Here is a 72,089-nt window from a genome sequence, read left to right as displayed (position 1 = left end):
AACACGAACATAAGGTTGGTAATAAGACGAAGAAGACGACAAAGAAATAATAATAGTAATAATAATAATAATAATAATAATAATAATAATAATAATAATAATAATAATAATAATAATAATAATAATAATGTTATACCGGTGGTTATCAACTTAATTCCGATCACGAATCCCATATTATCACATCCTTTTGCCAGCGATCCCCTTATAATTTGTGGCTTGTAATAAGCTTCTGTCTGATTTTTAATATATTTATTGCTGAGATCTCACTATTATCTCTATAATATTAGAATTTATTTCTTGTATATAGTGGATACAGTAATTTCCCTAAAAGCGAATGGAATAAGACAAAATTTGGTCCGTTCACTCATATTACAAATATCGAATCCGATCCGTCATACTGCTTCAAAAGGAAGGCCGTTTGAAAATTTTAAAACTTCTTTAATTCATAAATGTTTGGTCATGTGCTAAAAAAGTGCATTTGCATTCCTCTGGTATTTCAATTTGCAGTTCTCATTAGTTTCATATCATACCTCTTTAATTTAAATTGATTTTTAACCAACTGTGGACATGTTGAAAATGTTTAGTAGACCATTTGTTTTTTTGGCAGTATGTAAAAATTGTCTATCAGAACAAAATTCAAAACAATAATTATTTAAAAGTATTTCCGGTATTAGATTATAATTATATTACTATCTTTCGCTTATATTCGCGACCTCCAGGTTGATAAACCCTGTCCTATACTATTTCTTCTTCTTGCAGACCTCGTGTTGCTGTGGGTTGAAGCGTCAAGCCAGCGACTCAAGGGTTCCGAATTTGAATCCCGACTGGGTTATGGTTGTTTGTGGAATCTAAAACCTTCATAGCAGTGCTATAGGATACTCAAGACGGGCCGAACACCTTGGTTACTTAACGGGCCCAACAATGCATTTATTGTCTTCTTCTTCTCATTGTTATTATTTTTACTAATCATACTGCTACTACTTCTACTACTAATTCTAATAATAATAATAATAATAATAATAATAATAATAATAATAATAATAATGATAATAATAATAATAATAATAATAATAATAATAATAATAATAATAATAATAATAATAATGACAATAATAATAGAAAGCCATTTTGAGTTGTGGTTTCAGCGTGTCCCTTTTCTCCACCCGGTAAACGTCTTCGTTTGGAACTTACTATCGTGTATCGTGTTCCATTTGACATGGATTCGCATCAATGACGTACCAGAGATCCCAATCACCACCGTTATCACCTTGAGTTTTCAATAATTGTCTTCGTGAGAAAATAGGTTCCAGTGTATCACGTTCTGGCGTGTATGGTGAGAGCACATAACTTTCAGGGGCTATGGTGGAACGATCCTTCTACTTCCGGTTCGACGACGTTGCGAATTGTAAGAGTAAGCATATGTCCATCTTTCAATATGTCCTGCCACTTGTGCAAGTTTCAATGCGATACTCGTCAAGGAGTTGGATAGCTTTCCTTATAAGTGAGTCTATTTTTCTTTCTTTCTTTCTTTCTTTTTGTAAATAAAATAAAACGTTAGTTTGAAAGGGATACATTGGAGTAAATGTACTGCTTATTGGTCCAGGAAGGCGACTAACTCACATCTTTGGGAATAGTCGCTTAGTTGTGTCCTCAGTAGGGGTGTGTTATGGTCCAAAATTTAGTCTCGGTTCAGACGTGCAGAAAAGTCTGTTGCGGACCCGCGCGAGCCGGAAATACATTGGTTCTTATCATTCATGCCACACGTGCATACTTTCCCGCACGACTCCGCTGCGGACCGGCAGCGGGCAAAAATTGAGTTGCGAGGACTGCTGGCTCGCAGCGAGTCCGCACAGGTGTTGCGGGTAGGAAAACCATTGCTAGCAATGAGGCAAGCCACACGTGCAGACTTTCCCACGCCCGCAGAAATGGAAAGCGAAGAACTGAATGAAGAACTAACTATTCATTAATAAAATACAAAAATATCACGAGATATGGAATTTAAAGTGCGAAATGTATAGATATAGAAATAATAAACGGGATGCATGGAATAAGGTGTGTGAAACATTATGTGAGAAATTTAATGAAAAAACAGAAGAAGAAAAAAAAAACAGCATTGGTATGTATTATTATTACTTTTCAATGTAAAAATCTAATATTCATGTAGTGTTTACATTTGATTTTCGTTTAGCGTCCCTTTCCAGCAGAGAGGCTATGAATATTTTTTTGTGATAACAATAGACAACAAATACGCTTGGAGAAAAAGCCTTTATTGTTAATGCAGTTTCTTTGATGCAATTTCTTGTCACTCACTCCGGAATGAACCGACTGTTTATAGCGTACGTTGCATTATACTTTAGGTTTAGGCAAGGGCGCCCATCAGGGGGGCAAGGTGGAGCGTTCCCCTCCTAAGAGGAAATTGTACTAGGGAATATCGAAAACCCAATAGAATTTTTACATTAGTTGTAGCAAAAAATGAAACTATATTTCAAAAGTCGCTTATATTTGCCCCCCTTGAAAACCACAGCATGGGCGCTCTTGGGTCGAGGTCACGTATTATATAGCTTCTGTGCTCAAAAGGGACGCTGAAGTCCAAAACAACCATCAACATAATAGCAGAACAGAAAAGAAAGAAAAAAAACATTGTTTTTCGGCTGATAATTGTTGTCTTTATTTGTTAATGTACTAAATTAAAAAAAAAATAGAGTTAACACGAAAGTTGTTGTACATCAGGGTACTCATGTGGTTAAAAAATAAAAAAGCGTGCTCGAGATGTAACAGAAATATTTTATTTTCTCGTGCAATTGATAATATTGTGCACGTCGTTGCTATTCTAGAGATAACAACTGAATGTTTTCTTACATAAAGAACAACTTAAACAAAGTTATCTTGCCATGGAACTCTACCTATGTCGCTTACAAAATAATAAGCCCATCTGTTTCTGCTTCCGTTTCTGCGTTGCCTCCTTTTGGTGTGCTACATGTATTGAAGATTTCCTCAAAACCTTCTATCGTTAAATGTCACAATTATAAAAATGTTTCTCTTTCTCACCTTAGAAATTGATTATTCGGAAACACTAATTCCATTATTTTTAAGAGTTTACATTAAGAATTTCACATCTCCAAACTAAGCGAGTCCTATACTTTCTCAATATATAACGGGAAGTGTCACTACTATAGGAATGAAATGAAATCCTTGAGTTTTACGTCGCACGATTATACCGGGTAGGCGAAAGGAAATAATGATGATGATGATAAATGAATGAAACGGTGGAATGAATGTAGTTGGAGGAAACGGGAGAACTCCCAAAAAACTCACGCACACTGTGCTTCTCGCACCACAAAGCCCACTTGACGCAAGCTGGGATCGAACCAGAGGTGAACACACTATCACTGAGCCACCGGATCCCACTACTATAGAAATCCCTCGCTTGCCCTTCAAGAGAAAATTTTCAAAGACGCTGAAACATGTGCTCCATTATTTTTAATATGAGTTTACATGCTGAATTTTACATCTCTAACTGAAGCGAATCCTCACATTCGGTAATTTGTGAGTAAATAAAGCTAAATTTTACTATTATTGAAACGCCCCCTCTTGAGCGGAATATTTGGGAAGTCTCAAATAAATGTCTAATTTTTAATTTGAAGCCACCAACTACGTAAAAAAAATCGAAATTAGTCCCGCATTTGTTAAACTAAGCCAGTGGCCGCTAATAACGTCTAAAAATGTCTATGAATAGGTCTCCGAATGTTTAACTTTCTGTGCTCTTACAAACGATAATTAGTTAACATAATTAACTTACCTTAAAGTAACAGCCAGAGCTCCTCCGTAGCTGAGCGGTTAGCGTACGCGTCTTTGGCGTGGGAGGCGCGGGTTCGATTCCCGTCGGGAGCTCATTTGGTTCGGATTCCACGTTAATCAGTAGGTCCACGTCTTATATAGCCTCGCTGCTGAACGGGACGTTAAACTCAAAATCAACTCATTAATGTAACAGCCAACATTTCAATTGATGGTATCGCAAGTCTCATGAAAGTATCTTCTGCTTTAATTTTATCACTTATTTTCGATAAGAGTTCATCAAATGAAGTGGTGCTCATGCGAAAATAATTAAAGGTCTTTTCTTCGTCATTGCGCAAATCAATAAACATGGAAGAAAATTCACCTTTAACAGTCGTGAGCTTACGTACGGATAAACCCAGTATCGTCCCTGTTTCTTCCTTAGGATTTTACTGGCTAAGTATACAAAAACAGCACGTTTTCTTCTTTCAATTTCCATCTTCATTCAACTGCAGCTGAAAATAAAATGAGCTGTTTTCTATGTCTATGTGAAGTGGTTGGGCTGAGACGCCCGCACGAGTCTGCTGCGAGTCTGTTGCGGGCTCGCAACAGACTTTTCTGCACGTCTGAACCGAGCCTTAGAGTGAATTTGAACTCTCGTCGACGAGTTAGTGAGTCACATACAAAATATTTAGTCATCAGTGTTTCAAATAATGTATATTAATTGTAACTGCTACCGGACGAAAAATGGCAAATTGAACTAACAAGGAAAGTATGAATGAGCTCATATCGAAACCTACCGTAAAATTTCACTCAGAGGAAGGAAGTCCCTCAGAAAGACCACATACAAAAAAACAGCTGCGTTTTCGAAGTGGAATTAACCAAGATGGCAGATTGAAATGTCGAATATCCATGTCGGCAATTGCACAATACCTTCAGTACCACCCCTTGTAAATAATAAAAATGCAGTAACAACAATGTGGATGCATACTATACCTAAGGAGAAGTCGTACGGTAAGGTGAAACTTGACGGCAGCCATCTTGAAATCCGCAATTTTTATTTCAGGTCAAGTTTTGTAAATAGGAATAGCGCAATATGATACATGATTTTGGACTAGAATTTAAGCAGATAAACAATAGTAGCAATAGTTTTAAGGTACGTGCATTTGTAAAAAGTTTCAGGCATATTTATTGTGTATGTTTTCATGTGCACAACTCCCGAATGAAGCAGCTGTCCAACAATTTGTAAAATACAAAAAATATAGGAAACACCCTTTATATTTTCCCAATTTGCCCCAAATGTTGATGAGCAAAGCTACACACTTGTAGGAGATTAGTCGGCAAATTTGGTCCTAAGTGGTTGAATAGGGGCTGAGATAGACCAGATAATACGAAAATTTAGCCAAAATCGCTCATAAAAAATCCTTATATTAAATGCTGTATGTGCAATTTTCCTCTGATCTGTCTCAAATTTTAACAAGCAAGTTAATACCTCTAGAAGGTTACTCGGTGAGTTTGGTATAAATTGCTCTCGTTAACCAGTACTTCGTACCTTTTAATTATCAACTGATTGAGGCTTGTGTCTAACAAAGTTCAAATCAACTAGTTCCTAGATACGTCAATAAATGACAGCCTGCTTCGTATCGAATTCCTACAGTACACATAAATATGCCTGTAACGTTTTACCAAATGCGCGTATCTTAAAACTATTGCTACCATTGTTTTTCTGCTTAAATTCTAGCCCAAAACCATGTATCATATTGCGCTATTCTTATCTACAATACTTGACCTGAATTAAAAATGGCGGATTTCAAGGTTCAAGGTTAACCTTACTGTACGACTTCCCCTTAGGTATAGTATGTATCCACATTGTTGTTATTGATTCTTTTTTATTAGCAGGCCGTTTACAAGGGGTAGTACTGAACGTATTGTGCATTATAGACATGGATACTCGACTTTTCAATCTGTCATTTTGGTTAATTCCACTTTAAAAACGTAGCAGATTTTTGTGTGAGGTCTTTCTGTGGGACTTCCTTCCACTGGGTGAAATTTTACCGTAGGTTTCGATATGAGCTCATTCATACTTCCCTTGTAAGTTCGACACTCTTTAGACTATTAAGAAATGAAAACCTGATGGATGATATATTCCTTCATGTATGTATATGTTGTTTATTTATTTATTTTAATAACAGTCTTGACATATTTCAATGATGATATCACCAATGTCTTTATTGAAGTATCACTGGGGCCGCGGTGGCTTAGTGGAAGAGCGTGCATCTCTGGTGCTTGGGGCCTCGGGTTCAAACCCTGCTTCCGCCAAGTGAACCTTGTGGTGGACAAACACCGTGTGCGTGGGTTCTCTCGGTGTTCTCCAGTTTCCTCCCACTTTCTTTATTCCACCACTTCATTCATCTTTCATCATCACCGTCTCCTTTAGCCTAACCGGCATAACCGTTGAACGTAAAACTCAAAGATTTCATTTTGAAGTATCACTGTGGTTTTGGGCTGCCTTTCGTCATTCTGGATTCCAGAAATCCTTTGGTTTAGTTGTTATTTTAGTCGATATGTCACAATATGTTCATACAATTTACTGTTGTATTGTTCACATTTTTAACTCGTGGTAAATTCAACATTGTGCTAGGTTATATCTAAAAACAATCTTGATACTACTTATGTAATTTACCAACATATGGCAGCACAGGAATGAATCATAAAACAGAGTGAGCAAGGCTCTTGATGGGATACATTCTTCTACGTGCATAAGAATCCCAGAAACTTGTACTACTGTGACAACATATGCGATTTCATCATTGACATCAAACTGAAATAAGCAACAGACGTGAAATTTTGCCTTTAATTATGCGAATCTCCCATAGAGACGTCTGGCATGATTCGGGAAGCTTGCAGTGATGTGAAATTTGACCAAGTGCATGCTAATGGTCTTTTGCAATATTCGAGGGATAGTCCATAAATGATTTGTCTACAGTGGTCAAACTGTCAACAGTGAGTTCTAATAGTAGGTCTTAGGACTTCTGAGGGAGAATTTAGCCTAAGGTAATTTATAGTGGGTTAAAAAAAAAACAATGTGTTCCCCACCGATATGAACCCTGCCACTGGATTTTCGTTACTTGTGAGTTTCTCGCCATAAATAACGTTATCAGTACGCACTCACTCTACTAGTTCCAGTGAAGTTCCCTGTATTTCCAACGATGAAGATCCACTTCAAGAGTTGCATTTTTGACATCATTACCCAGACTCAGCGCGAATCGCAAAAGTTCCTTAAAACACTTCTAAGTTAAGACTTCTAGAATGTATTCCATAGGTGGTTGAATCACTAGGTAGGTTTTATGTATGCGAAAGGGGACTATTTTGAATATTATAATGATTAATTGTAGATAAATGAAGTTTAATCACGTAAACTAGTCTCGGAACTGTTTGATACTTGCTTGTGGATTAACTAAGTTTGGAATTTCCGTCCCGAATATACGACAAAGACAGATTTTTTTTGTTATTATTTGTACGAATATAGTGTGTGGCATAAAATTTAATAAGCAGTCCCACATCGCTGTCGATTACATGCAAGGTCTAACCTTGCTGCATTGGTTCCACAAGAGCGTTGTTGCCAACAACCTTTGAAAAAATAGGCTAAATGACCTTCAAAACTAAGCTTTTTACGGAAAAAATAAATGGCAAGATTCTGGACTGCTAATCTATAACCCAATTGCAAATTTTAAACCCCTTTCGTGTGTGTGTGTGTGTGTGTGTGTGTGTGTGTGTGTAAGATTATAAGTGAGTTATAGTACAATGTGAAATGTTGAGTTTTATTCGCTGAAGAACAAACAAACAACATACTGCACACAACTTTAAATTACAATAAAATCCATAAATAACTCATCTAAATTGTGAAAGTCAACAGCCATATTATCAGTTGAATTGAAATAAGTCATCATTGATGACGTCGCAGCTAGCCGAGGCGCTGGAACCGGATGCACGATCGTTGGATTGTGGATTGGTTGTGTAGATTGCCATTGTCCCAATTTTCAGTAACATTTCTTTCGGCAGGTCAGAGTACTCACAACGTTTCTAATTTATCCGTACGCTCACATGAATCGTCATGATTGCATTGAGTGTTTTCAAGCTAATTAGCTATTCTATTTGTTTCCTTTAATGAACTAAAACAATCTCCGTGGATTAAAGAACCGGAGATTTACTAAATTTGTATTAGAAAACACTCATGCTTGCTACGGGATGTGAAAATTAATAAAATTAAAAAGTAACAAACGGGGCTGTTATGGGAGCGATATTAACATTCTTTCTCAGTCCACAAGTATTTTTAAGTGTGTGTAAATCTATGGGTGGAGAGAGAAGAAGATAAAGAAGAATAAGAAACATTTTTCTTGTCTAATAAAACACACTCAGTCAAGAGAAATTAATTAATACGAGTATATATAATGACAAATAGGTTTGTTTAATATATATATATATATATATATATATATATATATATATATATATATATATATATATACACTTGATTTCCGTAGAAAAAAAATGTAATTTTAGAATTAATTTAACGGCTAATAAAAAAGGCCAAAGCGGCAAGAGTTTTATAAAATAAGCTATATCTAAGGCTATAAGCATTTCGTCGTTTTGTATGGCTAAATGCCTCTCCAAATAGGCTAGATTTAGCCAAAAGTAGGCTAGATTTAGCCAAAATTAGGCTAAATTGGCATCACTCACAAGAGGTAGCACATTTCCACCATCTGCACATCAATGTAGTAATTACTCCCAAAACAGCAGAAATATCGTTCATAGCAGAGTTCTACAGCATGATGACGCTATTGTCGATTGACAGCAAGCAAAATGCTTGTTATTTACCAAATTATTCAATTTCTATCATTGTTGTAATTTCATATTCGTATCTCAGTAACTGAGTGAGATTAAAGTTAAAAAGAAACTAACAACATTAAATTCGCTTTAACCCTTTCACTGTGGAAGGCGACGGAAAAAAAATCCCTAACCTGCGAATGTCGATTATAGTCGACGTGTTAAAATTTGTCTGTATCTTGGGTTTGTCGATTGAAGTCGCCAAAGGTTTTCTGTGTGATTTCTATTTTTTATCGAAAACAATAGAACACAAACAAAAATGAACGGTACAACTTTGGCGACTACTCTCGACAAAGCCAAGATACGGACAAACAAAGTTTAACCCGTCGACTATCGTCGACATTCGCATGTTAAGGGAATTTGGTTCTGTCGACAAAAGTCGACTTCCTCTGTGAAAGGGTTAAACACAGTTCATCCATAAGTGCGTTATTATCGATAATTAAGTTCGAATTTAAACTACACGATTTGTTCATTGAATGATATAAATCTTTAGTAAATCAATAATTTCTAAAACAAGCCGCCGTCAGGAGCCAGTGCTGTTTATTATTATTGTTATTGTTTTATATAGTTGCTGAGTGAAACCCTTCACATGCGGCGATAACTCATGGATTGGGGGTCACAAAGAGGCAGTAGCTCATTCTTTTTATATAATTCCTCGGTCACATGTAGCGATAACTCAGTGGTTGGGAGTTATTAAATGCCAGTAGTCTGTCACTTTTGAAAGCTACTGAACCAAACCGTCAAATGTGTCGATAACTCAGAGTTGGGAGCTGTAAGATGCTGGGACATTCCCCTTGGCTTTTCCTAACCACTGAATATAAAGTAACTGAATAAGGTAAGTGACTGGCTTTCAGCCTAGGAAACACAACTATTCCAGCCTAGGCAGCTATTTTGCACATACTTTTGAAATTCCACTCGATAATATCGGAAATATATATTGCTTTACTACAAAGTATATTATTATAGTGTGTTACTTTTGAACTGTTAAACATGAAATAACGAGAGTCAGTCTAAGGCAGATAGATCAAAAACATAATATGAACGTATTCATTCCAATAAGTTGTGTAAATTACATTCTGTAGATTGGGAGATGATAAATTTAACAATAATTGAACGTTCCGTTTGCAAGTTTGATATAAATTCAAGAAACTTGATATATAATGGGAGCTATTTTTATTTTTTTTTAATTTTTAAATGCATACTTGCATTAATGTTGTCACTCTGGAAAATGACGGAAAGAAGGCTCTTGGCGATGCATATTACATTTTATCTTTAAATATACAAGTCCAAATTTGTTAGACACAAAATGAAGATAATGTGCTTTCTGATTCGCACAATACGAATATGCATAACTGACATGATTTGAATGTGGTATAGCATGGAAAGAAAACACATTATTGAATCACTGGATCAAATTGCCCTGGACTACGATCTACCGTAGCTCAAGAGATTTGCACCGCGAGTTTTGGTTAATGTTAAGACCTCAAATATTTTGTATAGCAATAGCTATGTTAATTACTATACATGTTTTTCATTCTTTTTTAAATTGAACACATCAAGTGTACACTTATTCATAATATTTTGCAGTATACATTATATAAATAATTATAATTCATAAGTCTTTTATATAGTAAATTTATTTTCAAAGTATTGATTTATATACACATAAAACATATATATCATATGACTTCTTTTTTGGACAGTATTATGCAAAGTATATATATATATATATATATATATATATATATATATATATATATATATATATATATATATATAATATATAATATATATATATATATTGTAATAGATGATATACGCAATGCAGCCGTGCGCTGTGATACTTCATGAAACGCTTATAACAGCGAGCACATTTTCTTGTTTGAGACGTGATGGAATATTTACGATAATAATGCTAGTGAAGATATTCTCTTATGTAAAGATTGTTTAAGAAACACCAAAGGAAATTGGCTTCTCTTGTTTCAAGATAATGCAATAAATAGTTTGACAAGAGTGCAACATATTTTAAATAACGAGGATATATTCATGTACCGTGTGTACTAAATAACATTCAAATTTAGATTCAAGTGATTCTAGATCATGTATATATTTCTGTGCGCTAGGGTTCAAAATTGTCGATGTGTATTCCAGTTTGAGACGTGCATATGATTTATGCAGAATTTTAAACGCATTGATGTTCTTAAAGTCACTTTTCAGTCTTACTGTAAGCCCGAGATTCATGTAAGCCTAATTGACAATTTGATTTAGATTGATATCGAATGAGTGATTTTGTTTTATTAACGCACCAAGATTAATTATACAGTCTACTCTTTGTAGATGCAATCTATTTATATAGCATTCAAATTCAATGTACTTTTTCTTACTTTTATATGGAATTATACTACACCAGTATTTAACAATAGTTCGTTTCTTATACATCCACTAGAAAGTGCCTAAATGCATTTTTTTTCAAACTGATAAATCAATATCTCAACGCATGATACGGCAACAATTTAAATCACTTACATATGGCAGATTTAATGACTTTATTACATCAAGTAAATCATTAATATATAACAAAACAGCAAAGGTTTTAAGTTGGAACCCTGCGGAACATCTGTATAAACTATAAATTTAGAAGTTAGTATATTTATGTAGTGTATACAACGAATTCATTTACGGAAATATGGCGATATCAATTGACGCAGGGAATGTTACAAAATACAAGTTACAAGCTCCTTAGGAGGGATATAATGATTTTTTGACATTAAACGCTTTACTTAAGTCTGTTATTGTGTTTACTTGATTTTGTTATCCATTTCTGATCCATGTAAACTGATTAAGTAGATTAGAATTATTATGACTTGATATATAAATATCAGACTTGATAATATTCAGACTCTTTATATGAGACATGAAAGTGTTTCATAAATGCATTAGCAATATATATGTCTGTATTTAATTAACGTCGTTCATAAGTTAGGATCCTGCTATCAGAATTGCGATTTTGTTTCTTTATTTGAAGTAAATACAAAATAAATTTGGACTTACAAAAATAGCGATTACACAATCATTTATGTATTTAACAGTTGCAGCAGTGAAACGGGCGATTTTGAAACCTCCACCAGCGATACAAATTTATTCACAGCGATATAAAAGAATTAAAACATGAATTTATAATGCTTCCGACTTGTGAGGAATATTTCTGAACAACTTGCACAACTTGCATAAACATGTCACGACACAAAATATCCATCACTTGGAAATGACATCAGGTAGGTGGCCCCCATTTTCCTTCACACACATTCTAGGTCTTTTACGGAAGTTGGACATCATATCTCGCAGGACTGGCACTGAAATTGGATTAATTTCCTCGCAAATTCGATCTTTCAGTTCCTGGATGGTGTGTGATGGGTCACACTGGAAGATCTCGGATTTCAAATGACCCCAAAGGAGGAAATCACACGCTGAAAGGTCAGGGGATTTGAAGGCTAGGGAATGACCCCATTCTAGGAGATGAAAGGAACAGGAAAATTTTCTATAGCGCGTTAATGGAAATGCGCGAGGTATGGCACGTGACCCCGTCTTGTTGAAAAAAATGTGTTTGCAGTTACAGGAAGATCATAAGCTGTGGCAGTAGGAAATGGTTCAACATGTGAACGTAACGTTCTGTATTCAAAGAAACAAAATTACCGCGATCGTCTTAAAAAAAAGAAAAAAAAAAGCTCCGATGATTCCAAATGATGATACGCCACACCACACTATCACTTTCTGACTGCAAAGTGGTTTTTCATGAAGCATTTCAGGATTTTCACGTGACCAGTATCTAACGTTTTGCTTGTTAACACAGCCTGACACACAAAAATTGGCCCCATCGCTCATGATCGGATTGTCGCATAGGCCTGGGTTGTCATTCATGAGTTCTAACAATTCCCGGCAAGAGCGTAGTCCCTTTGGGAGGTCGTCCGCATTCAGTTGTTGCACTATCCGCATTTTGTATAGGTGATATTGCAGTTCCTTGTACATTGCGATCCACTATGCCAAGTAGCAGGGCATGCTTGCGTGCAGAACGCCTGGGACTTCGGCTGAAGGCTTCTTCCACTCTAGCAACATTCTCTGGTGTGCACACGCGTTTCGCATTTCCGCCCACCTTTCTCATCACATTACCCGTTTCCTCAAAGTTTTGTACCCACAATTTGATAGCATGCGCCGACGGAACTGGGGCATGACGTGGGAGATTGTAATGGTCACGAAGTACACGCTGCGCGGCCATGTAGTTGTCGTTTTTGTAAAACGCCTTCAGAGCAAAAGCGCGTTGTTCACCGGTCCACGACGCCATCTCAACTGAGCACCGACATCAGGGTCAATGCCAAAGGTTTGTTGTCCAAATGGCACCACTCTCGTTTTCTGATTCATAACGTAACTTATTATTTCCAGGGTTTCAAAATCGCCCGTTTCACTGCCGCACCTGTTATAACAAGCACTTAAAATTTCTCGTTTGGGTACAGCTCTATATTTTCTTTTAATGTATTTAAATGATAAGTAATATCCCCGATCACTTATCTCCAGTTTCTTCGATTATGGTCTTTGCTCTTTATAATTTGATTATTTGAGGCGTGAGCGAAGCACAATATTTCTCATTTTTCTTAATTAGTACAAACTTGTGAAAAACATAATGCATTAACATATGAAATATGTCAATAGCTTTGCCAACCGTGGAACTACTATCCGCTAATTCCCAAGTTCCGGACGTCCTTTTCCTATATAACTATAATTGAGTTTATCGAAGTTATAATATGTTTTAATAAGTGCAGTTTTAGTAAGTGTTATCTTACTGTAGTGAAAATCAATATGTACGTCAGAGTGATGAATATATATTGTCTTTAGAATAGCTTCTTAGCCACACATACCACAAGAGCAACTATGTTATATTTCTATGTACTGTATTTAATTAGAAGTTCAATATATTATATAATCACAAAGTTGTTATATAATAATGCTTGTTAATGCTTGTTTCTTGCATTAGCATTTAAGAACATATATGAATAAAGTATAACTACTTCCTATGATTTTCGAATAGCAGCTCGCTAGCTACGAAATTATTACTTTGTTGCGAAGGGAAGTTGAACTCTATACAACAAACACAATTGAGCATCCTAGCTAAGTATTAGGCATATTAATTTTGTGCTCTTGGCAGTGATTTGGATATCATGTGTGGGCTCAGTCTTCAAAAAATTACTTTTATCTATTTAAGCACTTGAACGTGAAATCAAAAGTAAAACTAGAAATCATTCATAAAAATAATTAGTTATTCTGTTTACATAGTATGCAGAGATAATGCGTGAGCTAAAAGAGTATGTGCATACATGTTACATATAATCACTGAACTGCGAATCAAATAATACGCACAGTGCTTGGGGTACCTGGCTCGATCCCAGCTCAAGCCATGTGGACTTTGTGGTGGACAAACACCAGGTTCGTGGGTTTTCTCGGGGTTCTCCCGTTTCATCACACTTTCATCATTCCGCCATTTTATTCATCTCTCGTCATCATCGTCTCCTTTAGCCTAACTGGCATAATGTGGGACGTAAAAATTAAAAATTTCATTTCATTTTCAAATAATACGCAAAGTATATATACACTACTGAATTTAGACGTATTTATAACTCAAACACTGTAAATACAAATACAAATCAGTGTTCTATAATGTGCTTTTGCAAATGCAACGTAGGTATTAAAAATGTTTGCATTAAAACATATAATGTTCACAAAATGCTATGTAGTAAACTAAGTAGTCCTTTACTACAGCTGTGAATCGAAGGGAGGAAGTTTGTGATGACATAATCGGACACAAACATTTCTAAATAATCTTCAAAATAACTATTAGTTAATTTAATTATATTTTTGTAGGCAGCAAATATTCTACTTTCCATTTTTTATTTTTTAACAATATGTTATATCTATTGCTTGAAACAACATTTCAACAAGTGAATATCGTTTCACAGTGTGAAACTAAGATTTCCAAACTATGCGAATTCAATACTCAGGCTTGTAGTAGTGCGTCTATAAATACTGGTTCAAATAGAGTAAGATCAAACATAAAAGCTGTTCCTCGGACTCTGAATCCTCATGAAGAAACCATTACTCACTATCCGTTACTTTTTTTTGTTATATGGCGATAAAGGTTGAACCAAAAAGAAAATCGTTTATTTCGGCCACTTTTGGTTTGAATAGAGGGGTAAGGGAGGAAATATACCATATTCTTAGGACACTGAATCGATTGCAAAAAGTCGCGGAAGAATGTTACAATTCAGAAAATGGCAATTTGCAGTTATCATCGCTGAAAAGGGAGAAAGAAGCGAGCTCTACCTGTTGGTATTTTCTCGGAAGAAATATCAGTATTTCCGAAAGCGATTTTGATAGAATAACTAACTTTAAAAGTCATGTTCCCACAAATGTGTATTTTTTGACTTGTAACAGTCTTCTATCGATACTTCTTCAACGGTGCGATACTTCACCGTTTTTGCTCTATGGAAAACAGTATCAAAATCGGTAATACTAGTAAATTTGAAGCACTCCTGGTTTTGGTAATATTTTGGATAGTCATGATAGGTGTTCCTGAGACGCTAAATCGTTTACAAAACCAGCTTCTCGCTACATGTTACAAGTTTTTTCTACTATGATAAACATTTGTACCGTAAATGGCTAATTGTAACCCCTTCTAGTTTGAATAGAAGGTTAACGGAACAGACGTAATTTAATTTTGAGACGCTAAATTGATAGAAAAAAAAACGCATCGTGATAGCACTTGGCATTTTGGCTCTACGAAATTCAATATTGAAAACATAATTAATATCAAATGAGAACTACTTCCAGTTTTGCTAGAGTGTTGTGGATAGTCACGGCGTGTTACCTTCAGACATTCAATCGTTTGTTAAAAAAAAAAAAAAAAAAAAAAAAAACTCGCAATTTGTTACCGTTTTTGTTCTATGACAATAGACGTTTAAACTGGAATTGACTAATTTGAACCTCTTCCATTTTGAATATATAGTCAACGGAATAGATAAACTTATCCTTTCAACACTGAATCGATTGCAACAAACCACATTAATATATCTTACCGTTTTGGTACTGATATTTGTTTGCAGATGGACAAGCTGACGGATAAACCTGTTTTGTAAGACTTCCGACACTTATGCATAGCATAATTTGGAAATCTTACAAATTAAACGTAACGAGAATTAAGAAACGTCATATAATTTTTGGATGATAGGCAACCAACATCACGCCCGTGTGCTGAACAGTGGTATCAAAGAATGTGTTGGAGTAATTTAGTTTGGCAAGTCGGAAACTGTAATGCGTTAATATTTACAAATATCTGTATTGAGTTTAACGAACGTTCTCATCACGGATGGTATATAAAATATGCCTCTCTTCATAATTAATTATTATTATAAACTAGTGCTCAAAAACTAAACCGATTCTGGAGAGCCTTTGGATATTCCATTGTTTAACCGTATGAAACGGGTTGACCCGATGGGACCGTATAAATTGTTTGACCTGTTTCGATCTTTTGACTTATTTGGACCGTTTGATTTGTTTGGACTATTTGATTCAATAGGCCCAATAGACAAAATATAACATACAAATCTCGTGAATATTTCAGATAAAGTTGATAATTGTATTTCTATTTTTTTTTTTTTTTACTTCATTCAGTACAATTGTCTGGATCTGAACTAGACAATTGTTACACAAAAATATGTGTGCTTTCTTCGTAACTTTTCGTTTGTTTACCATCTGATTGTAACAATATGTGCAGTGTTGACTCAAAATGCTTGCAACTTCCTGCACTTTATAGGTACTTCTACCTAGGTATTCAAGGACGCACGCAGGGGTGAGCTCTAGGGTGTTCTTCCCCTAGTTTAACCCTCGAGAAGTCGCGCTGCTGAAGTAACGCGAGTAGTCGGGCGCGGTCAAAAGGACCGCATGAGGATAATGTGTTACAAATATCGCTTTAAACAAGCTTCTTGTACTAGAAAGATAATTTTGTATGTTTTTGATTAGAAGGGAATACAATGTTTTATTATTATAATAAGTTTTACAGTAATAACTATTAGGTAAATCTACAATTAGAGATCTACTGCTTTTTAAATTCTTATTTGGAATAGAATAAGTTTTTTTCTTCTTTGTTACACATCTCTTTAGATAGCTACGCACTAGTTTTATTGAAAATTCGAATTCAGGTGATGTTCTTTGTTTTTGTAACGAAATATAATATTTTCTTCTTTATAATAATACATTTGGAAGTCAACTCTTCGGTTCGTCTAAAATTCGAAATGCAATAGTAAATTAGTATACTAAATACTATAAAAACATAACAATAAAACCAAACTTCACAGCGTATTTTACATGCAATTACAGCTCGCTCTTAGCTAAGCGGTTAGCATACGCTTCCTTTGGAGTGGGACTTCCGGGTTCGATTCCCGGTGGGAGCTCACGTGGTTCGGATTCCACGTTAAGCAGTAGGTCCACGTCTCGTAAAGCCTCGACGGTGAAAGGGGCGCTAAATTGAAATCAAATCAAATTTACATTGAATTATTTTACGGTCCTGTTATTTTGAAACTTCACCTATACAGCACTTCATTGAATTATTTTAGGTTATCTGCAATTTTACACTGTTTTACACTTCGTCAACGCCTATTTCGGGCTCTGCTCCTCCGACAACATTCGGGAAGCATTGACCATTTCTGGGTTTAAGGTCTTCAAACTCGCTTGCACACTCCTTACTTACACTTTTCTGTTCACTCATTTCTACATTATCTTCTTTGCTATCTTTCTCAGACAAAGCTTTCGCTATATAATGTCGGCTGATTTATCCGAATAGTCCTTTCCTAACATTTCTGTCAGTTCTTTTAAGCTGTTCATTTCAAGTTTTCTCTTTTTTCACACTTTGTATCAGTTTGTTGACTCTGTCGACCTTTCGAGTGTCTATTCATATATATTCGAGAAAGTGAGGGGAAAAATTAGGTGGACGGTGGAGTCTGTCTGAGAAACAGGATGGACACACGATCAAAAATAATTTCCCTGTGGTGCTTTTGACCTACTGCTCAAGGGCTGTTTTACAAATTTGAATATAATTTATACTCATAATGAATTTGAACCTCCGCGAAAAGTTTCGAACTCCTCCTATGAAATAAATTTATGTTTGCGTGCCTGCTTCTAGCCTTACTCTAGTGAATAAATAGCTAAACAATTAGATAAGATCATATTTTCTTGTTTCCTTGTGCAGAAAAATGCGACATATGACGAAAGATATTACGTTGGCGCTAGATTGGTAGTTGAACTTCCATTTTTGTTGCATAATCGAAAGGAACAACATTTTTTGTATACAAAAATTAAAATTAAGAAAAAAGAACAAGAAAGTAAGCGTGAACTTTACAAGTTGTATTTTATTTTATTGTATTTTATTTTGTTCACTTTTTTGTTCACTCATCTTGAAACTAGTCATTAATCGTGGAGATTGAGGGCAAAATTAGGCTAAATTTGCTGTACAATCAACTGCAAAAGTATATACCACTGCAATAAACTTATTTTCCAATAACTTTAGAACTAATTGTTGAAATAGAGTAAAGTTTTCTTTACTAGAGTTTAAGTAATTATCTTTATATGACAAAGCCGTACTTAAATTGGTCATGTGTGTCCAAATTTAGACTTCCAAACTATACTATGCATAAACACCATCATTATCATCATCGTCATCATGATAAGTATTCTGCAATTATTGGCAGGTCACTGTCCGTAACTGAGAAACTTCCATGCACCACCATCTTCAGCTAATCTATTTGGCTTCACATACGACTTTTTTTTTTGTTTTGTTTTAATACTGTTTATAAACTGTAACTCATAACGAAATATCCTATACACTCTGGCACGTCCATCGTGAAATTTTCCCTTTTAAGCCACTGTCCCAAGCACCTTCTCTCCTTTTCTTCAATTACATCTAAAATTGTCATTTTCTCCTCTACTATTCCTAACACTTCCTCATTCGTTTTCTGCTTTAATTAACTAATTCTCTCCATTCTTCTTTGTACCCACATTTCGAAAAATTTCTGCCGGTTTACAATGCTTTTGCATAATGGCCATGCAACTGCCGAGTAGAACACAATATACTCCACACGAAACACTTTATGAATATTTTACTTTACTCTTTATTGAATGAAGCTTTTCTTTCTCCTCTATGTTTCTTCCGACATTTTTATCCTTACCTTTATTTCACCTTTGCACTAACCACTTCTAATAGTGCTCAGGTATCGAAAAGTATTTTATTTTATCCTCTTCTACATATACTGGGTAAGCATAGACAGTCTTTAGGACAAGTCTCATGTATGTGTTTGTCAAACTGTATCAGGGTCAAAGTGGTAAAATATAACAATCAGCGAATTCTTAAGTTAAAATCTACTCAGCATTCTGGGAATAGATTCTTTCTCATCCAATAATCATAGAAGTGTATAAACAAAATATTTTTACATTTTTAACGTGTACCGTTATACAGCGAAAATGATCATATGTAACGAAAAGCGACTTGCTGCAATTAATTAACCGTTCCAAAAATTGGATAATATCCTCCCTTATCTTCCTGTATCTACTAAAACCGAAATTGGTAGAAATCTTGATGCCCAATATTAATCTCAGTAGAAAAAAAAACGGTAAAATATAGCGGTAAATAACTTTCTGCTATGGATTCAGCAAGAAAGGATAAGTTTCATCTCTGTTCAAACGAGAATTTCCTTTTTCACCACTATTCGCCATAGTGTAAAAATAGTAATAGTTAGCCAAATGAAGGTTTCGGGTATGAAAGTGGTACAGGATTAATAAATTCAACCTCCGATTTTATTCTTCTATTTCAAATGGAAGTAGTAGAATCACGTGTGTCCGTAAAGTTGCACAACCCAAAGTTTGATTGCGTATATCTTTTGAGCCAAGAACGACAAAGCCATGAGACGTGAAACAAATGTAAGCGTGCTATATGTAGATATTGTTGAGATCATGGCCAATGTTGGAATTTTGTAAAGTTTTTGTATAGTAACGAAAAAATTGCCGAAAGTGTTAAAAAAATTTACAAAATGAAGAAAATCAATATTTTGTTGCAGAAAACTGATTCCCTGTGGATAAATCTCTGTGTATGCATGTAGTATACATCAACATTATCCATTGGTGCGGAAATGTGACAAAGCGGATGCAGTGTTGCCATGCAAAATGCTATTTAATGGAATTCCGTAAAATATTTTTTTTTGACAGAAGTGTGGCTCCTGCCTCCAAGAGGTGTCCTTTACATTAATTAATGATAAGCAATAATAATTTGCAAATAAAATATAACCTGAAATTTTATACAAAAATACTATAACATACCTATAGATGGCAACCTTGGAATACTCGAAGGAATATAAGGACGCTTTACAGCATATGCTCGAAGTGGCTGCCGCGTTTTTGTAAACACAAATTCGTATGTTTCCCATGTTTATTAACATCTTTTAGAGAGTGTTCCTGGTAATTGATTGAATTTCTGTTTCAATGCTTGTCTTCAGTTCCTTAATGATCCTGGGATTATTCTTGTACACCACATGTTTCTTTTTTTAAAGGAAAGTCCATAAGAACTCGTCTTGTGGTTTAAATCTGAAGAACGTGAAGGCCACATTTTTTCCGAGATGATGTTTTTAACAAAAAATAAATCTTCTAGCATTTATAATGTTTCATTGGAAGTGTAACACGTTGCCCCGTCCTATTGGAAACAACGGTCACGTTCATCATCTTGTGATAGGGGTATGAACTGCACGATCAATTCTCTATACATTGCATCATCTACCGTTGTAATAAAAAAATGTCCGACAATACGGCGGAGCGTTATTCCACACCACACACCTGTATTTTGCGGATGAAGTGGAACTTCCGCCAGAATATGCGGATTTCCACGAAGATTCCAGGTTTACAATCGGTAGGAGAGAATTTTATCTCATTTCTTGCATAAAACTTCAGATTATCAATTATGTGTAAATTCTCATTGATTACCGTTAATTAATGTGGAACATACTTGTTACAGTCATTTTACGACAAGTGTTGACAGGGGCAGCATTTCTGCCAAAAAAAAAAAAAAAACATTTCACGGACTTGCATTTAATAATATGTTTACATATCAACACTCCATCAACTTTGTCACATTTTCGCACTAATTAATAAATGTTGATGCATACTGTACATATACAAATAGATTCGCCCGCAGGAAATCATTTTTCTATAACTGAATATTGATTTGTTTTATTTTTTAAACATTTTTTTTTAATTTTACACTTTTGGTATTTTCTTTCATTAATACACAAAAACGTTACAAATTGTAATATTGGTCATGATCTCGAAAACAATTAAACATAACATGTTTACATTTGTTTCAAGTTTCAGGTTCTATCTTTGTTGGTTCAAAAGATATGCGCAATCCAACTTTGGGTTATGCAACATTGCGGGCACACTGTATATTACTGTTTCTGGTTTCGTTATTGATCTCTATAGTGAAAAATCAGTCACAGATAGAGAGGAATGGATTCAGTGTACCAAGCATAAGTTGCATCTCGATCTTTATCCCCCTACTCAAACAGTTAAAATTTAACAATTTCCGATTTCAACATCAATCACTATAGTTTTTTTTTTTAAAGAAAGGAAAAAAGCAGTGATACTTACTGAGCTTTATAGTTGGTTGGTTGGAGCTCAGTGTTCCTTTTTAGCACCGAGGCTTTATGAAAGGTAAATCTGCACTTTAAGCAGGAGTCCGAATGACAGTAATACGTTCAAATTCCAATGCTCTCTCACGAGATCGAACTTGGGACTCCGTGCAACAAACGTGCGCACGCTGTCCTCTAGACCAGCGGAAATGACTTGTAATGGATATTAAAAAGCAATTCTTGTTTCTACATACTTATATTCGATATACTACATGGATAAGTTCCTTCTTCGTCTTTAATTCTATATTATAATCTGGAGTGGTATAAATCTACTGTCATTTTAATGTCCCAAGCATAGACTTTCCTTTGAACTTTGTCCTTCTATTCAAAACGGAGATGTCGGAAGTTTCTGATTTCTGGTTTCAGCATTGATTACCATAGTGAAAAAAAAAGTATTAGTAGTAATCTGAGTCTGAGTAAAGGGGATTAATGGGGACGTCACCAATGAGGCTATATGTCCCTATTAGTAGTAATATAGAGTGATAGTAATAATGCACTTTTATATGTATCATAATCTAATGAAATTATTTCATCACTGTCAGCTTTTCTCTTCTAAAGTAACTAGAAATAGTTCAAAACTATTACGATATATGGCTTCAGTAGTGTGGTAGATAGCGCCCAGGCACGTATTTAGGTAAGTGCTATTCTGTGCTCGAGCACAGGGCGGCAGAATTTAGTGGGCTGTAAACTTTTGGATTTATTTTTAAGATTCACTATAAATATTGAAAACTACCAACCTGCAGAGTCCCGCACTAGCGCGAGAAAATACGTTAATGTGTTTAATTTGTTTTAATTACAGTAGTTGCTAGTTAGCTACCTTCTCTGGTGTTTTTTTAAACAATATCCCTTCCCACACTCACCCCAAAGGGAGAGGATGAACGTGAACATCATGAAAACTGATACCGTTAAATTCAGCGACCTCGAAAACTATGAATTCAAGAGTAATATGTGTCGTTTTCGGCTACTTTTAAAATATTGCCCCTCCCACACACACACATTGAAGTTGAATTGTTTTAAAAGTGCCAATATTCATCCCAGCGATCCCAGAAAATGAATTCAGCTCTAATATTGCTTGTTTTCGGGAAGGAGGGGGGGGACAAATTTTGTTATGGGAGGAGGCAAATTATTTAGAGCACAGGAGCGCACAGTATATAAATGCGGACCTGGTAGCGTCACAACATCGCCTCATGTTTCTGCAATATATTTGGATAGTTCCTCAGCTTCCCCGACAGGTGGCAGCACACGGACCGGCCAAGCATATATAGCTTCAAGAGAATGGAAGAGTTTCCTTCTTCATCACATTGAGATCAGAAGGACCGCAGCAACAGCGGCAGCAGCCGCAGAGGCAGAGCCCGCACTAAAGGCCAGGCTGTAAGAAGCAGAAGCAAGGCATGAAAGAGAGTGAACAACGAGTGCACCAAGGATACTAGATTCAGTATTTGATGAGGACTCTATGTGTGAAGTGCGATTCGCAGCTGGACCTCACGATAAGTATTCAACTTTCCTTTTTGTACCTATATGGTCTGTATCCGTCATCTGTATATAATTTTGTAAAATATATATGAAACATTTAAAATCCTTGATTATCATTAAAAAAAGAAACGACCTAATCACTCCACGCGCCATCTGGGCAACCAATATAAAACATGCACCCTTACATTTTCTCCAGCGCAAATGCGATGGTGGCAGCAGTGGTTCCATACATTAATACTTGTAAAAGACAAAGTTTCCGACGACTCAGTAGTAGAGTTTTCACAACTAATGCGTGGATTCCCTGGTTCGATCTCAGCTCGTGCAAAGTTAACTTTGTGGTGGACAAACATCATGTGCGTTTGTTTCCTCGGGATTTCCCAGTTTCCTCTCACTTTATTCCATTCGTAATTTCATTTATTATCATCATCGTTACCGTCTCATTTAGCCTCGAAGCATAATTGTGGGAAGTAAAGCTGGAAATTTCCTCTCATTTCATTCTTGTAAGAGATACTAAGAAACCGGTTACGGTTTTGTAAGCATCTGAAGAAAATATTTTTCTGATATTTTCCCCTTTATTGCAACCAGAAAATATTGTTCCATGTTTTAGTAGATAAGGGTCCCTGGATCCCGGGTTTTATCCCAACTTACATCAAGTTGGTTTTGATGTAGACAAACACCGCATGAGTTTGATTTTATTTAAATTCTATCGCTTTCTCTCACTTTCACCATTCTTCTTTTTCGTTTGTTATCATCATCACCATCAATCCCCTTAGCGTCTCAGCATAATTGCGGAACATTAACTATATCACTTGTCATTTAAAAAAAAATGTTGCATCGAGAAGGATACATCGTAGGAAGTCTAAATATGCAGATTGGAAGGATAAACAATTAATAACACGACAGTGATTTGAAGGAGTAAAGGCGCTGGTTATACAATCCACTAACACTAAGCGGAGACCAGCAGAGGCGTAGAATTCATGGGTAGAAAAAGGTTGGTGTGAATTATGTGTATAGAGGCGAAATATGTCTAGTCATTGAATATGATGGTCTTTGCAGCAAGCTTCGGCCTTTGATCGCGGATGAGTAGTAGTGTATTGTGAATGTTGTTTATTTTGCGAGAATGGTGCAAGTATTAAATGGAACGCGTCCATAGGGCAGTACCTTGGATTCGGTGGCTCCAGCAAGGCACTAGGCAGCGATATGCCAATTCCAAAGACCTCGCCATACCATAAACTGAGAAAATGCGTTTTTTTATGGGTTTGGCGAATCAGATAGCGACATGCAGCACACTGGCGCAAGCACAGCAAAGTGTTCCACAGCGCCCATTGTCCCCGCGAACAGTTTTAAGTCGTCTGGTAGAGCGAGATTGCTGCTGTTTCCACTGACTGCATATCAAAGGTATCGGAGATTACAAGAGTGTCGCCAACGTGACGCTGGGGAGACGAGTGGCAGGTCATCCTGTTTTTAGATAAATCCCGCATATCTGCAGCGTCGTAATGGGCGCACCCGTATCTGGTGTTGTCGTGGTATTAAACTGGGCGAAGCCTGCATTTGGGACGCCACATTGACTGACACCTAGTGTTTTGACGTGAAGTGCCGCTGAATTTCATGTCCTTTCCTGCCTCCTTCGCTATGAAGTACATTTGACCAGGCAACTGTACGTTGACAAGATGGTGTAGCACGTTATGGACCCTTCACTGTAGGTCTGCGTAGGGCTACACTTCAGAAGAATAACTCAAACGCTCATGTTTTACATACTGTCTTACACTTCGACGTTGGACACCGTTTTCCTCTGCTTCCCTGGCCAGCAAGTTTGCCCGTTTTCTCTCCGCATAAACACATTTTGTCGATGTTGCATGCTGCCTCTCATGTCTACGAATTCCGCCGCTCTTTATCACGCGTTGCCTGGAGCGGTATCTTTCATCATTTGATACCTGCTGCATTAGGTCTTTACCTGTCAATTTGGGCTCTGCTATCATGTCTTCTTGGTGTTGCATTCTTAATGACGATCAATGTAAAATAAAATTTCATAGTTTGGAAGTGTACCGTAGTTTCACAATCTAAAACGAAACTCACTTTTTTGGGATAAGGCATGAGTCTGGGCGGAAAATGTATTGGAAGTTAGCACATGTGCTGAAAATGAAAAGCTATCAGAAGTTTAGCCAGCGTAAAATGATTGGACATATATTAGAATGACGTACTATATTATTAGTAAATGTGTACGTGTATTGCTTACTTACGCTTCTAAGTTTTCAATATCTGTTTTACTTGTCATTTTGAAGCCAATAAAACACTTGGTTGAGAAAATAATTTTATAGAGTGTGAATATTATTTTAAAGCTTACTGTACACTAAATATAGAAAAATAAGGAAGTGGATTAAATGTGGACTAACTATAATAAAAAAACACAGCGGCATATATGTTTGTGGTGCGCTATACTAATTGGTCAGACACGAAGTGTATCGAAAACAACCTATCTTCTTGAGATTGTTCCATCCATGGAACCATCTAACTACAACACACAATAACTCCAACAGACAAAAGCACAACTTAAGACCCGCAGCACTAACTTAGGAAGATATCAAGTTGTTGTTTCAGTTCAATGCTTGGTGAAAACAGAAGGCTGCTGTCGCTACCCGGCAACATACCTAACATAGTTGTAATTTCAAGTAAGCAAATCTTACACCTGCCTTTAAAAGTTGTTACCAACAAAGGTTCACAATATACACAAATTACTTTGTCTATATTCAAGAAAAAATATAAATATTTGAAGGAATATATATTCATGTTATTTTAGTTCTACTATTCTTACATCAATATTCATTAACATTCATATGGTGAGCATGTAGTAAAATGAAATAGAGTTTTGGGGTGAATGGTTTCAATTCGCGTAATTTATGTATACTCGTATGTGATGAAATTTCCGAAGTACCGAATCATGACTAGGCATTGACAAATATGCAACAAGCACATACCTTAGACTTATGATGTAAAATATAGATGTCTGGAGAACACAAGTCCTATAGATCAATCAGGTCTGTTCCGAACTCAGGTACGATATTCTCTCACTGAGGTTTCCGTCGTAACTGCCAAGACTGAGGAAAGCCAAGTCGTTTTGTTTCTCGTCTAGTGTTGTCACGTGCTTGTGGAGAAATATTAAATACTTGTACCTATGAATATACTTCTCTCATTATATTCTATCAATGCGCGAGCTTACACGATGATTTTTGTAACGTAGATGTCTTCAGTACTTCGAAACACATTTAAAGAAAATCAGTTTTTGCAGATAAAGAATTCATAAGTTAATCCAAATTTAGTTTTAAAATACCCAAAATTTCATTTCCCTGTTCTTTGTAAGCCATTTTGAAGAATAATGAATTAAAAGTACAATCGTGGACAAAATTTCCATAAATTAGTTTAACACAGTCCAAGACAATAATGTATATTTTTGTGGAGGTCATCATAAAGGGAAAGTCATACCATCTGGTTGCCGGCGGGTCAGTTCACCCCTGCTCCCGATACTTGAAAAATTGATTATGTTGGATTTAACGTTTCTCTCCAGCACCAAGACTATATGAGAGAGAGAACTTTCTGTTTAAGTGATGCAAAATAATACTTAGGAATCGAGTTGCCCGCGAGGCAAGGTAAAACAGAATTTTGTGAGGAGATAGAGGTCTTCGAATAGAAACAGATACATTTTCCGGGAAAATGTATCAATTTCACGACACTGTATCGATAAAAGACAACCTAAGCCCTCGTTTCGTAGCCAGGGCTATTCAGGAGCCTTATTCGAGACTTTATGCTCCACATAAAGTTAAATCCAGGATCGTACGTGCATGATGCATGCAGATGTGCTACTTAGTCTTGAAGGTATACTTCTGCTCTGGAACTATTTTCATTGAGAAGATACTTATATTTGCCGGAAGTAAGGTGTGCAATTTGAATTATGAATGTTTTTCCTTTATTTTCTTACATTTTTAAAGAAGAAATAATTCTACAGTATGTGGGAAGTTTGTACGGTAACTACATATTTTGTCATTAATCTAAAAAAAATCAAGTGATTATTTTAACAAAATCATTTATGTCGCATGTACGAATTCACACTGAAAGTATTGGGTATTAATGTTTTAACAGGTCTCGGTTCTAACAAGTCCAAAAGGTATTAACGGGCTAAATGGATCATACAGGTCAATCAATCCAAACAAGTCATACGGATCACGGACCAAACGGGTCATTTGGGGCAATGGCCCAAATGTTTTACATGTCAAACGGGTCAAACGAGCCTGAAATTTCGTTGGACCGGGTAAAACCGAAAGCATCGGTAACTAGCGGTGTGTACCTCTTTACCTAAAGATTCCGAGCGCTGTTACAAACCCACTGATAATTAAATGCGGATATCTGCAGGAAGGCAGACACATTCATCATTTTGCTACGAGGATTATTCGTGACAGTAGCTAATGTGTATTCTTCCTGTGTGCGCAGTTCAGCATTCTAAATCAAGTTAAGGTTCTATACATCGAGTAAAATTCCAAAAAAAAATATTCGAATTCAACTTTAGGTATTTAAACAGTATGTTCTTTTCTCATATATCCTGCGCGCTGAGAAAGGACTATTAGCATAGCTTAGAAATGAAGCGTATACAAATTAAAACTCGACTTCACGTTATTAAATGTATAAAAAAGTGATATACCTCACGAATTACTGTAACAAGTTCTGTTGCCGTACTTGGGAAATGGGACAATGATTAATTTATTCCATTCTTGTGCGAATTCATCTTTGTTCGACATGATGAAAATGAGCTTTTGAGTTCCATTGTACAAATTTTCTCATCTAGTTGAAATTCACTCAAATGGAATTTCGTCTACATCCGGGGATTTGTGTTTCTTTGATTTGTACATTTACATCAATTTTATTTTTTTTGTTAGGTTTGCCTATGGAACAATCGGCTTTGTAATTTGCATTTCATTTTCCTTGCGAACATTATATATGTATATATATTAAATATGCTGCGCGTGTGTGTTACTTGCCTATTTTGGATGAGTGTTAAGCAAATTATAATTGTCAAACAGACATTTCCATCTATACAAAATCATATCTGTATTATTGAAAATTGTTCATCCACTCATTTTAATATATAAGTGTGAGGTTGATAGCCTTTCATAATTTTTTTGGTGCTCTTATACGTGTCCTGATCTTCCCTTACATACAACCCGCATTGCTTGAAGTTAGCCAAAATTGCTAATTCGATTTAACGATTCCCGTATTGATTAGGGTGTTTATTTGATGCCTTCCATCATCACATTTTGTTTGCATAAATTTTCACATACAGGCCTGTATTATCTGCAGGTGGCTAATACATGGATATCTGTACTTGAAGATACGCACCCACAATTGGTATTATTAGAAAATATGATTATAAAAAATATGAAAATATGAAGAAAAAACTATAGATACAAATCATTGTTAATCGACAGCGAAACGCCTGTTATTGAAGGTTGCTAGATTTAACAAAGAAAATGGGAAGACAGTATATGAAGGGATGCTTTTCTTCTTTTTTCTTTCTTTCTTTCAGTTTTTTTAAGATATGGTATTAACTATGTATTACTTCGATTTGAAACGTGAGTCATCTAGATAATTTTGTTGTTTGCGTACAAAAAAATCAATATAATATGGGTAACTTTATAGAATTCTTTCGGAACACACTTTTCAGTTTAATAATTCAATAGTGTATCATGAAATACTATTTCGTTGCCATGCGTATCAATAATTGCGTACAGATTGATAATATGCATTCAATGTTGATGTGCGATGAAGATTTTTACCATCTGAAAATACACATAAAACAGTGCTAGATCGCCATTACAAGAGAAAATTAACACTCATTACTAGTCTAGTTGCTAGGTCGTATGTCTTTATTACACGCAGTTTCGGTTCGATTCACATTGGAAGAGCACAATAATTTAATTTCATAATCATTTACTTTTAGTTAATTGTCCTTCTCCTTTAGTCTAATGGACAACTCCGTGTGACGTTAAAATAAAATATATTTAATTTTCATTTCATAAGCAAAAATTCCGCTTATTCGTGTTCAGGATTGTCCAAAGATTGTCGATGCAAATGATAGCGCGCATGTGCCTCTACAGGGATCAGGTGCGTTACCGATGTCGGATATCTGCATAAGCTAAAAATTCCTACAAACTACAGACGCTGCTGATATTTGAACTTGCGTTGTGTTGTTCTGAAAAGTAATAGAGTTACTGTTGTTGGTTTTCATTGCAATTAAAGAACGGTATGATTATGTAATGTCAAAAAGAAGATATATATATATATATATATATATATATATATATATATATATATATATATATATATATATATATATCGCTCGTTTCTACAATGCACGAAACCATATGTTGTTCTACTATTATGCCGTAACAAGCATATATATATATATATATATATATATATATATATATATATATATATATATATAAACTTAATATTCAATATGTAATAAATTAATCAATATTAATTTTGTTTGCGATTTTTTTTAAGTTTAAAAGCCGTTTATTGTTTCCTAAATATGGAAAATAAAAAAAAAATCTCGTTCAAGCGGGAATAGCATTCATGCTATAGACAAGTAATTTGCGAAAGGGTGGTGATGGCTCTTGTAGTCAATCGAATTCGCTTGCTGTTATACGAGCATCACACTAGCGGTCCTTGCGCTGGGAGTAGGAGCTGCTCTGCTATTCTATAGCTCATCATCCTCATTAAATACCAACAGCCTGTTGCGGCACAATATTGAGAGCCTAAGGGATGGCTGTACCGAGCGTTATTCCAGAGCTGTTCGCATTGTCGAAAACAAAAGATCTGTTGTTAACTGACCCAAATGCGTTGCGAGGCCCTGACAGGTCATGTTTGGTTTGGACATGAGGAGGGACGAGGATGAATGCAAACACAAATCCATAGGGCGAGTTAACGTTCTTTAAAGCAGTGTTTCACCAAATTACATAATGATATACGCACATTTCTTTAGTATTGCATTGAATGTAAGCGTCACACGTTGTTGCTTTTTGGATACACATGTGTATGAAACAATGGATAAAACGAATTTAAGCCGTGACTGGAGCATGCTATCTTATGCAATGTGTAAATTTTGGATCGTTACGCCAGTTCTCTTTAATACAGGTTCAAAAGCATGTTTTACAAGACGGCTTTCATACTAGAGCAAAAATAATGCTAATATAATTTTCTTCGCCTGTATCTTGGACTGTACAATGCAAGGGCATGCGAGGTTTATTTCTGTTGATACTGGGAGTCTGAAAAGTATCAATGTACGAAAAGAACTGGTGAACTAATATATTAGATTAACGTAAAATGCACTGTGCTTGTGCATTAACATTTTTAAAGTATTTGCCACATGTTTCATATGCATACTAGAATTTATTCGAACATGTGAGTATTTGGATCAGCTTTCGAAGTAGTTATATCCTTCGGTAGTGCTATAAATTTCCAACTCACTCACACAAGTATAACGTAAATACTTTCTCATCTTACGTTCAGTATTTACTTTCACTTTCTGACTTGTTTGGCAAATTTGCGAGTATAATCAGAGAACCACAAATAATAATATTTCACTGAAAACTGACTTGTTAAATAAATAAATATTTTTTTTCTGTCAGCAGATTGTGTAATGCATTGCATATCATTCACAGGAAGCGTTAGCGATATGCTAGATGGTATTTTGTTTATGCAATAGAATGAGCATGTGCTTGTTTTCAGCTAATCACTGAATTTATATTACAGTTTAGTATTATTACGATATTCATTATACGCAACCAATTTCGGTTGTTCGGTTATGTAACTGTGACTATATATATAAAATTACATACTTCAACAATTTATATTTTCTAAGAATGCTTTTCGATACAATATTTACTATAACAAACTGACATAATACAACATATTTCGCACTGCATGTAGAGACGTATGTAGAGAATATTATGTAGTTTCAAAGAATGTCCAATTCGAGAACAGTCCAATTCATGTTCAGCAATACTTTATATGCTATTCTTGAGATGACATCCATGTTACATTTACTTCATTGTCCAGAACAGCTATATTTCGCAAATCGCCTTACCTTCAGTATTTTTTCGTATTTGTCATTCAGTAAAACAAACAGTCACATTGTAGTGATGTTTCGGGTAGCTTTCCTGAACAGTGACGTACGCAGAATTTACTAAAATAAAATAAAAAAGATGGCCTAGGTGCCGGTTTTCAAACTAGGCACCGTAATAATACTATTTCGTATATTGGCTACATATTGCTTTATTCACTGGCGCAGAATATTCTGTTTATTATTCGTCATGACATATCCAATGATTCCGTTGGTCCTTTCATAATCATTCACTCTTATTAATCATCCGTCTCCATTTGCCTACATGACATACTCGTGGAACATAAAACTAGAAATTAACATTATTTTATTCAATAATACGTCAATTGTAGCTAGTTTGTCATCGTTGCTGTGTTACCATATCTGTTTATGTATTCGTTTAACTGTTAACTCATGTGTTTAAAACAATTCTGTCGATTTGTAAATGTTCACGTGGACTAACATAAACAATTTATGATACGTTCCATGGGCTAAAGAGCACGAAAATAAGAGAGAAGATATTATGATGAAATAATATTGTTAATGTGTAAAGTAGTTCGGTAATAGTACTGGCGAATTCTCAGAAAGCTCCTGGATATGATTATCATCTTAAGCTTGGGCGTCCTTGTATTGAACTCAACAAAGAATTTAGGCTAGTTTTACTCGGGGAAATGCTCTTTCCATGTGTTAATTTCCTCAGGCTTCTCCCTGAACGCTATCGAATCCACTACGAACTTGCGTACAATAAATTAGCACTATATTATCAAATCACTTTGATTTTATGCTGTTATTTTTTTTTAAGAGTGAATAAAATTTGCTTCGTAAGATCGGCCAGTGACCTCAAACATGAGAACATTAATTAGTTTATTCTCTCAGGCTACAAACAATGTCAGTCAGTAATTGCGTCTATTGCAAGCTAGTACAATATAATTTTATCCTATGATATTCAAGTATATTCAAATGATTGGAAATGAATATATAGACAAATATATTTCTTTTTTTTTAAATAAGTCTTAAATGTTGTTACTTATCTTAATATTTGTGTTATTAGCAACAGCGTACACATTTCAAAAGCATACATCTTATCTTTCGCTAATCAGTTTCTCTAGTGAGCGGTGCAGACGTTTTAACCTGTACCGACCTGTGATGTACAAACATAGTGTTATTTGTTTTATGCGCACGAGTAGCAGACCAGAATTCAATCGCAAATTTCGACAGGGCATCGCCGTAATAAGTTGTGTCTGATCTTCTGGAATAAGCCTGGTTTCATGTTAATGATATCACAGGTAGCAATGATTTGTGCAAGGAGGGTTTCTTCGTTCTGTACAGGTGTGCCGTAGTCGATTTTACATAGCCCCACAAGATGATATCAATTGGGTTGAGTTCAGGAGATCGTTCCGGCCATGAAATAGGACCTTCCCCTCTTGACCTACACTGAGAAAAATCCGTTCTCCGGACAGCAGTATATTGTACAAATATACAATAACATCTTTCTTACTATATAAATCAGTTCGGAGCATACGTTATATATATGCTACATAGGGACTGCCTTTAGATGTTACATCATGCCGTTGCATTATGTGTGACATCTAAAAGTTTTCCGTACATCGCATGCATATACTTATGCTACATTACTCAGCTATATGTTATATACGTCCATTTGTATGTGAGATCTGACCACCTATATTGTTTCATACGGAAAGTACATATAGATGGAACACTTATACGGAAAGTATTATAAAACTTGCGTTTTCAGTTATAAGTAAGTTAAGTCCAAAAACTACAGGAATTACGCATGCAGCCTACCTTTTTTCTAAAATACGTCAACTACATTTTTTTTTCTCAGTGTATGCGGTAAGGGATAGTCAAGGCAAGCTATTCCAAAATGTGCTGGGGCCCCGTCATATTGAACCCACATACGTTGACGAACATCAGGAGGTACATCTTCTAATAATTTTGGGAGAGTTTCTTACACGGTCAATGCGTGCAATGGTGCAGTTAAGCGAGGCAGTAAGATATATGGTCCTATAAGTTTGTTACTGACGATGCCTGACCTGACATTTACCCCAAATCTCTGTTGACGTCCACGCATAATGGTATCATGGGGTTTTCGTTGGCCACAGATGACTATTCCGGCTATCGAATACACCTTCTCTCGTAAAACAGACTTCATCCGTGAAGAGTATTTTAAGTCTGTTTACAATTATGAACGTGTAAGCTATAACAGTAATGCTCTCATGTCACACAAACCTAGAAGTATATCACTCAAAATATTCCAATGGGGCCGTGGTGGCTCAGTATTAGAACGTTCACCTCTGGTAATTGGGGTCCCGGGTTCGATCCTAGCCCCCGCCAAGTGAACTTTGTGGTGGACAAACACCGTGTGCGTGGGTTTTCTCGCGGTTTCCCGTTTTCTCTTACTTTATTCATTCCACCATTTCACTAATTACCTCATCATCACCGTCTCCTTTAGCCTAACCGGCATAACTGTGGGACGTAAAACTCAAAGATTTCATTTCATTTCATTTCGAAATATTCCAAATCACTGAAATAACAATATCAGAAATAAATAATGCCATTAAAATGTCGAAATCTAGGACAGCACGTGGCCCTGATAGTATCCCACCCCACATAATAAAGCTAACTATTGATATCATAAGCATCCCATACATATTATTTTAAACATGTCCGTAAAATATAATGTTTTTTTTTTCAGGCCGATGGAAAGAAAGCTTGATATGTCCTATTTCAGAAACTAGCAATGCTAAAAATATAGAAAGCTTTAGATCAATTGCAATTCAATCTCAATTTGCAAACATTTATTAATATATAATAAACAATCGCTTACTTAATCATGTTAGATACAGGATCTCTGTATACCAACACGGATTTCTCAAGAATAGATCCACTTCAACTAATTTGCCAATTATAACAAAATTCGTAGCTTCAGAACTAGACAAAGGTGGGCAGGTGGATACAATCTATACAGACTTTCAGAAGGCGTTTGATTTAGCTAACCATGACATTTTACTTGAAAAACAAGCTCTTCTGAATCTTTCTAAGCAAGCTTTAGTACTTTACTCATCATAATTACGTGATCGTAAACAACTTGCAGGTTACAAAGGTCATATCTCCAACAATTGTAATGCTACATCGGGAGTACCACAAGGATCAAACCCTGGAACTTTGTTATTTCTCATCACTATCAATGACATAACTAAGTACATCAAGACATCGCATCTTTGCAAATGACTTAAAATTATATGCTCAAACTAAATCACTTGAAGACTGTGGAAACCTCCAGGAAGACCTGGAAAATGTAAAACACTGGTGTCACGTGAATAAATTTAATTTAAACACAAGTAAATGTAAAGCTATTACATTTACCAGAAAAGGAAAATACATAAATTATGATTATACTATTAACGGTGTAAAACTTTGTAGGCCGGAAACTGTTGAAGACCTTGGTGTTACTTTCGACCCAAAACTGACGTTCGCAAATCACATCGAAACTACTGCAAACAATGCTTATAAGAGTCTTGGATTTGTTTGTTGTGTAAGTTGAGACTTCCGTAGCCACATTGCAATTTTGAAGCTACATTATTCGTATATCAGACCACAACTGGTATATCTTCTGTTATTTGGACTCCTCACAGTGGAAAATATATCAAAATGATTGAAAGAGTACAGTGCAAGTTTTTGAGATTACTAATGTATAAAAAAACGGGACTGTACCCTGCAAACATATCATACCCAGAACTAATAAATAATTTTAATATACTGACATTAGAGCAACATAGGCATTTTAATAATTTAGATTTTCTACGTAAAATAATAAATAATAAAATTGATTGCACAGAACTAAGTTCTAATATATTTCTGCATTTCCGACGTCTAGATCGAGGTTGAGCAATAGTAGTACCATATACTCTAATTGAAATCCTGTATAAATCCCCTTTATTGAGAATGAGCTCTTACTACAATAATATTGAAGAAAAGTGTGAAATGATAGACGTATTCAATATGTCTGAAAAAAATGTTTAGAAAAAATGTTCGAGCTGTGGGTTATAGGAGGTCTCTTCTGGCTAGTAGTTGCCAGTGTTGGGCAAATTTCAATTGAATTAACAATTAAAAATTAATCTGTAAATTTAATTGTTAATTGCAATTAACAATTGAAATAAGCAATGGTCAATTGCTAATTGCAGTTGGCCATTAATAAATGAGAATCAATTGCACTTAATCAATTGGTTGAAAGCAATTGCAGTGGAAAGTAATTGCAACTGAATTCAGTCATTCAATTGCAATTGAAATTAATTGACAATTAATTTAATTTCAATTGATTTTCACAACAATTACTTTCAATTGATTGATCAGTTGATCAATTACATTCAATTGATTCATTGACCGACTGACCCACCACCCATCGTGACCCACTCTGATCCAGGACCCACCGTGACCCACTCTAATTCACGACCCAACGTGACCCACTCTGACCCGCAACCCACCATGAAGCACCCTCACCCACTGTGACCCACAGACCACCACAACCTCATTGTCATCAACTCTGACTCATGATTCACGTCCTATTCTCTACTGGCTAATGAGTTTAAACGTGTAGTAAAACACGGCTATGAAATTATCAGTCATAGGAGTTTGAATTTCGCTCAATCGCTCAACCACCGCTCTAGTACAGTAACGGTGAATCTGACCTTTACGAAATAAAAGGAAAAGTGTTTGTCATGGACCAAATTAAGATGAATTCAATTATATAGATAATTATTATAATTATCATTGATAATTATTTCCTTGTTGAATTATAGATACATTTCAGTGGAAAAAAGAATAAGATTTGAAAGTACCAAATCAAGGTAAAATAGACCAACGTAAAGGAAAAAAGTGTATAAAATTTTCCATATAATTAAGTGTACAGTACAAACTTAAAATTTCCATTTAATTAAGTTTACAGTACAAATTTTATGTCTATTTTTCTTACAATTATATGGCTTGATCTCCTTGTGCTCTGAAAGATAAACACAAGCTTCAATAATTATTATAATAGAAAGCAGTAGATATATAATGCGGAGCATTGTATTTTTCTCAATTAATATCGATCGTTTTCGATTATTTTTACAATCAACCCACTACCATTTTTTTCATACGTAGAAAGTCCTCCCCATAAAAGAGATTTTCAAAAAATGCTAGGACACGTTCTGTTTATTCTTAGCTCCCTAAAGTGAAGTAGAGTTTCATGTCGAGGAGAGTTTGATAAATAGCTCCCTCGTTCAGCTCGTTTAAACTCGTTTTGAAATCATGATCTGATTGCATTAGAAAGCAAAAGCCATGAGCTATGTAATCAGTAGTGTGGAATACTTTTAGTGGTACTCACGACAGGGGTGCATCTCGAGGGGTACTTTTAGTGCATCTCGTGTCGTATCGATAGCGAGACGACGATAGATTTTTACAACGAGACAGGGTCAAGTACCATGAGCACCGGCGTCATTAACTGGTTAAGCCACCAACGAATTTTGAGATGATTCTTTTGTATTGTTTTGTCCCGTTTCGTGCGCCTACTCAAACGTTTTCTGCGTCACCGCAAGCGGGTCAAAATGGGCCTCCAAGGTTAGGCAAAAAACACTGTTCCGCCACTATAGAATTTCTAGGTCGTTTCCTTTGCATCGTTTAGTGCCTATTTTGTGCGAATATTTCCACGTCTTTTGCGTCATCGGTAGTGGGTCAACATGGACTTCGAAGATGGGGAGAAAATAACCAAGAGTTCCTCCAATATCGAATTTCGAGATCGTTTTTTCACATCGTTTCATACATGTTTTGCACTGTTTTGTGCGCCTATGTCAACGTTTTGTCTCTCACTGGAAGTGGGTAAAAATGGGCCTCCAAAATAAAGAAAAAATGACCCAACGTTCCGCCACTATAAAATTCCGAAGTCGTTTGTTTCGCATCATTTAGTGCCTGTTTCGTGTCCTTGTGTGTGTTTGTATTTGCACGTTTTGTGCGTAACTGGAAGTGGGTCAAAATGGGCTTCCAAGATGAGAGGAAAATGACAAATAGTTCCGCCACTATCGAATTTCCAGGTCATTTTTTTCGCTTCCTTTAGTGCTTGTTTTGTGCACCCATTTCGATGTTGTGTCATCGGACGAGAGTCAAAATAGGCCTCCAACCCTAACAGCACAGGATGTGCTAGGCATGTGCCATTTAGGTGTCCCAGCTACTGTTTAGGTACCCGGCATTTGGCACATATGATATTCATGTGCTAAGTATGTACTTCAGCTACCTACAGTTTTGGGTACTTGTTACACCTAATTGATATTTGCAAATATGTACCACAAATATAGCATTTATATATCTTGCTCAGTTTCGCACTCTAACGCTCATTTGTTTTTATGTCGCTACTTGGGACATATACCTGTCACGTTCTAGGTACGTCCTTTAGGTACATACTTTTTCAGATACTCTAACAGCACAAGATGTGCTAGACATGCTACATTTAGGTGTTATAAATTCATCTCCCATATTTGATGCATTTCTTCCTTCTTTTCTCTAAGTGATGTTGTGCTAAAAGCAACAAACGCATCACATTTATTAGATGGCAACTGTCGCCAATCATTTGAAATTGAATGTGGAAGAACAATGAAATAAAGTAAATATTCACTCGCCATTTTGTTATACAATTACACGGCGAGTAGATTTTATCTGATCCCAAACGGTTGTTTATTTATTTATTTAAGAAGAAGAACACAACAGGTTATTCTACCCAATTACAGTGTTCATACCAGAGTTACATAGGATATCTATAATATATTTGCGAAATCTATTCTGACTCATACTGTGTATATCCAGAACTTTTTTACATTTACTCAGTTTGTTGTAGACTGCACCCATCCTCCACGTTGGTGACTGTTTTGTTGCATTTGTTCGAGATTTCTTAGAATAAAAGAAATTTCCATTGCTCACACGTATGTTTCCATTGGGTACCCTGAGATGAAATGCAGAGACCAAATCCTTACTATTTAATTTGTTATTTAATATTTTGTACAAGAATATCATGTCATTTAACACTCTTCTGTGACTGAGAGACATTGTGTTAAAATTTTCATTAAGAGAAGTACTATTTTAATATGTGGGGAAGATGCCTGTTCTCTTGTACACCAGAAACCGCAGAAATTCATTTTGAACTCTTTCTATTCTAATAGAGTCTTTTTTCGTGTGGGGGTTCCATATAATAGACGCATATTCTAATTTTGATCTAACAAATGAACAATATAATTTCAGTAAAACATTCGACTTATTAAATTCCCTTTCCATTCTCAAAATAAATCCAAGATTTTTGTTTGCGTCATCTACAATTTGATTTATATGATGCTCAAACGATAGTTTGTTATCATATATTACACCCAAATCTTTGATGGTTTGTTCCCCCTTTAATTCTTTACCATCTATTTTATAATGAAATTTAACAACATTCCGTTTCTTAGTGAAGGACACGGTTTTGCATTTATCTGAATTTATGTTTAACAAGTTGTTCTTGCACCATTCATTTACTCTGTGTAGATCCTCCTGCAAACTGACACAGTCCTGTGTTGTTGTAATTCTCCTATATAATTTTAAATCGTCTGCATAGAGTAGTTTATGTGATGTTTTAATACAATTAAGAAGGTCATTAATGAATATTATAAAAATAACGGCCCTAAATTAGATCCTTGAGGGACTCCAGAAAATTGAATATATTCAAATGATCTACAGGATTTATAAACCACATATTGATTTCTGTCCATCAAATATGATTTCATAAGAGCAATTAACTGATCAGAAAAGTTGAGAAATTTAAGTTTATTCACTAATAACGTGTGGTTTACCTTATCAAATGCTTTCGCAATATCTGTATAAACTACATCTATTTGATTATTACTCTCCAATGTATCAACTAGATGGTCAGTGAAGACAGCGAGATTTGTTACGGTGGATCTGCCAGGAACGAATCCATGTTGATAATCCAATATTACTGGTTTAATGTGATTTTCAATGCGCTTATAAATTATGCTTTCAAATATCTTTGCAAATGAGTTTAGAATACAAACCGGCCTATAATTTTGAATTTCTTTACTGTCATTATTTTTAGGAATAGGGCAAACTTTTGAAAGTTTCCATTTTGCTGGAAACGTGCTGGTTTGGAGTATTAGGTTAAATAGCATGTGTAAAGGTAATAAGAAACTCTCTTCACAACCTTTTATTACATATGATGGTACAGCATCGATACCTATCGAACACTTTGATTTTAGTTTTCTGATTGCCATTCGAATCTCGTCCACTTCTATTACCGCTATTTGCAACATATCAATTTTTTCATACATTTCAACTAATGTCGAATCATCTGTTTCAACTAGCAGTGGTGCTCCGTCTGTATACACTGATTTAAAGTAGGTTGCAAATGCGTTTACTATATCTTTATCACATGCTAACTCTTTACCCTCATAACACAATACATTACCATTTAAATGCTTTGTTTTACTCTTAATAAAGTTCCAAAACGTAGATGGGTCATCTTGTATTAAATATTCCGCTCCCTTAACGGAGTTTGTATATGCGACTTGTATATCTTTCTTATTCATTTTTCGAAGTTTATTAAATTCGCGTTCATGTAAATCTATATTTGATTTTCCGAGTCTTATCGCTTTGCGGTGACGAGTTTTCATTTTAATTTTATTTATAATGTCTAGCGTGAACCAGCTATAATAATTTCCCGTGCTCTGTTTCTTTTTCGGAATGCATTTGTCAAATATATTATATAAGGTGGAATAAAACTTTTCAACAGCGCAATCAACGTCAGTATGTTCACCCAGTACCTCCCACTCTACCTTTCCCAATTCGTGATATAGTTGATTGTAGTTTGCCTTACTGAAATTATAACCCATTACTTTACTTTGACTTTTTATCTTTACCTTATTGTTCTGTTTGATTTTAATTAATAGCGCAGGGTGGTGTTTATCCTCTTTAAGTACGGGGGGTTCTTCTCTCTCAACCACTACATTATCTAAATTTGTTAATACCAAATCTAGTGTTCTACCTAAACTATTCTGAACATCATTGAATGATTTCAAGTCATATAATGACATGAAGTTATTTACAAATTTGTACTGCCCCGGGGCGCTCATGAAATCGAAACCCGTACCTTTAATGTCTGGTTATTTAAAGTCACCAAGTACAAGAAGGGTGCAGCCTGGTTGACGCTTCGATTCAATGTTATCGTTGAATATATGCCGTTAAAGGAGCACTCTGATTAGCCAAATTCAAAAGACCTCAACAATTTATCCCTCTACAAGCGACATTCTCTTCATCATCTCCTTGGCTCAGTCGGTATAATACGCGGCTAGTAATCCAAAGGATGGTGGTTCGTGACCACTCCGCGTACTGTTTTTTTTCTTACTACTTTTAAAGTGTTTGTTAGACTCACTTTAATGTAAACGCATTACACATATAGGTGATTTAACATATTTTGGGGGAGTAATTTTGTGGTTCATTGACGCTTATGGCATGGGCAACATAACTAGAACATACTAGGCACGTTCCCCAGGTACATGTCAGGCACGTGCCTAGGGGCGGACATAGACTGTGACCATCACCTGCTATCCATCTTATTTATCTCTCAGAGGTACATAATGTATATACTGGATACATTCCTATGTACCTGAGGGAATATGATAGGCATATGCCTGCTATGTGATTGCGCTGTTAGGGAAGGAGAGACGAAAATGACCCACTGTTCGGCCACCAACGGATTTCGAGGTGCATTCTTTCGCATCGTTTTCGCGTGTTTTGTGCTGTTTTGTGAGCCTATTCCCACGTTTTGAGCGTGAACGGAAACGAGTCTAAATGGGCCTACAACTATTTCGGAACAAGTTTATTCTGTTCCGCCACCAACGAATTTCGAGGTCGTTTCCTTCAAATCGCCTAGTGCCTCTTTTGCGCAGTTTTGTGCGCCTATTTCCACGTTTTGTGCGTCACCGGAAGTGGGTCAAAGTGGGCTTCCAAGGTGGGAAGAAAATGAGCCACTTTTCCGCTACTTTCGAATTTCGAGCTTGTTAACTTCACATCCTTTAATGCCTGTTTTGTACGGTTTTGTGCGCCTATCTCCATATATTGTGCGTCACTGGCAGTGGGTCAAAATGGGGAAAAAATTAACCACTGTTCAGCCACTATCGAATTTCCAGGTTGTTAACCTCACATCGTTTAATGCCTGTTTTGTACCGCTTTGTGCGCCTATTTTAATGTTTTGTGCGTCACTGGAAGTGGGTGAAAATGGGACGAAAATGAGCCACTGTTCCGCCAGTATCGAATTTCGAAGTCATTAATTTCACATCGTTTAATGCTTGTTTTGTGTCGTTTTGCGCGCCTGTTTCTACGTTTTGTGCGTTACTGGAAGAGGCTTAAAATGACCTCCAAGATGGCACGAAAATGACCCACTGTTGCGCCACTATCGAATTTCAATGTCGTTTCTTTCGCATCATTTCGCGCCTGTTTTGTGCCGTTTTTGTGATATTTTCACGTTTTGTGCGCCACCGCTAGTGGGTCAAAGATGAGCTGCAAATATGACAGAAAAAGATATTTTCATCCCAATTTCAAGGCCCATTTTGACTCACTTCCATTGACGCACAGAGCGACACAAATTATGCACAAATAATGTTTAGGAAACGACATCGACATTCGATGATGACGGAACAGCATTAACTTATTCCGCTATACTTATAGGCCATTTTGACCCATTTTCGTTGAAGCACAAAACGTGGAAATAGGCGCACGAAACGGTATAAAAAGCGTACCATACGATGCGAAAGAAATGGCCAACAAATTCGATAATGGCGGAACAGTGGCTCTTTTTTCTCGTACATTGATAGACCATTTTGACGCACTTCTGGTAATGCTCAAAACGTGGAAATAGGCGAACAGAACGGTACAAAACACACACTAAATGATGTGAATGAAGCGTCCTCCAAATTCTTGGTGGCGGAATAATAAGTTATTTTCGTCGCACCTTGGAGACCCATTTTGACCCTCTTCCAGTGACGCACAAAACGTCGAAATAGGCGCACAAAATGATGTGAAGGAAACGACATCGAAATTCGTTTGTAGCGGAACAGCATTAATTTGTTCCGCCATATTTGTAGGCCCATTTTGACCCACTTATGGTGACGCACAAAACGGTATAAAACACACACAAATAATGCACAACAAAGCGCCTCGAAATTGGTTGGCGGCGGAACAATTAATGAGGCCGTGAGCCCCAATATAAGTATACTGTAGTTCTTACCATCTAGCTTGAGAACTGCACGGTCCTTTTCCTTTTTTTTTTTTTTTTTTTAGAGAAAGCAAAAGCCAAACCGGAATAGTGATATCAACTGTCTCGCCTCGGTTCAATTGAACGAACAGCAGGAGCTGGCTTGGTTGGGATGACCCATCGACTGGGCTCAATTGAGCCGATGGCTTGAGCCGGCTCGGTAGGGACGAGTCATCGATTCGGCTTAATTGGAGTCGATTGTTCGAACCAGCTCCGTTGAAAAGAGTCCACAGGCTGAGTTCGAGTCAGCTCAACTGAGCCGATGGCTCGAATGAGCTCGGTTGGGTTGAGCAATCAGCTCGGTTCGGTTCGGCTCGGGTGAACCATCGGCTTGAGCTGGCTCGGTTGGGTGAATTGTTGGCTCGTTTTATTTCTCGGTTCGGCTCGATAGTGAATGAGCTGTGAGCGAGCCGATTGAGTCGTTGGGAACCCTAAACCCGGTTCGAACAGTTTTGAACATGTTTGTCCGGAGTTCTATAACTTAACAATTTTAGGCTCCATCCCGAATATTTGTTTCTCCTAAACTCAAACCCAGAACCTCGTGACCAATGTCCTTGCCTCCTAAAGATTTATTGACGACCGATATCGAAATCAACTAATTTTCAGTATTCAGATAAAAACAGCCTGTATTTCACGTTTATACACGGTGTTATAATAATAATAATTAGTTATAGTAGTAGTATCATTCATAATTATATTGTCTATGTAGGATACTTGAAGAGAGTAGTACTTGGAACAACACAAAGGATTTAGCTCGAATTGGCTCGTTTTGGCTCGACTTGACTCGAAACTTGATCTGAATTCAAGTCGAGTTCGGCAAAATTTTTCGAGCCGAGATCTCGAGTCGAGCTTAAAGATTTCTGCTTCGAGTCGAGTCGAGTTTTAAAGAAAACTTGCTCGAAGTCGCTCGTGCCCATCCCTATACGAGAACTAGTTGACCGGAATAGTCCTCTTCCGGTACCGACTGCTTTCGTTCGTCAAGACGAGTTGATATATATATGTAAGGCTGTTAGATGTTAGTAGTATGCCAAGGGAATACCACACAAGGCATGGAATGCATTTAAATCGTAATGGTAAAGTTCACATTTGTAAGAAACTAAGTGAAATGATAAAACGTGACATAGTAACCTGTCCTATTCCTCTCCCTTATCTAGAAAGTAAGAATGAAAATATGGTAAATTCCTTTTCAAATGTGAAAGAACTTCCGTTTTTACTTCACAGCCAGAAAAAATATGCAAAGTTCCATTAAATATTTACCATCATAATGTAAAAGGGCTGGGAGCAAAGTTGAATTATTAGAAGAGCTCCTGGATAAATTAAACAATATAAACATCGTATGTCTTCCTGAACATTGGCTTGATAGCAACACAATAAAATTAGTGAAATGTATTAAGTTTAATTTAGCATCATACTATTGTCGTTCGGAAAGGAAGCACGGTGGATTCTGTATTTTTACAAATATAATGTAAATATACTGAGGTAGATATAAGTCAGTTCATCTGTGAAATGCACATTGAAGCATCAGCCCTGAAACTAAATGAGTCTAATGCTTACATAATTTGTCTATATAGATCTTATGCTGGCGATATGTCTATCTTCTTTAATAAATTAGAATCGATGCTGAATTATTTGTTTAAGCCTCGAAATGTAATTATTTGTGGTGATTTAAATATTGATTGGTTAATTGACTCGAAGTATAAGTCTCAGTTAGAAGGTTTGCTGAACACATTTAATACGCATGCCGTTATTAATGAACCCACGCGATTTGAAAAAAAAACAGCTCTAGATCAGTTCATAATTATAAAAAATCAACCAATAAATGTATCACATGTTTTCAACCCTGTTTTTTTTCAGATCATGACGCTATATGCGTACAACTACCATTGATAAATAAATTAGTTAAAAATAAAAACTATAAAGCCTAAAAAAGATCCTTTTCAGAGTCGAATATTCAATACATGTGTTACTTAATAAGTCAAGAAACATGGGAGGAGATATATAAATATAGTGGATGAAAAGTTTAAAGCTTTTATTGACACATTTTTATATTATTTTAATGTTGATTTTCCCCTAAAAAGTTGCACTATTTCGAAACGCATAGATAAACGTTGGATTATAAATGGCATTAGAAAATCCAGTACCAAGTTGATAAGATTTAATAAGATCCTTAAATTTGGTAACTTTCAATCTGATGATTTAAATAAATACATACAACTGTATAGGAAAACCTATAAGAAGGTCATAAGGGCAGTAAAATTAATGCATAACAATAGCTTGATTTTAAATGTCCGAAATAAGACAAAAGCAATGTGGCAAATAATCAATAAAACTCTTGGCACAAGCAGGTCTAAGAGTGTAGAATATCTTAAAATAAATGGTAAAGTTATAAACAATTCACATCAGATTGCATATATATTTAACGATCATTTTGTAAATTCAGCTGAACAAACGAATAATACTGATCACTCAAAACTAATGCAAAAGCTCCCAAACCAAGGAGAAATAAACACAAAGTCTATGTTCTTGTATTGAGGTTCTGTAGATGAGTTAATAGGAATAATTATATCCTTATCAAACAGCAGTTTTTCAGGTATGGATGAATTCCTTCCATTGCAATAAAAAATGTGCGAAACATATCACACATCAGCTTTGTTACCTCATAAATGTTTCGTTAGAAAACGGTATATTTCCCACACTGCTTAAAAATGCTAAGGTTCTCTTAACTTTTAGAAAGAGTGATGAAAATGTAATGACAAATTATCGACCTATTTCAGTGTTATCGATATTTTCAAAGATATTTGAGTCAGTCATGGCAAAACGTCTTAGCAAATTTGCAATAACTCATAATATTAGATCGACTTTTCAGCACGGATTTCAGAAGAATAAAAGTATTGATACCGCTTTATTTGATTTTCTTACAGATGTCCTGAAATCACTCGATAATAAGAATTATGTTATACGTTTGTTCATCGATCTGTCAAAGGCATTTGACAAAATTGATCACAATATTATGCTAAATAAATTATCCCAATATGGCATACGTGGCGTAGCAAACCATTGGTTTTCATCCTACCTAACAAATAGATGCCAAACTGTTCAAATTAGAAAAGTTTAATCAAATCGATCCCGCACTTTCTTCTCAAAACCAACAAAAATTACAAGAGGTGTCCCTCAGGGCTCTATTTTAGGTCCAACTCTATTCATAATTTACATAAGTGATCTGATAAAAATGTTACACCCCAGAAAATGCATGTTATATGCTGATGATATAAATATAGTTATTACTGAACAAGACCCGAATTTAGTATTGGTAAAGGCAGGAAAGTTTATAAGCAAAATAATTACTTGGTCGAATGCAAATAACCTTCTCCTAAATACAGATAAAACAGTAGCAATAAACTTTCCGTTTCCAGGAAATAATTCATCCTTCCCTTCCCTAAACATTATTGGAAAACAAATTGAGTATTCTGATGCAACAAAATTACTTAGTGTTTACATAGATGATGATTTGTCTTGGCAAACCCATGTTAAAACGTGAAAAACAATGACTACTTTATGTTTTGCGTTCTTTAGGTTACGTGATACAGTTTCACGAAATAGTTTATTATCGATATACTATGCAAAAGTTCAATCACTCCTCAGTTTTGGAATTATTTTTGGGGGATCAGCCGCATGCAGTCAATAAACATTTCGGATACAAAAGAAAATACTACGAATAATATTCAGACTAAATAAAAGAGCATCCTGTAAACAAATATTTAGATCGCAAAAAAAAAAAAAAAAAAACTTCCAAGCCTATACATATATAAATCTATACACTTCGTGAAACAAAACAAACAGATGTTTATACAAACAAGAGATATGCATGCATACAACACGCGGCAATTAAACGGCATTTACGTAGTACAATAAATTACTCCATATACGAAAAAAAAAAATGTTTATTTAAATTGTACGAGGCTTTACAATATGTTACCATCACATTATAAAGAGGTAAATTTTAATTCCCAAAACATAATTCGTATTCTGTTACTATCCGAAGTATATTATTCAATTCAGGAATTTGCAAATGATAACGACGTATGAATATGATGTAATTATGTAACAAATTTAACATGCGATGTTTGTTTATAATTTTGTACTACAAATGGTGTAATAAGTTGTAATTACAAAATGCATTTATATACATATGACAACTGTAGAACTTATAGGAGATACTCTCCATATTATAAGTCAAAATAGGCAAAATAAATATAAATATAAAATATAAGTATTATGTATGTATGCAGTGGTGCCCACATGGGGGGGCTATGACGCAAACTGCGCCATTGAATTATTTGGGGGGGTTAAAATCTATATAAATATGTTTGAGGGGATGAAAAAATAATCGGAGCTTTTTTTTTCATGGAAGAACACCTACGGATATACAATTGAGAGGGGATGCGTCATGGACAAGAAGGGGGTGGGCACCACTGATGTATGTATATATATACAGTGGCGGATGCAGGATATGATCAAGTGAGGGGCTAAACCTCTATTAGGTAGCATGTACCGAAAGTAGCTGACCGGAATTGACCAATTTCAATACTGACCGTTTTATTTCGTCAAGGCAAAATGATTGATATATATGCTGTGTGTGTGCAATCGTTTCAAATACCTCATCCCCGAAAATGTATTAGGTATTATGTACCGGAAGTAGTTGGCCGGAAGTGAGTAATACAGGTACTGACCTCTTGTATTCGTCAACACGAGTTGATTGATGCATATGTTCCATGTGTGCAAACGGTAGAAATACCAATATCCTGGAAACTGTATTAGGTGCCATGTACCGGAAGTGGCCGATCAGAAGCAACCAATTTCAATACCGATCGCTTTCTTTCGTCAAGGTGAATTGATTAATAATCATGTTGTACATGTGCATTCGCTGAAAATACCTTGCCTCCGAAAAATGTGTTAGGTATCGTGTACCGGAAGTAGTTACCCGGAAGTACGCAGCTCATGTATCGACCGCTTTTCTTCGTCAGCACGAGTTAATTGATATAAACATATATGTTGCGCGTGTGCGAAATCTAGAAACACCCCAACCCCTGGAGACTGAATTAGGTACCGTGTACCGGAAGTGGTTGACCGCAAGTTACCAATTCCGGTACCGATCGTTTTCTTTCGTCAAGCCAAGTTGATTGATATATATACCATGTGCGTAATGATTGGAAATGCTCCACCCCCGGTAGCTGTATTATTCCCAATTACCCCCTAAATTTGAGACTTTTCTAATGATAAGATCTGTTTTCCTAATCGCAGATTTTGTCGGCAGTCGCTCTTTTTCCCGGCCGTTGTTTTAGCAGTCAATGTTTTGTCCATAAATTGTATGCATGACTGGCATATATAGTTCTTTTGAGGGGGATAGAACCATAAAATAATATTTTTTTTTTTTAATACTGAATTTCACGGCTTTCTTCCCAGGGGGATAAAGGGATAGTTGTTACCCCATCAATATCCTGCCGCCTATAGCCTGACAATTTGTACACGCCGACCAGATGCCGCGGTCAGATTGCCGGCGCCGGACACCGGCGTCTTTCTGTGCGATGTTCGACCGCGACGAGCAAGAACAGAGTCGTTCACCAAAAGAAAACAAAGAGAGTTAGAAGGTAATTTGCCGCTTTAAAATACGAATTAGGGATTACATTTCCCTCATATAAAGCTATCTCGAAACAGTCGGCAGATAGTCGGACGATGACTGCGAAAAGACTGCCGGCAGTTTCTTGAAAAACGACGTCGGCACGACGTGGGCGAAAGTTTCAATATCGCGTACCAGCGGCAAAGAGTCGAATTTCGGAAAGTGAAGAGAGCCTTTATCTTCTTTAATCATGAATAGAGATGCAAAAAAGCCGGCTTTTTTGAATCGATGTGTTTTTTCACATAAAAAAGCCGGCTTTTTTTGGGAAAAAAACGAGAATTTTGGAAATTTTGGCTTTTTTCATTTTCATGATTTTTTCGATCTAAATAGCTTTCTTATAGTATATTCTATACTTAGATAACAATTCCATGACCTAAATGCCATATTTCGCTCTAAAATTCACCATCAAGATGGATGGAGCACATGTTTTACGAATTAAAGCTAACATGAAGTATGTAGTATTTGAGGGCAATTTTAGAGGCTATTTAACTTTATTTTAACTTTTGAGTTATCGATATTTTTTCTTCTCGATATCATTTCAGTTTGTCGTCTGTTTCATTTCTAAGAGCTTAGTACTCTAGCTTCTAACGCAGAAGTTAAACTTACGTTTTTCTATATATCCGTCAAAAAGTACGTTTTTCAATATATCCGTCTAACCGTACTTCCACATTTCCTTTATATTGTAGCTGTGCAACGATTTAGCAATAATTTTCCGGATACAACCTTGAATACTAATTTATACAAATAATTAGTAGTGGATTTAGAAACGTACTTTGGGACGGGTTTCTCTGATTGTTTCATTTTCTAAAATCTCCTAATTTTATTTGGGAGGAGCTTGAAGTTTATGAGTACAGGCATAACTAATACTGTATTTCGTTTCGTTTATATATTTAGCGATAATCTTCCGCTATCATTTCTCCGCTTCTTGAAGATCAGCGAATAATCTTCCACTTCTTGAAGATCATTTTATACTGAGAATCAGTGGCGGATTTAGAAAAGTATTTTGGGAGGTTCTTTTTCTTACTAATGTTTAGTTTTTCTAAACATTCGTAATTTTTATTTGACGGCAGCTTAAAGTTAATGAGTAAAGGCATAACTAATAGATATTTCGTTTGTTTTAGACATTCCGTAATTTTTGGAACAGGCTTCAGTCCGAAATACCGCCCCCCTAACCCTCGCAAAACCGTCACTGCTGGTAATTAGTAATAATAACGATTTAAAAACAATAAGAAATGAAATCAGACAACTCACAGTACACGCACTATTTCTACTTCATAGATGGAATGAAGAAAAGTTTTGTCAGAATGGTCGAATGCTGAGTTGAATTCCGGACTTCTCGATAGAAGCGCAAAAGCTCCAGTCAATCATGTTTGTTGTGCAGTTGTATTTATCTTAACTTAAATATATTCCGTAGTCCTTATTTTTTGTGTGTGTGTTGGTGGGGTGTGGAGAGTTCCATAACGATATGAAGGGTGTGAGCCAAGAACATGGTAACTAACAAATTTTCAATTGCTGAGTTACGCAGCATCAGATAGGCAGCAACGCATACCGCTTCGTTTAATCCCTCATGTACAGACTTATGTGAAAAATCAGCTTTCCGACTTTCAAAATGGATTGTGCAGCAGAAAATTTCTAATTTCTTAAAATAGTAAAATTATGGGTTACCATGTTCTTATCTCACACCCTTCATGTTCAATCCCTCTTGTTAAAAATACAGAAAACTTGAGGACTGAATAAACCGTGATGGTGCTTATACAAAACTGTAGAATTTCAAGAATATACAAAACCAAAAGCTCTAGGTGTGCAGCCTTTAAGTGTATCATATAAATCTAAGTATTTTTCTTATGTTTTATTTTAATTTTATTTTGTTCCAAAAAGAGGGTATGGAATATTTTGAAGTAAAAATACTACATAGAATTTTGCTACTTATTTGAGTATTTTTTTTTAAAAAAGAAGTATTTACTTTTAGGGTTGGCTGGTTTACATCAGCTGTTTTTTCTTCTTTTTTTTTAAATAAACAACTGGTTTAAACCGAAAAAAAATAAAAGGTACGAAAAATGCGAATCGTGTGAACTTCATGGTGACTACATCAAACCATCTGCATTAGTTTTATTTCCTTTTCACCTTTTAATCAATGTGTCCCATGTTCGATTCTCGGTCGAACCACAACCCTTCTTTCATGCGCAAAAAACAAAGTAGTGGTTCGGATGTCACTTTAAGCGAAAGTCTTCTCCTTGATAACCTCGGTATTACGTAAGGATGTTAAGCCTGAACATACGAAACGAAACTAAATTGTATATTTCTGCATGCCTGAATGCCTGTTGTTTTATAAAGAAGCCAAGGTTGCTTAAATATACTGATATAAATTGACAAAATTTATCGATTGCCTACGTAGCTTCCAACATTAGCTTGGATTGTATATTCAATGATATGTACGCACTAAATTTGTAATTTAATACCTCAGTTTTAGCGTACTGATTATGATACGTTGACCTTTAAATTTTACATGCAAAGCAATAACAGGATTTTTTTCCGTTATTGTTTTACATTTAGAGTAATGACGGGATTTTCCCGATGGCTAGGGCGGGAGTTCTCAATTTAAGGCATTTACTGACCGGACTTCTTTAAGCTTATGTGATCTCTTTCAGCATAACCTCGTTGTTGCATAATAACACCAAGGCGAAACAAACTTATTTCTGTCAATATGTAATATAAATACATAAAGCAAAATATCTAAACCCAAAAAAACCTGGTTTAAACCAAAAAGCCTAGCTTAAACTCCCCCAAAAAACGGGTTTTTGGCTTTTTCAAAAACAACCATGGCTCTTGCCAACCCTGCTTACTTTTGTATGTAGGAGGTTAAAAAAAATCTTATTATATACATTGGTTAATCCTTTGGAATTCATAATGTAAATATGTTGAGAAGTAAAATTGTTTGAAATATCTTTTCGAAATTCATGGTTTATTTTCGAGGTTTTATATTATTATCGGCATCAACCACTAATTAAATGACTTTTTGTGTTGTAGAGAAGCGAAACAAAATCTGGTTTATCAATTTAAAGCAGAATTTTCAAAAAAGCCCAAAATTTCCCAAGCAAAAAAGCGAAGCAGAAAAAACCGAGTTTTTTTCAAAAAAGCCGGTTTTTTTCCGAGCCCTTGCATCTCTAATCATGAAGTAAAAATTGAAACTGTCCGAAGGTTCCACATATCTTGTGAAAACGGAGTCGGCAGAAAGTCGGCATACAGCGGACGGAACCACTGCGACAAATGATTGTTGTAAAGACGTCGAAACGCTGACGGCGTATGTTTGATTCGCGTTCTTTATTTGTCACATGGTGATGCAGTGTTAGTGGACTGCTTCAAACAAAGAGTGTTGTTGAATCTACGCGCGAACAAGACACGCAAGGGGAATAAGTGGGTAAGACTACGACTCAAGGTACTAAATTTGGGTTAATTGCTGTATCGCCGGACCAAATTTAGGAAACTTACCGGTTCAATTGGAGAATGTGTTTAAGTTGTGAGGGAGAATGAGTGAAGTCAGGTAATGGGAATAGTAAAAGTTAAGAAAGTGGTTGTTTTCGATGTAAGCTCCACTGTATGTGGAAACGGATAGACTGTTTCGCGGAGAGGTTCACTTGTTACGATATACTGGAGCAATCGAATGCAATATTTTGTTTTTTTTTTCTTTTAGTTTTCAAAGTGGTCCGGCTATACGGCACAAATGCCTGCTCGTGGGTTTTCTCGGGGTTCTCCCGTTTCCTCCCGCTTTCTTCATTCCACCATTTCATTCATTTCTCATCATCACTGTCGACTTTAGCGTAACCATCATAAACGTGTTACGTGCAACTTAAAGATTTAATTTCATTTTTTTATTAAACATAACGAGTGACAGTTAACAAACTGTAGTACACGATTTTCTTCTTAAAATTGCAAAAGTTTAAAAGCCTTAGTTTTGAAGGTAAGTGGTTTTTAACTCCACGGCAATGCATTTCTGCACATTGTACGTAAGCCGTATTTTATGTTTACAACTGAAGCGTATAGTATGAAACCTTAAAAAGTGATATTGAAATATGTATGATAACCAAAGCCCACATGTTTTCACTACCTTCGCATACGCGTATTCCCACCGTCGCTGACGCACCTGCTCCCTTCGGACACACCAAAGTCGCCCTACTCTGACTCAGACATATATCGCATTTGTGCTTTATAGTGGCTAACTAGTACAGGTTGGTTTGCGTTTTTGCACTGTAGTTTTTATGCCCCTAACCTAATATAACCTAATAAAACATAACTTAATCTAATCCAACCAAATATAACCGAATGGAGTACGTTTTAGTACATTTTTTCGAATATTCAAATTGGTCCTTCGATACAGCAGTAATTCCCTAAATTTAAGTTTGGTTAGTTCGGATAATTTTTAGATTACGAGCTCTGGCTTACTACTAGAGGTGATAACATGATTTTGTCTTTTTGTGAATAGTTGTTGCATAAGGAAGTGAAAAAGTGACCCGCAACGTTTTATTACGGCAAAAATGCTTAATAAAGCGAGGCGGTATATAGGCTTCACCCCTATAATACAATCAAGAAACGCTATTTCCAAGCAGAAATCCGTACTCCAGGAGAAAAACGTCAGCGCAGTGACTGGTAGGCTCGGTTTGAATCTCTCCACCACCACATACCTTTTATTACAATATTTATATTTATAATTTTTACTTCAATAATTTTTATTTATATCTCATTTTCCAGAGGGATTGGGAGCCTTGTACTTTAAAAAAGTTTAGAAAATAACTTTTCGCCACATTTCTCCTTCATTCAATTTACACGGTAGACCGCGCGAACAGTTTTGTGTGTTCTCTGGCGAAATTATAAAGTCAACAATTACGAAAATATCTTGAAATAATAATGCTCTTCCCAATTTTTTTAGTACAATTATGCAGAAACTCTTTGCATCAAATAACAATAAATGCACAAGTTTGGTTATGTAAAGAATCAGACAGTTCTGTATTTTCTTATTTGGGTTCTCGACCCGCCAGCGGATTGTCAATGGGGAACGCTGGTGACGTGACGACTACAACGATTTTTTTTGACAGGCAATTAGTGGAACGGTAAATCTGATAAATTAAACCAGGACTATTCTTTTGATTATAGTAGCCGATTTTTGGCCATGTTCGCAAATAAAAACTGAAATTGACGTTTAAAATCCTTTTTCAAGAAGTTTATGGGAAAACGATAGTCTGAAAAGTACGTATCCCACGGATTGCTGGGGCCTTTTCTGGTTAGAGGGAAGCAAACTGAACCCCATCTTTTGTCCGGCGGGATTCCTGGCGGGACACAAGTGGTTAGGAACCTACGTTGAACTCCAATTCCCATCCTTATAATGACATCGTCATGTGTTGGAAGGCAAAGGCAAATCATCATCGCTGTGGGACCTTCAGGTCTTGATCTGCCTTCAGGAAGAATATGCATCATCATCATCATCATCATTATAATCACAGTTCTTAATAATGTGACCAGTATTTTCAATAGCACATCATTTACCCGAGCCACTGTAGCTGAGTGATAGAATGTTGGCCTAGCATGAAATAGATGGGGGATTCGATTCCAGCGTTCGATCATCGTTACAGGTTCTTTCCAGGGTTTTCCTTAGGCACACCAGGCAAATGCAGGGATGATCCCTTCAAAGCAAGATCCGAGTCCCTTTTCTTTCCTGCTTCAGCCTTAGATGTCTAAAAGCCATAAAGGGTCTTTTGTGGTAAGATAGTAAAATCGGCCCTTGATCCAAATTGGGTCGCTATTGGCGAAAAAGGTTACTCTTAACCTAAAACTACCTAAAAAAATGACCCCCTACCTCCTCCCCTTACCGAATTATCGTATAATGCATGCTCAAAACTGAATATTGTTTTTAAATTTTTGGTGGGGGTGGTCCAAAAATGTTGAAAGTTTCACAGATTGTAGATACTGCCTAGATGCAAATGTTCATTTTTTAAAAAACTATCGATGCGTATTTTCTTTATTTTTTGCGTATTGAAAATTTCAAAAAATGTAGAAAAAAATGGGGGGTACACGTTCCTGATTTTTTGGCTAAAAGTTTGTTATACTCTTAGGTGCAACATAGTTTCTTTTCGGGGCTTCAAAGTGGTTTCAACATTGTCAAAAAGAAATAAAACTGAAAATAAACGTGTTTTTCGCACAGTTCTTCCACCATTTTAGGACTCTCCAGGTGAGGGCCCCCTTCAAACAATCCTTTGGCAAAGTTCACAATTTTTCATTTTCGTGCGTTCCTTCCGCTTCTGTCGTTTTTCGGCTGCTTCGATTGTGTCCATTTCGAAACAGAAACACGAAATGCATATACCTTCGCAACAGTGCCTCCACTTCAACCGACTGTTGTACAGCGGGGGACACTTCTAAATGGTACAGCCATATGGAGATTTACGGCTAAGGTGTACCATTTAGAAGTGTCCACCGCTGTACAACAGTTACACACAACTCGCGGTAGAGAGCACTACCGGTAGAGAACACCACTTTGGTCGGCCACTGAAACAAGCACTGACAGATATGAGGAGTCGACGTGAGGTATAACTTTGCAAGATATTGTAACGGGCATTTGGTGTTTCTATTCCGGAAATGGACACAATCGAAGCATCCAAAGAACGACAGAAGCAGAAGGGACGTAAGAGAAAGGAAAATTGTGAACTCTGGCAAAGAATTGTTTGAAGAGGCCCTCGCCTTGAGGCCCCTAAAATAGTGGAAAAACTGTGCGGAAAACACGTTTGTTATCAGTTTTATTTCTTTTTGACAATGTTGCAATCATTTTCAGGACCCGACAAAATATGTTGTACCTAAGGGTATACCATTTTTTTAACCAAAAAGTTTGGAAATTGTCCCCTACAAATGTATTTTCTAACTTTTTTTTTGTTTGAAATTTTCAACACGCAAAAAATAAAGAAAATACGCATTGATGGTGTTGAAAAAACTCACATTTACATCTAAATAATATCTACAATCTGTGAAACTTTCAAGATTTTTGTACCACTCCACCAAAATTTAAAAATATTCAATTTTGAGCATGTATTATACGATAATTCGGTAAGGGTATGGGGTCAAAAAATCTTGAGGTAGTTTTAGGTAAAGGGTAACATTTTGGGTCAATAGCAACCCAATTTGGATTAAGGGCCGATTTCACTATCTTACTAGGGAAGACCCTTTCAACAGTGCATTATCGTCTTAAAACTATTTAAATTTCAATAGACAGATATAATTACATTTTTTTCTACAAGAATATAACTACGTGTCCTGTATATCAAATAGCTCTAAATGGAAACGATCCAGTGTTTCCGAATGTAAGAAGCTGCTGAAAGGGACGTTAAACTCAAGATCAAGTCTAATCAATTATTTATTATCATGTTTCCTCCCTTTGGCACTCGGGGACAGTTTATATATATAACTATGGGTCGAACAGGATGAAATACCTTTGCATCCAATAATTCTAATCAAAGATGAGTGTTTATATATATGACAGAAAGTTCCGGAAAGTGTTGCTATTTCCATTACTAGCTTCTCGTTTTAGATAGTAGCCTATATATTTACAACGAAAAGGGGTGCACGTGCACCGGTGCATCCCCCTAAATCCAGCCCTATATACAGACAGATAGACAGATAGATAGATAGATAGACAGACAGACAGATATATATATATATATATATATATATATATATATATATATATATATAGATAGATAGATAGATAGATAGATATATTTCTTGCACAGACGAACTTCACGAAACCTTTTTATATATACAAAAATGTTTAGGAAATAATATTAAATTAATATTTATTTCTCAAACCATATACTACTTCTTTCCTTAAATTTCTCAATGCAACTATAGACTGCACAGGAGACCAACGTTTACCTTTCAAATACAAACTACTATAATAAACAATGTCAAAGAGCTAATATTAACAACCAACAATAGTGTTATTTTACATACGAATACACTCCCGTCCAACTTCCAAGACGCGCGCGTTCAGGCGGCCTTTTTTTTCTTTTGTACATATTTACGTAGTTTGTTAAGTCCGATCTCTTTGTATTTCTCCAACAAAAAAAGGTATACCGCATTTAATTTTATTTTCAAGAATTGCTTTGCCGATTATGAAAGTCACTTGTAAATTGAAACTATGCAAAATGGAGGTATCAATTAATTTTTAAATAATAAGTAGATCATACCCCCACTATCATAATTTCTAAAACATAAAATTGTCATTGTCGATTTGTACTCGTATTGATCAAATATACCTTTCGTAGAGTTGTAATCATTCAAAGTTTCCGTCAATGATGGCAACGTCCATTGAACTTGATGACATTAGAGATGCTAATTTCTTAACCAAGTTTTCTTCGGAATGAAATGCAATTTCATTTTTGCAACATTGTGGTCTTATCGCAAAAGCAGAAGATGTGAAGCACATGGAATTCATGAATGAAATTCAGGACGGTAGAATTTGTGGATCAACCTTACAAATTGATCACAGTAATGAATATAAGTTATTATTTGGCTTTAGTTGCAGGCCGAAACGCAGTAAAAAGAACTGTAAATGCTCCGGATAAAAGGTAAAAGGTGCAAATTCGTTTGCAGGAAAATATACAATTCACTACACAACTCGTTTTTTGAAAGTGTGAAACTAGCATTCGTACAAATCTTGCACTTCATTTTCCTTTGGGTTCAAACTCTGATGTTCACAAGAATAAAAATTAGTTAAGAAACTCGCATTAGTCCTAAATCTATTACAGAATGGACATCTAATCTCCGATTTGCAAATCGAAAGGAAAAGCTGAGAGGATCTATCGAAATAGATGAATGCCACTTGTTTACGCGGAAGAATAATAAAGGCCGAATTTTGAAAGGACAAGCGTTATGGGCAGTCGGAGGAGTTGAAAGACACTCTGGTAAATGCTTTATTGAATTAACCTGATCCCGGGATGGTAAAACTCTGGAGCAAATAATTCGAGAAAATGTTGAAGAAGATTCGATTGTGTATACGAATCACTGGCGTGAATATAACAACATAAAACAAAACTGCAACTTAAAAGACCATTATAAAATCAATCATAAAGAAGATTCGACAACGTAATGTTGAAAATTGAAAAAGGAAAATCCACAACTATTATTGTTCCAACAAATACCACCGAGTGAATGTGGAGAGAGTTTCGTCGGCACATGGAATGCGTGCGTGAGCATGTAAATAACAACAGTGAACACATCGAATTGTCTCCTTCTTATGCAGATCAAAAGTACATTTCAGAAACAATATAAAATTATTAACGTCCATGAAAAGTGGCTATGAGTATCTGATATGGAATCCAAAAAATTTGGCTGACACCCGATCTGCATATCCCGGATTATTTGGATCTAAAATCTTGACAAAACCTGCAGATGCAACACTTCAGGGAACTGATTGCACAGTTGTTGAAAACCCACGCCAACTGGACGACATTGATCTGAAAATGGAGAACCCGTTATAAGACAATGGCTTAAAAACTGAAGAAGACGTTCCCTTGGTGCAATTTCGATAATTTTGATACCATCATGAAAATGAAATGAAATCTTTAAGTTTTACGTCCCACGGTTATGCCGGTTAGGCTAAAGGAGACGGCAATGATGAGGGATGAGTGAAATGGTGGAATGAAGAAAGTCGGAGGAAGCGGGAGAACCCCGAGAAAACCCACGATCATGGTTTTTAACCACCACAAAGTCCACACGGCGCGAGCTGGGTTCGAACCAGAAATCCGAAGCACCGGAGGTGAACGCTCTACCACTGAGCCACCGCGCCCCCTTGTTACCATCATGTTTGGCTAGTCATAAAGTATAAGAATCAAACGAAAAAAGATAGGGCCCACTTTGCTCACTCCCCTTCATTTTCCATACCGAGCTACAAAATTACCCAAATTACCGATGTTCCCCGGTTCAATTTCGGTACCTTTGGTACCGTCGTGCTTGTCTCGTCACATACTACAATAATCAAGCGAAAAAAGATGGGTCCCTGTTTGCTCCCTCCCCTTCATTTTCCATACCGAGCTACAGAATTAAACAAATTACCCATCTTTCCCCGGTGCATTTTCAGTAATTTTGGTACCGTCGTGTTTGTTTCGTCACATACTACAAGACTCAAGCGACAAAGATTGGGCACAGTTTGTTCTCTCCCCTTCATTCTCCATTCCGAGCTAAAAAAAAAAATACCCAAATTACCTATCTTTCCCCGGTGCAATTTCAATAATTTTGGTATCGTCGTCTTTGTCTCGTCATATACTACAAGACACAAGGAAAAAAAGATGGGACCCAGTTTGCTTCCCTTTATTTTTTTGTTTGTTTTTTTTTTCAAAGAAAGCGTTTGCACCGAGCAAATTTTGAATGCATAGAACATTGTTGTTCCTAGTGGTCATGATAGTGAAAAATGTCCTTTCAGGGGGAAAATGTACTGACTGTTTTAAGTTTTTCACATTAGGCCCACAGACGTGTTAATTGAATTATTCTTAACGGACATTATTAGTTGCTTACTTGTTATTTTCAGCTCGCTTTCAAGCATGTGTAAGTCATTCCCAGATACTTTCCCTCTATATGACACTTAAATCGTACTGAGAATTCTAGAAAAGTACTGCGTGTGTACAGAGCGCAACACTACTGGTAGGAATCCGTCATGATTTTCATTGCATGGCAACGCACCTTTTCTGCTGTTTGCCGACTGCTGAAAAGGACCTCTTTTCGATGTCGGCTTTTCGATTCTCCCACACTCAGCACCCGACCTCCTGCCGCCGTCAACAAGTGGCTTTTTGCCCACTGGAAATCAACCCTTTAGGAAGGCAAAATGTTTCCCACCTTTTACAGTAGTTTTGCTTAAGTCTGCCACCGTGCTATGATTTCTCCTTTCGAGGTCCTTTCGAGCAGTCGGGAAACAGCCAGAAAGGCGCATAAAATGCACCTGTACCGGCGCCCCCACTGGAAAGTATCGTTTCCGAGCAGTCTGCAAACAGCAGAAAAGGTGCATAAAATGCGCCGGCGCCTCTGTCGAATAGTTGCCTTGCCAAACAGTCGGAAAATAGTCGGAAATGAGCATTAAATGCGCCGGCGCCGTCGTTGGAATGTTGCCCTGCCGAGCAGTCGACAAACAGCCGTAAAGGCGCAGTAAACGCCCCGGTGCCTCCGTCTGAAAGAGGCCGGCATAAGGGGTCTCCAGAGGGCTGGAAAGAGGCATTTCCGGCTGCTTTTTTCGACTCTGACGGTCAGTAACAGTCGACAAAGGGCTTTTTTTTTCTTTTTTACTATTTTCGACCGCTTGCCGCTTCGGTAAAAGGTCGGTAACATTGAACAAGTAGATCGTGTTGCCGCGGCGGACGGGTGCCGGCTGCCTACCGGCGGCCTGCTATCGTCGATAGCGGCAATCTCTCTTGCCGACCGCGAATTCCTGATGGGGTATCAATCATTTCTTACAAGTACTTTCTTTTTTAAACAGAAAGAGAAAACAAACTATTTCAACCAAGGACAAATATATTCAAACCGACATAAAAGAAGAAAAAGAATTAAAAGGGTCAATTAGGATGACTAACATGGAAATGGAACCTGAAAATAGAATAAAGAATACAGATATCACACCAACTGAGAAAGGAGATACAAAGAAGAAAACATTAATCTCATTCACACCGGGAGAACAGAAATATCTGTTTCCACCAAAAGAGAAAAGGATACAAGACAACACGATAACCTCTACTGAAGAAGAAGAGAAAACAATATTTAATGAGCCCAAAATGTTGTACCCCAATATGAACCATCTATACAGATTAGCCAAGCTTGAAGATAAAAACATACTGAACGTAGCATTTAGACAACTAGTAAGAGACATCCACGAAAAAGGAAGAACGATTACATATCCGGTCTTAGAAGAAATAGATAGGTTGGAACTAAGAACGTTTGATCTGCCAGCTAATTGATGGGAGTTGCTAGATCTAATAGATGAGGTATACGAAAGAAGAGGCATCCACTGGGATCTAAAGAATGTCTATAAACAACTGGTAAATGCGCATGGTAGGATTTGTTTCGACTACAGTAAAACGGGGATGGATGCCTATGTTTATACCAAATATGCATAACACGTTAACAACAATTAGAATAGCACAAAACAACTCGCACAAATCGAAAATAGCAACAATGGAATTACAAAGATTTACAGAAAAAAAACAACATAGATATCTTAGCCATACAGGAGCCATATCTGCATAACAACAAGTTAACAACTTTTCCTGTAACAAGTAAAATCATATACGGAGGTGAAGAACCCCAAGCAGCCACAGTAATAATGAACAGGAACATTGAAGCTTTAAAATTTTCTCAATATTGTGACAATTGGATAATCTGTATAGAAATAACGAAAGGAACAGACACCTTTTGGATAGTCAATTCATATTTCCAGTATAGCAAAGACATTGAAATATTTATAAGTAAACTTCAACAAATCATTTGGCAGAATCCTGAAAAGAAAATATTGTTTGTTCTAGACTCGAATGCTAAGAGTACTGCTTGGGGATCACCCTCTACAGATACAAGAGGATAAATTATGGAAGATTTCATAGCCCAGAATGGATTAGTAATCGTAAATACTGGAAACAAACCAACGTTTGTGGGCTCCCGAGGAGAATCTTATATTGATATAACACTCTGTACACCAAATTTAGTTGATAACATTACAGATTGGCATACATGGGATCGAGAAACAACAAGCGATCACGAAATAATAACATTTAACATGGAATTAAATACACCAAGTAAGAATAAAGAAAGGTTAAACATTAAAAAGATAAATTGGAAAAATTTTAAAAAGAAGCTTACCTTACCACAATTGGACATAGACAAAAGCAGTGACAAATTAGTACAAAAAAATGAACAGGCTACTAAATTGGCAATAGAGGCATCCACTCCTAAAACCACGCAGAGAGTAGGATATGGCGATTTTTGGTCACCTAAACTGGAAAGATTAAGAAAAATCGTGCGAGCAAAAAGAAAAAGTTACCAAGCCACATCAATTCCAAATTTGAAAGAAAGAAGACTCTTAGCTTATAGAAATGCCAAAGAAGAGTATGAAACAGAAATCATAGAAGCAAAGAAAAGAAGCTGGGAACTATTCCTAACCAAAAACATACAGCTTGATCAGTGGGGATTTCCATACAAATTAATAATGAAGAAAATAAACCCCTTAACACTTTGCACGTTAAGAAAAAATGACGGATCTTATACAGTAACTAGAAAGGAAACCATTGAAAATTTAACACGAAAGTTTTTCCCGAAGGATATAATGGAAGATGAAACAGAAGATCAGAAACGAATAAGAAGAAAATTCGAAGAGCCGACACAAGTAGAACCGGTAAATAAGGAAGACATGGCAACAAATGAAGAAATCGAAAACATCATTAGGAAACTAAAAACAGGAAAATCACCAGTATTGGATGAAATACCAAATGAAGTCTTCACGAAAAATAGAGAAATATGGACCCCGTACCTGACAAGACTTTGCAATGTACTACTACAACGGCAAGAATTTCCGGACTCATGGAAAATGTCAAAATTAATAATCCTGCTAAAAAACGAAGACAGGGACCCAACTGATGTAAGCTCATATCGCCCAATTTGCCTGCTAAAAAACATAAGTAAAATATACGAAAAGATTATAGCAAATAGGATTAACAAACATAGGAATATGAGTGAAGATACGCTACAGTTTGGCTTCAGAGCGGGCAGATCAACAGAAGACGCTCTGAATAAGTACATAGAACAAATTCGAATGAGTAATTCAGAAAGTAAATATGTCCTGTCGCTCTACGTAGACATAGAGGGAGCATTTGACAACCTATGGGTCCCATCATTGGTCGATAAATTAGTTAAACTAGAAATGCTAACCTATTTGATAAATATCATTAAACACTAGTTTCGGAACAGATGGATCTCAGTACAAATGGAGCAAGAGGAGTTGGAAATTCGTAATGAAAAAGGCTGCCCACAGGGCTCAATATTAGGACCCTTAATGTGGGACATTTTGATACAACCCTGCCTAGAAAAATTAAATGCTAACAATCTAATAGACAAAATAATAACCTTTGCAGATGATATTGCGATAATATTATCAGCCAATTCAAGAAGAGAAATAGAAATGAAAACAAATGCAATAGTTGAAGAGCTAAACAATTGGTGTCAAGAAAATAAACTAAAATTATCAGTCAAAAAAAACAAAATACATGCTTTTCGGTAGAAAATTGAATAGAGGCCCACAAATAAAACTAGGCAATCATAAAATAGACAGAGTTAAAGAATTTAGATACCTAGGGGTAACAATCGATGAAAACCTGAACTATGGTAAACACATGCAAGAAACCGTTACGAGAGGAAATAAGGTGACAAATAAATTGATAACCCTAGGTAAAAATAAATATAAATTGCCTAACAAAATATTAACATTGTATCACGAAACCCTGCTATGTGCTACAATGACTTACGGATCTAGCATATGGGTGCACAGACTGCTTCAAAACAAGAGAATAAAATAAAACTTTATCAGACCACAAAGAAACCTTCTGATGAGATTAAGTGGTGCATATAGCACCACCCCCAACAAGGCCCTGTGCTTGTTACTTGATGTCTAGCCTTTGAACTTAATAGCAGTACAGAGAGCGGCAAATTATTGGATGAAAAGGAATAATAGAGAAGAGGTAAGGGCACTGTTGGGTGATGTTTTTGAAAGCGCCCAAGAGATTGAAGAAAGAATAAAAAAAATGTGGAATATTGAATGGACGCACTCTGCTAAGTCACAAAGACTTAGAAATATTATACCAACGGTAGAAATCAGAGAACAAATAAAGTTTCTTGACCCAGCCCCAGGACTCATTCATTTTCTAACGGGACATGGTCCATATGAAACTTACCTACAAAAAATACAGGTCAAAGACAATTCAATTTGTGAATGTGGTGAAACGGGGACACCAGAGCATCATATACTATGGTGCCCCTTTCTCGAAGAGTTATTTAAGGAAAGAGTGGACATAAGACAGAAGACGATAGCTGATATAATGAGAAGCGAGAAAGATTACAATATCCTGAAGAAAATAACAGACCTTTACTCGAAACTAAAAAAAGAACAATTCTATAGATAAAAACACATAAGAAAAACAAGAGCAGAATGAATGTGGATGGATGAATGGAATCCAGTTTCTCCTCAGGACCGGAGACCTCAGAACGTCTCGTGGAAGATACTGGAACTCCGTATCTGCAGGGGAGGACGAGTGTGGTTGTGCTAGTGCGTCTCCAGGCATAGGTGACTTGGAACGGAACTCCGGACGCACTAGAGTGTGTTTTTGAAAGTGTCTTTCCTTCGGGTGGCGGGTCCATCTGTGTGTCCGTGTGCGTGTTGGCTGTGACTATGTCCCCATAGGAGACAAGTTTATTTCGTGAATGTCTCAATAACGGTATGTTAATGGAGATTGATCCCTATATTGGCAAAGGTGGAAGGATACCTCGGACCAGGATTTACACTAAGTACTCTGAGTGGGCCCTGGACCTCAAACCTGTGTTATTGGGAGGAAATCTATTGCAACCACGAGAACATTCAATAAACGAAGACTCAAGGGACTATTAAGAGGAATGCGGTATGGATTAGTGAAGACTAGTGTGGCTTAGTGTGTTTTGGTGAATGCGGTTTATGTGTCAACTTAGTGTTCTTAGTGCTTTTAGTGTGTGAAACGGGCAAAATATACAGGGAAAAACCAGTGTATAATTAGTGAAAGAATTAAATATGATCACAGGAGAGAAACTTGAAATAGCAGGTGAAAACCAAGCTCATACAGGGAAAACCTGAAGATAGAAGAAGTCCATCAAAGTAAATGAAATAACATAGTAAAAAATAAACACTAAATAAACATTAAATTCAAAAATAAAATAAAATAAATTAAATTAAAAAGAAATAGAATAAATAAATAAAGAATATTAAAAAAATAAAACATAATAATCATAGTTAATAAATATGGACTCAACCAAGCTAAGTAAAGAAACAAAGTTTAAATAACTCCAATAATAATAATAATAATAATAATAAGAAGAAGAAGAAGAAGAAGAATGGTAATAATAATAATAATAATAATAATAATAATATTACGTACAGACATAAATATACCAAAAATAGAAGTAGCTAAACAGTTAGAAGTAACTAACTAAATACTAACAAGATCAAAATCAAATAAATAAAAATACCTAACAGAGGTAGGAAATGACAACGCAGATCAGAAAGAGTTTAGATAATCTTGATTTGATTAGCAAACAATTTAGTATCAGAACATGTTAGTGTCAAGATCAATGGTCAAATACCCTGGAAATAGTATTAGTAGATAGTTGAGTATTGCATAGTTTAATATTAGAATATGTTAGGGTCAAGTTCAATGGTTATAGCACTTTGGAAATTACAACAGTCAATAGTTGAGGTTTGCATAGTTTATTCTTTGTTCATTCTTTGTTTTGTTTTGTTTATGTTTCGTTTTCTTGTCTCTTGCTTCTTGTTTGTGGTTTCCTTTCCCTCCCTAATTCAAATCCCCTTTCACCTATTTCAAAATGCAAAACAAAATAAATTAAAGAAATAAAAGGCAATAATGATAACCCGTGTCGGTTTTAATTTTCAGATACCGGTTCTGAAAGACGGGCCTGAGCCTTAAAAAGAAAAAAAAGTACTTTATTTGAATATGTAAAACAGTAACAAGCGGAAAACACAATATACACATATCTTCTTATCTTCAGTTTTAATTCCTGGCTTCAGTTGTAGTTATAAATTACAAGTTTCAATTGCCAATTGCAATTAACAATCAAATGTTTCAGTTGCATCCTTTGCGATTGACAATTAACAATTACAAGTTTCAATTGCCTGGTGACCAATTATCAATTAACAATTGACGAAAATTTAATTGCACATTTTATGATCGAATTTAATTGCAATTGAAATTAATTTTCAATTACAAATCAATTGGAATTGACATCAATTGCAATGTACTTTCAGAGCAATTACTTTCAATTGATTGGTCAATTGCAATTGATTTCAATTGATTTTGCCGAAAACTGGTAGTTGCCAAGTCTAGTAGATGATGATGGTGATAACTCACCTTCATTTGTATTATCGGTAGCTAGTGCAACCTACTTCGATGCTAGTGCAGCCATGTCTTTTCCAAACAAATACCACTCTGTGCATCCTGTATTTATGTTGTTCGCTCCCGATTTTTCAAACGGTTCTACGTACGAGAATTACAGCTCAGCTCCCACGTCGTATATTTGCCTCCGGCACTACGAGAGTGTCTATTTCCTGTGAACATACCCGTATGTGGCCATTGTTCCTCATCGATTTGTATCTTAATCGAATCTCCAGGTCCAATAATGCACTATTTCATTTGACCTGACCTTTCTAAGACAATTCGTTCTCTCGTTCTGGCTACTTTGTATTAGTTAATCGCAGTTTCGGCGGGCTATAGCTCGGAATTGCTGCATTTCCAAAATAGGGATCCGTCTCTCGATTTGCTTTCCGTGTTCTTTTCCATCCCTCCTGTATGTTTTACCCAATGTTTCTGATCCCAACAAGTGTTGTCACATGATCCACCAGTTAAACTCAAATTTACTGTTCCTGGGTATAACTGGGTAAAATTTACTATTATATCTGGTTATAACAAACGGTTCTGCGAACTCGAAATATTTAACAACCGATTCTAGCGAACCGATCGGAACCGGTTGAATATCACCACTCCTTGCAACCGACGTTTTCATTTATTTTATCCCGGTTAAGACCACACTGTGTTGGGTACGGAATATTTCAGTATAGGTTAGTAATTCTCAACTTATTTCACATCACGAAACTTTTTATTACACCCTCTTGCCAGTAAATCTCATAAGTACTTACTTGATTGTAATAAGCTTTATAGGTAGATTTTAAAATATATTTACTATGGAGATTTCACAGTCTATCGACATACATAGTGAAATAAAAGTCCTCAGCGCCCTTATGTGTTGAGAACGGGTTGAGGGAGGATGATGAAACTTGAAAGTGGTCTGATACATCAGATGGTGCGATGGAAAGTACCACTGCGGCCACCTTTGATTGCAATTTGAAATTTCAAATGCAAATAGAGTCATTTTAATGCTTTTAGGCTAGAATTTTACGAGAAATAAGCTTGTGCGGTTATTTAGCCCTAAGACAAGTCATTTTGGGGTTACTGTTTCTGAACGTTTCTTAGTTATGCCCTCAGGAGCTAAACTCACGTTTCCTGGAGGAAGGGTGAGAATTCAGTTGCAAAATTTGGTTATTATCTCAAAACACTGATCCTAATAAAATTATTTTAAAATAATAAATTTTCGAAAAGTAATATTTGAAACACACTTCACGTTGTGTTGATTTTAGAATATTTTCTGCAAGCCTATGTAATTGGTTGACACTTCATGTTGTGTTAACTTTAGAATATTTTTTCTGCAAGCCTATGTAATTGGTTGCTTCTTTCAAGTCAATAATTTATTGAAGAAAAGTAATATTTGGTGGGTTCAAAGCACAATGGATCCAAGTCCATTTTCAATAAGGTTCAGTTTTGCTCAGCAAATGAATTCTATTTCAAAACGTAATACCTTCGCAGACAAGAGTCTCAAATAAATGAAACTAAATCCACGTGAAAGGGCGTGGGATAGTTCCATATGACTGCCATTAAACACGGGCGTCAGTGGGGGCAAGAGGGCAGCCTACCATGAACCTCAGATTTTGGGGACAGTAAGGTAGTTTTAGAAACCTTTTGATAAGCGAAGTCCAACAGAACAAGTTTGAGGTCCTTACACCGAATAAATACGGCTGAAATATAGATGATCAAAACTGGAAAGTTGCTTAGGCCCAATTTCCAGAATTTTAAGTATGACCGAAACTCGAAAGTAGAGAAACCTTTGGAATCGTAGGCCAAAAAATGTACAAGAGAGCAATTTAGGCCTATAGTTCCTTACGATCAATAGATATGGTGACAAAAGTCCGTATTCGTTCTTTATAAGGACTTCATTCTTTTTCTGCGGACTTTGCTCAGGAAATCTGCATTACGCTCCCAACATCTGAAACTCAGGGTATGGAGCGGAAGGCCTCTAAACAGATGCTCTCTGCAGCGGCAATCATATAAAACTCTAGATTGCACCTTGTCACACAGTTTTTCTTTCTTTCATATCGGATTCTTTCTTTCTCTAAAGTATCTATGTATGGAAACTTAAAACCAACATGTAAAGTGTCAGCGAATGCCTGACATATTTCAGAAGCACAATTTAGCAAATAACCCTTTGTTTTCTGAATACAACACAAAAACTTGTTTCCATGGTAATTCTTTTATTTATTTTATAATATCAGTTCTATAAGTAGTCTAACCTTCGACTACCACACTTTCTCGCAAGTTAACTGATAAGGATTTAAACAATACAAGAAACGTTAAAAACAAGGGAAAAAGAGGAGAAATAAATTGTAGATCACCCCATTGACCTGCTGTAGCCACAAGAAATCAAAGCATTAACATGGGAAGAAAAAAGTTTTTGAAATGAGAAGCACTCAGGTCCGTAGCCAGCCTGATTTCTTAGGGGGGGAGAAGTAAATACTGAGGGGGCAATGATTAAGACATGACACAACACCATAAAATTGCATAGTTTTTCATTATTTACAAAATATGTAACAGCTATAGTTTCTTTTATACGTGATATCCTGTATTGACAATATTACAGTACACAAATGCAAGATTAAGAACATTGATCATTAACATACAAAGATTAAAAAAAAAAAAAAAAAAAACTGAGATGCAATACAATTGAGGTGCTTGGGGCAATATAGTGCTATGATAAACGTCGACGAGGAACGTCATTTTATGTCGTATTTGCACTAAACAAATACTAATAAACTAGATGTCAGAGTGAGCACATGACCCATTAATCAGGATTGTTCCGTTTGCAGAAAACAAAATATTATAAACAGAATATTTTGACATAGACTTTTTTTGTCACAACAAAACACTCCAATTAACTTTTATTGTATAATGGGATCATTATATGTTCATTAGAATTGATTTATGTTTGAATCTAAATAAAATAAAACTATATTTTCCTTCACATTCTCATTTTTAGAAGGCCAACTTGTTTGCTTGTTTGTTCAAATTTAGCATTTTGTTCAGTACCGAAGCTATGAAAAACGCAAAGCTTGCAGTTTAATGGTGGAATACGAACCACCACATTGGTCTCGAATTCAAGAATTCCACGGGTATCAAACCCCGGGATCACATTCAAACACGCGCGCTCTATTCACTAGACCAGCAGTAAGGGCTATTTTGTAGTATTGTTTTACAAATTATTAATTTCTCGTAAGCCTTTACTGTAGCTTTTTGTTTGTATTAACTCCTAAGAATGCCGAGATAAAAATACTGAGACCAAAGCACTCGCATTTATTAATATAAAAAAAACTTAAAATAGAATATTATTATATATGTATAATCGAACGTATTTTTTGTTTCATTTTTGTGTGCTTAGTACCAGCTCTATGCGATGTATTTTGTTTCATATTAATTAAAATTGAAGTATTTATTTTTTAAACATTAGAACAAAATTATATTACAGCAACTTTAGATTATATTAACACAAAATAGAGGTATATGTTTTATTGAACATTTCTACTCAATTTTCTACCTTCCAAAATAAGAGAGACATTATAGTTTATTTAAATTCACAACTAATGTTCTGGACTATAATACTCTTGTTTGGAAGGCCACCTGATAGTTTTGGATGCTTGTCGTGGTTGCAATAACATGGCATGGTTTCAAATTGTTGAAATGGGTAAAGGCAGTTGAAGATGTTTGGTACATCTTGCAAAGAAACATAATTTTATACATAAATGGGTAGAATTCGCAAAGTTGAATTTAATTTGGTAATTATAATAGCAAGAATTTCACTGGTTTTGTGTAGGTTTGAACATTCTCTTCAGCGTGTTTTTAGAGGGGGCAAAATATAATTTAGAGGGGCTGAACCCTCTCTAGCACCTCCCTAGCTACGGGCCTGGAATCACTTTTTGACCATTTTCTTTCTCTTGCAGATTTTGTTTTACAAAACTAAAATAAAATAAAAATAAACATGTGTTTAAAACAAGTCTTAAAAATGCACGTGTTTAAAACAAAATGTTTAAAATGTATATAAAATTTGTTTTAAACAAAACCAATTGTTTAAAACAAGTTTTAGTCATTTGTTTAAAACATTTTGTTTTAAACAAAACACACCTGATATATATCATGTTATGTCTTTCTCTTTAAAAGCAAAATGTTGATATAGATGCATGCTAGTATTTTTCTTGTCAACGAATGGCAAATCTCACGGATCTATACAAAACAATAATAATAGTTAAACACTAAATGTACAAGCACCTCAAGTAAAGTAGATTATCTTTAAGAAGTATCATAATTGTAAAAAAAAGTTATATCAGGGTTTTACACAATAATTTAAGTCCGATATCATTAAAATAAACTAGATATCTACATACATTTTTGAATTATTACTTTGTGTTTAAAAATACTTTAACTTACTCGTTTATTTTGTTTTTTTCTCTTTACGTCACAGAGTTATTTGCATTCACTTTGTGTTTGAATATATGTATGTATATATATATATATATATATATATATATATATATATATATATATATATATATATATATATATTTGGCATTACTGCATCTACTGGAATTCAGTTGACCTCGAGTTACAATTTGATGAGCTAATTGATTTGCTTGTTTTATTTTTAAAACATACTCTTAATTAGTACGAAAAAGAAAACAAAGTTTTTAATTAGTTTGAATTCAGCTGTCAGGTTTTAAAATACTGAGAACCACGACAAAGAGCTCAGCAATACATGAAGTCAGTAATTTTGATTAATCTATATTTTTTTCCTAGCGTAAAAAAAATATTCGGGAACTGAATTGACAGATTCACATTATGTACTGTCAGAGATGACCTTTATGTCTCTTGAACATTTGCTTTATTAACATTGACGTCACGCACATTTGATTTAACATCAAGAGACCAGGAATGCATCAGCCACTACGGTAACTATGGCGATTCATATAGGAGACACTAAGCAGATACCAGTTGATTTAACCCTTGAGTGACAACAGGGAAAATACTTATCATATTTTTTTTTTATTTGCATGTTATGCAATTTTGTTTGTTTGTGTGTTAGAAATGAAATATGTCCTTTAACTGTTTGTAAAGTGAATAAGTTATCTTATCCCATGCAGTAAACAAACGTATTGCTTGATAGCATTGCATTTCAATTAAAACAAAAAACTACCAGTGCATTGACTGGTTAAGTGTAATTAGTTTACCACTATATTGTTTCGCTTGAAAGCTCTTTTGCTTTGTGTGTTAACCTGTTAGTGATCTAAACATAACGGAAGCTTTAAACATACACTTGCGACCAAGTAAATGCTACAGTGAGTGAATGTTTCCACTTATTTTATTGCATTACTCTATAAAATGTTTCACTCTATAAAATTGATTACCGGAAACACTTTCTTTCGTCCATGCGCTGGTTCAAACCAGTCGAAATATACGATAATTGTTCAGTATGTTACGCGTGCATTCAAGCAATAACTGCTATATTTGTATGTCACCTGTCGGTTCAGTGGACACTATTTGCGCCGCTCAATGAGAAAGCAGCATAAAGAAAGGTACGATGCATATTTGCCAATATATAAAGTAACACAATTTAAAGTTTCTTGGAAAAGTGAAATATTTGTCTATCGGTTTATAACCAATTACTCGAATATAATTGGATATCTAAGGATAAAGTTTTAGTATATTAACTTTAAGATTATTCAACCAAGTATTTAACGTATATGACTAAAATATTACTCAGTAATAAAGTCGATGCATTGATTTTTTCTGTTACTTTAAAATGTATAATTCCTTAGAAGTACAACGCAATCAGTGTCTATGTATATAAACATTTATCCAAATTTTCACTTCTTTTAAAATCCATAATGTATAATACACGTATAAGGACATGAAAATAGTTGTGATAGTAATTTCGTTTAGTACGTTTACTAAATTTGCATTGTTTCCATCATGAGTTAATACAATGATTAATGCCATCATATTTGGATCACCGAACGACAGTAGGAAGTAGCTTTTCTTTCTCACTCTGGAAACAAACATATAAAACAACACAGTGATATGGTAGTAGAGTGCTAATTTGTGGTATGTAAGTTTGTCGTAGAGTTTATAGCTATGTGTTCAAGAGAAACCCGAGGAAATCTATCCATGATAAAATTTCCCCAAGTAAAGATAATCTAAATTCTCTACCGAATTCAATACTAGGATGTGCAAACTTAAAACGACAATAATTTCAAAGAGCTTTGTGGGAATTATTCAATATTATTGTTGAACTACTTTATATATTAAGAAAATTATTTCACCACAACATTTTCGCACTTGACGTCATTTTTTTTTTTGGCCAATGAAACTTATTCATAAGCCATTTATATTAGTCTATGTAGACATCTGCATGTCGACTGAAATGTTTTGAACACATGAGTTAAGATTCAAATCAACAAATAAACATATATGATTGCACATCAATTATAACTAACTAGTTCTAATTGGCAGATTACAGAATGAAATGAAATAAATTTTCAAGTTTCATATTCCACATTTACGGCCCGTAAGCTGAGAGAAACGGATAATTAATGAAATTGAATGATTATAAAAATGTTGGTGGAATGGTTATGTGGGAAGAAATACCACAATCGCAAGAAAACCTACAGACACGATTGCTATGCAACACAAGTTCGCACAGTCTGGAAACGAACCAGGGACCCACACACAAGAGGTGAACGCTCCATCACTAATCTACCATGTCCTCTGATTAGAATAGTGTGTGATATGCCATGACAAGTACTTTACA

Source organism: Thermobia domestica, chromosome 6 (assembly GCF_964235325.1).
Source record: "Thermobia domestica chromosome 6, izTheDome1.hap1.1, whole genome shotgun sequence".
Classification (NCBI taxonomy): domain Eukaryota; kingdom Metazoa; phylum Arthropoda; class Insecta; order Zygentoma; family Lepismatidae; genus Thermobia; species Thermobia domestica.
This window is presented reverse-complemented; position numbering follows the sequence as displayed.